The sequence below is a fragment of the Elephas maximus genome, chromosome 15, assembly GCF_024166365.1.
Source record: "Elephas maximus indicus isolate mEleMax1 chromosome 15, mEleMax1 primary haplotype, whole genome shotgun sequence".
In the NCBI taxonomy this organism is placed as follows: domain Eukaryota; kingdom Metazoa; phylum Chordata; class Mammalia; order Proboscidea; family Elephantidae; genus Elephas; species Elephas maximus.
The window spans coordinates 43819726-43882557 of record NC_064833.1 but is presented as its reverse complement, the minus strand read 5'-3'; the positions used below and the strand labels follow the sequence as shown (position 1 = coordinate 43882557).

Here is a 62832-nt window from a genome sequence, read left to right as displayed (position 1 = left end):
CCCTATTACCAGCTTTATTACCAGCTTTCCTGCCCCCTCCTGCCTTCTCGTCCCTGCCCCTAGACTGGTGCGCCCCATTAGTCTCACTTTGTTTTATGGGCCTGTCTAGTCTTTGTTTTTTTTTTTTAATCTTTGGCTGAAGGGTGTACCTCAGGAGTGACCTCATCACTGAGCTGAAAGTGTGTCCAGAGGCCATACTCTTGGGGTTTCTCCAGACTCTATCAACTAGTAAGTCTGGTCTCTTTTTGTGAGTTAGAATTTTGTTCTATATTTTTCTCCAGCTCTGTCCAGAACCCTCTATTGTGGTCCCTGTCAGAGCAAGTCGGTGGTGGTAGCCAGGCACCACGTAGTTGTGCTGGACTCTGTCTTGTGGAGACCGTGGTAGTTGTGGCCCATTAGTCCTTTGGATTAATCTTTTCCTTGTGTCTTTAGTTTTCTTCATTCTCCCTTGCTCCAAATGGGATGAGACCAGTGAGTATCTTAGATGGCCACTCACAAACTTTTAAGACCCCAGATGCTACTCACCAAAGTAGAATGTAGAACATTTTCTTTATACACTGTGTTATGCTGAAATTTCTTGTTAATGAAAGTAGCTGTAGCGAAAGCTCATTCATGCTATTATACAAATTTATGAGAAATAATGTGTTATATTGAATTATGTGGACGTGGCTCCAAACACTTTTTAAAAAAATTACTCAGTTACAAGAGGCTTTCCATAGCAGCTGTACTGTTGTCAGGTGGCTTTGGTTTGAGGAGGGCGTTCAGCCCCACCACCTCACTAAGCTGTCACAGGGGACAAAGCTGACTTTTCCAACCATCATCATGGGAGAACAAACTAATAGTTGATTTCATTAGTAATTACTTAGTGGATCCCTATGGATTAGGTTCAAGTTATCTGGATATTAGAGTTATTAAAAAATGTTTTTTGGTAAAATTAACATCATTTCTGCTTACAGGGCCTTATACATATTTGGAATTCTGCAAATATTTATTGATGATGAATGCTCTTTTTTCTTATACAATCATGGTAATTTCCTCTAGACCTAGATATAATTGGCTGTAAGGGAAAATATGATCTAAATTTAAAAAAAAATTGTTTTGCACTGCTGGTTCAACATGTGTACTTTTGATTGAGTAAATATGCTATCAGAACTAATAAAGTGTTTGAAAGCCTTTCTTCGTGTACTTTTCTTAATCTTAATTGTCATTTCAGAAATGTGCAAATTAATTTCGGACTCACCCTGTCAAAGATAACGAATATGACAACAGCAAAGAAATATGGGGGCTCTTTTTATTTTTATTTATTAAAAATAATTTTTATTGTGCTTTAAGTGGAAGTTTATTAATTCAGTCTGTCACATATAAGCTTATATACACCTTACTACATACTCCCATTTACTCTCCCCGAATCAGCCCGCTCCCTTCTTCCAGTCTCTCCTTTCGTGACCATTTTGCCAGTTTCTAACCCTCTCTACCCTCCCATCTCCCCTCCAGACAGGAGATGCCAATATAGTCTCAAGTGTCCACCTGATACAAGTAGCTCACTCTTCATCAGCATCTCTCTCCAGCCCATTGTCCAGTCCCTTCCATGTCTGATGAGTAGTCTTCGGGAATGGCTCCTGTTGGGGACTCTTTTTAGATCGCTTATTTAACACACTTCAAAGAGATTGCTCTTTCTGTAAGCGTGTTTCAAAGGCCAGCATGTAAAATGTCCTTTTCACATTTAACAAAATCTAGTGATTCATTTTCAGTGTGGATGGAAGACTCAAAATCCCAACCCAGCCACTGCCAAGTTAACTTAGGTACCAGCATCTTGTTTTCACCTCTTCCATTCTAGGGTTTGAACCTGAAGTCATGATTTATCTGCAGCTATGCCTCTTACGGAGTGCTGGGAGAGCAGTGGTTAAGAGCTCGCTGCTAACCAAAGGTCAGCAGTTTGAATCTACCAGCTGCTCCTTGGAAACACTATGGGGCAGTTCTACTCAGTCCTATAGGGTCACTGTCTTAGTCATCTAGTGCTGCTATAACAGAAATACCACAAGTGGATGGCTTTAACAAAGAGAAGTGTATTTCCTCACAGTAAAGTTGGCCAAAATTCCAAATTCAGGGCATCGGCTCCAGGGGAAGGCTTTCTCTGTCTGTTGGCCTTCTCATCAATCTTCCCCTGGACTAGGAGCTTCTCCATGCAGAGACGCTGGGCCCAAAGGACGTGCTCTGCTCCTGGCACTGCTTTCTTGGTGGTATGAGGTCCTTGTTCTCTGCTCACTTCCCTTTAACTCTTGAGAGATAAAAGGTGGTGCAGGCCACACCCCATGGAAATTTATTTTACATTGGCTCAGTGATGTGACCTGGGTAAGGGTGTTACAATTCCACCCTAATCCTCTTTAACATAAAATTACAATCACAAAATGGAGGACAACCACACAATACTGGGAATCATGGCCTAACCAAGTTGGCAATATTTTGGGGGGACACAATTCAATCCATGACAGTTGCTATGAGTTGAAATTGATTTGATGGCAAGGTTTTATTTTTTGATGCCTCTTAGGCCCAGCCTAGCCAGAGTATCTAATTTCCTGGCACAGCGGTTCAGTGCTCGACAGCTAACCGAAAGGTCAGCAGTTCAAATCCTCCAGCTGCTCCTTGGAAACCCTATGGGACAGTTCTACTCTGTCCTATAGGGTTACAATGAGTTGGAATCAACTCGAGGGCAACTTGGTTTTTTTGACTTTGATGATTGATTAGGTATGGGCCCCTCACTTGAGCTGGACCAATCAGAGGCTTCCCTGAGACTCCTGCTAGAACTATCAGGAAGTTGTATTTCTGCTGAGGTTAGTGCACTGGTAGCTCCTATGCCTGGGCCTGCAGGCAGCCGCCTCTCCACAAGAGACAGATGGAGTCACTAGTTATTTGGACCCACCATGCCTAAAGCCAGCTGTATTCTGGACCTCCCTGTTATGTGAACCTATTAATGCCTGTTTTTTTCTTTTAATACTAGTTTGAGTTTCTGTAATTCACAACTGAAAGAATCTTATTATTAAAAGCAGAAAGAAGTGTCTCATTAATGAGCTGGTCAATTGTATAAAATAAACAAGCATCTCAACAGATGCTTCTCTGACTAGGGGAGGAAGTCATCTGCTTTTCACTTTTAAACAGTGAACGGCAATGGGACGAAGCCACGCAGGGGATGGAATTTGAGTTCAGAGAAAAACAGACAACTGAGGGGCAATGTGGGGATTAGGGAATTATTTTGTGTGTGTTTTTAAAAACTAGACAAAAATAAGGCCAGAAAAAAAGTATGTGTGCAATCCAATACTTCTTAAACTTTAGGTCCCTTAAAAATTCCTATGATACCCAAGTTCATCAGAGGTCTACGTAGGAAAGAGTTTGTTGAGATTTATGGTGTATATATGTAGGAACGCTGATGAGAAGTAAAGCTTTGAGTGATGCTCTCTCTCTTGTTACTGTTGCTAGCTGCTGTTAAATTGGTTGACTCATTGCGACCCCATGCACAACAGAATGAAACACCTCCTGGTCCTGTACCATCTTCACAATACTAAGTTTGAGCCCACTGTTGCATCCCCTGCGTCAATCCACCTCCTTAAGGGTCTTCCTCTTTTTTGGTGACCCTCTATCTTACCAAGCATGATGTCCTTCTCCAGGCACTGGTTCTTCCTGATAACATGTCCAAAGTACATGAGATGAACCCTCACAATCCTTCCCTCTAAGGAGCTTTCTGGCAGTGCTTCTCCCAAGACAGATGTGTTCGTTCTTCTAGCAGTCCATGGTATACTGAATATTCTTCATTAATACCATAATTTAAAGACATCGATTCTTCCTTGGTCTTCCTTACTCACTGTCCAGCTTGTGCATGCATATGAGGCAACGGAAAATACCACGGCTTGGGTCAGGTGCACCTTAGGCCTCAAAGTGACATCTTTGCTTTAAGGAGGTCTTTTGCAGCAGATCCTTCTCTTTGTCATCATTAAATGGCTTTAATTTGTATTATCAATGAAATAAAATGTCACACTAGCTGTTAAAAAAACAAATGGATGGAATGACACCAAGAAAAATTTGCACATCTATTTTATTTCCATTAGAAAAATATTACCTATTTTATAAAATTTTGGTCCGCTTTCTTCTACTTTGCCTCTGGATTCAACTTGAATAATTTTACTCAAGTAGAAGCAGAAGCACCTATAGAACTAAAAATATTTCACAGCATTAAATTAGTGGGATTTTTTTTTTTTAATCAGATTAGGTGAGCTCTATTATTTCTCAGGAAGAGTAGCTTATCTTTTCTAGATATTGTTTCCCTTCACTTTTATTTATTTGAGTAACTACGTAATGAGTGAACCTTCTTCCACATTCAGTGATGTGAGCGTGCATAAATGTAACTTACAACATCAGCAACTGGATTCATCATCTAATCTTCAATTCATGTTCAAGCTCCCCATTATAGGGAATTTCCATAATAATCTTCAGATATTTAGGTCAAAATTACACTCTGAACATCAGTTGTAAAAATTAAGATGTTAATTTAAAAATGTTATGAAAATTCCAGATTAAGCAACATTGGACCCATTTATAGTAATGCTGGTGAGAGTGGTCCTTGGACAGCTATTGCCTCAATCTCAACACGGCTTCCCTGTAAGGAAAATAATGAAACAATGTTTGGATCAGTTTTTACAAATTAAGAGTGCTCCATAATAGCTACTAAAAACATACAGCTAACAGTAAAACAACATTATTATCATAAAACTTTTCAAAGAAGGAAAGGAGGAGGAAATTTTCACTAAAAATCTATGATAGGCCAGGTACTATGCTAGACATGTTTACCTATGCCACCTCATACGGTTCTCAAAGGAGCAAAGACAAGTGGCCCCCCACCACCCTCCAAGCCACAGAATGATACACTGAAGCTTAAAAACCAAAAAACCAAACCCACTGCCATTGAGTCAACTCTGACTCATAGCCACCCTATCGGACATAGTAGAACTACCCTACAGGGTTTCTAAGGCTGTAATCTTCATGGAAGCAGACTGCTACATCTTTCTCCTGGGGAGCAGCTGGTGGGTTTGAACCACTGACCTTCCAGTTGGCAGCTCTTAATCACTGAAGTTTAGAGAAATTAATTAACTCATCCCAGATCACAAATCTAAATGTCAGAGATTCAAATCAATGTCATGTGATCGTAAGCCCAGTGCTCGCTCTTCTATACCCAATATCCTAATAAGTTTGATGATATTGATCATTACAAGTAACAACCAATTAAAGGAATAAAAATGCCACTCTTAGAAGATAAATTTTCTTCAGTGGAAAATTACAAATGGAAGTCACAAAGAGCTGTTTCTTTGTAGGTGGGAATACTGTGTTGTTAAGAGTCACAGGAAAACAGCTTCCAGTTAGATTAGAATATCAAAAACAAAAGAATAGTGAGAAATATTCCACTGGTTTAGACATTATTTCTCTAACGGAGCCAAAATCAAACCTGTTGCTGTTGAATTGCTTCCAACTCACAGTGACCCAAAAGGACAGAGTAGAACTGCCCCATACAGTTTCCAAGGAGTGGCTGGTGGATTCAAACTGCTGACGTTTTGGTTAGCAGCCAATCTCTTAACCACTGCACAACCAGGGCTCCTTTCTAATGAATGATCTGGATTTCTTCTTATACAACAGTCAAACAAAATTTTCACTGTAGACCTCACAAATCTGGCTCCAATTTATAGTCCCTAAGTAACATTACTACTTTTTTTTTTTAAATAACATTACTACAATACAGCTGCTATTTTACATTTCCTCACAATTTAAGTACTCTGATTCTGTTACGTCCACGTGTGCATTGCCTTATAAAGTATCTTAATTTTTTCCCCATGCGTGTAATATCAACTGTTTCATTTTAGACTTTAAGCTCCTAGAAAGCAGGGAAAATTTCTTTTTAAAAATTCCCTTCCACAGTGCTTAGTTCATGTAGAAAATTAAAATTGCTTCTCAGTCCTTTTAAAGTATACTTACTTTCGGCAAAGCAGCAACTTGGTAAGCAGCTCTAGCAGGAAAATTACTCTTGAAAACTGAATTTCAAAAAAAATTTCATTTTAGTTTTCAGAAATAATGGTATTGTTACGCAACACTGCATAAGCAAGACTCTGGTAAGTGCTTCATAGACTATGGAGTTCTTAGTTATAAGCAACATAAAAAAAGCTCATATTTCAGAAAATACTTTGTCGTATGATTCTTATATTTAATACTTTTCTAAATGACTTTGATTTCTGGAAAACAAATGAAAACATTCACATACTCTGACACTTTGATCTTGTTCGATGTGTGAAAAAATTACTACGAGGGCTTAAAAAGCCTAAGAAGGGTGTAACAAAGTTAAACCATACGAAAATGAATTTGTAGAGTTACATTATTCTAAGAAATGCAATAGAAACATCTTAGATCTTTTTCACAGAGACATACTATATACTTCCACCAGACAATTAGCTCTTTTAGGGCAGAACTATTGCAATTTCTTCAGCCTCTTCTATCACCCTTAATTCATCATAGGCACTCATTGATATTAACAGATTTGTTTCTCTTTAAAATGAAAAACAAGAGTAAAACCAAGTTACTTACACTGTTGGTAGATTTCATTTACAGCAGTGAAGTCATTTATGTCAGCCAGCAACACAGTTGTTTTCACCACTGGAAGATATATATGTCATCAATAGGTTTAGCTATTGGGTCCAATCCGAAATATTACTTAGAAAAACAGTATCTGGTTCTGTGACTGTCTTGATTAATATGGGACTGAAATAAGAAGGAAAGGAGAACTAAAGGTGTCATTTGCCAGAGCACTAAAACAACAACTCTAAGAAGCAATAACGATACGGCATAACGTATTATTGGATTCCATGTGTTCTTCCAAAAGACCACAGAAATACCAGACAGAAAGGTAAAGCAACGTCAGGGAACTCACCATTACTGTAGTCACAGCCTGCAGCTTTCAGAACTTCACCAATATTTGTAAGAGCCTGTGAATCACACCAGACTAGTCTAAGGCACTGATGCGACATTCAAGTTTTAATTAAATTCAGTTAATCATCTTTTACTGATGCCTTCTTAAATAGCTTTGCTGCAGAAAAATTCTGCCTACTCTTTCTGGGCTGCCTCTATACAGATGAGTTGCTCCCTGGCTTTCCTTTGATGTAATAAATCTTTCTGAAATACAGTGAGAAGCCTGTCTCCTTCTGTGATTGAAAGGACTGGTCAAAGGTCCCTTCCTCGGTGCCAAACTATGTGCTGTTTTCAGCCAACGCCCATTAAGCTCTATCTTAATTCAAGGATAAGTATGAATTAGTAGGCATTGAAAAAATGTTTTCTTATTAAAGCAGTATTTATCAGGCTCTTTTTTCTTTTTCTAAAAAACAATATTTGTAAATTGTATATATATTTGACACTATGGCCTTTGCAAAAACATTTTTTTTTTTTAACCCTCTCCTTAATTTATGTGGCAAAAGCTACAAAAGCACACGCAATGAAAGATGTCTCCTGCCCTCACTCCCTCTTCTCCAGTTTCACCCCACAGAGGCAACCACTGTTCCTAGATTCTTCTATTTCCAGAGACACTCAATGCTTATACCAACATCAACGTACACATCTTTGAGCACACAGACACAGACACACGGTGGCACATGGTGCCTGCTATTCTGCATCTTGGTTTTACCATGGGACAATTTACCTTAGAGATCTTTTTATATCAATTCCTTCCAATGGATCTAGTATAATTTACTCAACCAACTCCTTATGGATGGGCATTTAGGTTGTTTTCTATTTTTGGGTATGTTTACCTGTGGCATTTATTGGATAGAATTATATTCCTCATTCCTATTTTAAAAACATATTGTGTGCAATCTTTGCTATTTTTCTCTTTCTGAAAAATGCTGACTTTGAGCTCTATGGTGCTATTTTTTGTTTTGTTTTTCCAGGTCGGTGGCTCTAAAAAGAAAATTTCCCAGTCTGTGTGGAAGTGACAAGAAGTTCTCTGATTTTGACAATTCAGGTTTACAGACACCTTAGTCATAAAGAGAAGGAATTTCTTTTTGGTTGTTAAATGACTCATCGAATTTTCAACTCTCAACTTATATAAAACTGTCTTAATCAAGTAGTATGTAGCTAAAACACATTTATCTGGTAATCTCTATAAAACAAATCTGTCAGTGAATTTTTAATAAAAAAATAATAAAAAGTTGTATGAAAGGAAAGTTCAAATGTGGGAAATGACTTACTTGTTTAGTTTCTCCTACCACCCCTCCTGGCACAAGCTGTCCACTTGAAGGGTCCATACCTATCTGTCCCGAAATGTAAACTGTCCTGTCGATTAACACAGCTTGACTGTAATGACAGAAACCAAGTGTCAAATAAAAAATATGAAATTCAGTGCCAAAAGATTTCTTAGATAGGACACAAAAAACACAAACTGTAAAAGAAAAAAGACAAAAACTGATAAATTGGACTTCATTAAAAGTAAAAACTTTTACCCAAAAGACATCTCTAAGGAAGTAAAAAGGGAAGTCGCAGATTGGGAGAAAATATTTATAAAACATATCTAACAAAGGACAATGATTTGAACAGATATTAAACAAAAAAAGATATAAGAAGAGCCAAGGAACACACGAAAGATGCTCAACATTATTAGTCACTGTTGTTGTTTAGCCATTAGGAAAATGCAAATTGAAACCACAGCAAAGTACCACTGCATACAGTAAGATACCCTGATAATCACAAGCAAGCATGTGCAGCCACTGGAACCATCATACATTATTGGTGGGAATATAAAATAGTACAGCCACTTTGGGGGACAGCTGGGCAGTTTCTTAGAAATATAAACTTAACTTACAACCCAACAATTTTTTTCCTACACTTCTATCCAAGAGAAATGAAAACGTATGTTCACACCAAGACTTTACATGAATGGTCAGAACAGCATCACTCATGATAGCAGAAAAAAAAGGAAACACCCTAAACAATTATCAACTGTTGAATGGGTTTAAAAAAAAAAGTGGTGTATCCACACAAATGGAATACTATTCAGAAATAAAAAGGAAATGAACCACTACACACATTATTTGATCCTATTTATTTGAAGTTCTAGAAAAGAAAAATTATAGCAGCAGAAAGCAGCTTAGTGGTTGCTTGGGGCTACCGATGGGGTGGATGAATACAGGCTGCAGAGGGGTATACGGGAATTTTACTGGGTGACGGAAGTGTTCTGAAACGTTACCATGGTAGTGGATACACAACTCTGTACACATACCAAAACTCATGAGACTCTAACACTTAAAAATGGGTGAATTTTATTATATGTAAATTACATCTTAACCAAGCTGTAAAACCAACAAACAAAATGCAGTACCAAGAAGCACTCTAAGAAAAGAAGTAAAATAAGTATTCTCAGATGAGATTGGTCACTTGTTTTTCAAGAGTCAAGTAAGGATCCACTTGTGAGGGTACAGTACTTCATTTCTGCCAAGTGCTTACTTTTGGACTTTTTCTGCAATAAAGATACTAAATTTCAGAATTAGTATAAAATTATACCAAAAAAAAAAGACGATGCTGCATTGATACCTGAAAAAAAGGCAAAAAAATCAACCTGAAAGGAGGAAATTTATTAGTTTTGGGATAAAGAATGCTTCTTCGTTTTACAGATGTTGATAAAAAGAAAAGTCTTAATGTTGTCCTTAATTCAGAAGATTTAATATTTGAATGCTCATTTAAAAATCCAGTTCCCTGTATTTTCAATTTTCCAACATGCTCTAAACTTTCCTATTTTTTATTTCATGAGGGTTGTCCTGATCTTCTCAACCACATCTTTTTTTTCCTTATAATTTAATTTTCTGACCAGGTGGAACATTCCTAGGGCTCAAAACCCCAGAAAAGATACAAAGAATCGCAGTGAAGTCTTCTATTTTGTTCCCCATTTGCTCAGTTCCCAGCCCCCAGACAACCACTGGTCTCATTCACAGATGCTTCCAGTTTCTTCACGCACATGGGAATCAAGATGAGTGTATATTCTTCCCTTTTACACAAAATATGGAATATTAAACACTCTTCTACATTTCACTTTTTTCACTTAACAGTATATCAGGGAGCTCTTTCCATGCTGCATGTAGTATGGGGCCTCATTTTTAGGGGATGCATTGTAGGGATGTACTTTAATGTATCTGTCCCTGTTGTTTCCAATAATTTGCTATTATAAACAAAACTACAATGGAACACATTATACACACACACATCTCATTTTCCCTAAGTAACTAAGCCTTTCTTTCCTGAGTCCCAGAAGGCCTCTGGTTGAACCTTTTTTATGAAAATGATAACTATGTACAGCATCTGGCCTTATGTTATAGCTAGTCCTGTTCTTATTCTAGGGAGCCCTGGTGGTCCAGTGGTTCTTATTCTAGGAGCCCTGGTGGCCCAGCAGCTAACCAAAACGTCGGCGATTTGAACCCACCAGCTGCTTCATGGGATAAAGATGTGGCAGTCTGCTCCCGTAAAGGTGACAGTCTTGGAAACCTATGCAGCAGTTCTACTCTGTCCTATAGGGTCACTATGAGTCAAAATCAACTTGCTGGCAATGGGTTTTGGGTTCTTACCCTATTTTAGACTAAGCTCCTTGAGGGCAGCACAGTATCTTACTATGTCTTTGCATCTGTGTAGGGCCTAGGTGATTCCTTGCACATAGGGGGCACACAGTAACTACCTGTTGATGTTTTATTTTGGATTGTCAATAACAAGACCTTTTAGTGTATGGGGCCCTGGTGGTGCAGGGGCTAAGTGTTTGACTGTTAACCAAAACGTGGCAGTTTGAATCCACCAGCCGCTCCTTGGAAACCCTATGGGGCAGTTCTATCCTGTCCTATCGGGTCACAATGAGTTGCAATGGACTGGATGGCAAGGGGTTTGGTTTGTTTTTTTTTTAGCTTATAGTGTGGGCTCTGGAGAGCTGAAGCAGATACATTTAAACTCTTCTCAACTACTTCACCCTCCCACCCTGGCCCACAAATAGGTAACTGCTGAACTTGGTTTCTAAGTTTTTCTCAGGCTGAATGGTAACATCAGCTAACACTGTTTCTTTGAAGTGTCCTGTGGAGAACCAGTAGTCTGTTTATGACCTTTGCAAAGCACCTTCAAGTCTTCCCATGTTTGCAACACAGTTCAAGTCCATAAGCATTATAATTTGAAACTTTATTAAAATAAAAAGGGACTCATTTATTCTCAGAATATTAAAAGTAAGTACTAGAACTCTGAGGCTACCTGAGCTATGCGAAGTCTTATCTTACAGATTAGTAAATAGATGTGCTGGACAAAGTACGCAGAATTTGATATGCCAGTGTTCACTGCAGCCTTATTCACAATGGCCAAAGGCAGACACAACCCAAGTGTCCATCAACACATGAATGGGTAAACAAAACAGGCGACTCGAAAACATCACGCTAAGTGAAATAAGCCAGACACAAAAGGGCAAATATTGTATGACTGCATTATGTGAAGTATGTGGAATACTCAAATGCATAGAGACAGAAGATTATTAATGGTTACCAGGGCTTAGGGGAATAGGAGTTACTGTTTAAGGAGTACTGAGCTTCTGTTTGGGATGATGAAAACTTTTGGAAACGGTGATGTTGCACAACATGAATATAATTAATATTATTGAATTATACACTCAAAAATGGTTAAACTGGCAATTTTTTTGCTATATAATTAAAAAAAAAAAAAGAGTAATTGGACAGTTGGCAAATTGGTATTTCCTGAGCATAAGAGTCCTACTATCCATAGACAAGTTGTGAGGCTCCAGAAAAGTGAAAAGTGCATTGTTCTACACAAGACAAAGGGTGGTAACACCACTTTCGAATCATCCTAGTAATTATCACATGTCATAATCTACATCACAGGGCCTATCACTTCAAAAATTTATAATCAGGTGCTACGTTAGCAATGCAATAGTGAAGTGATGTTGAAATCTCTCAAGGTTCTGACCTGCAGTCTTGCTGAAATGTGCTCAGTTCATTAGTTAATTAGTGACAGCACCTCATGCATCCCAATGCCCAGGACTCAAAGTTCAACACATTTGAATTTTTTCCTGGACAGGACCCAGGATTATTTAAAAAATGCACTCACTACAAACTCCATGCACATAGCAGCTAAACAGGTCTCTTGTTTCCAAATGGTTCTTAAAAATGTTCATTCAATTTTATCATGATATAACTAGTTGGTTGGGGAGTGGTTTACTCTTCAACATAAAATACTGAAAATTAGCAGCATTTCAACTGGATAATAGTGATTGAATACAGTTTTTACTAAGCACTTACTATGTGTCAGGTACCGTAGTTGATAAGGGAAATCCAAAGGATAGGCAAGGCTGTGTCAGAAAGTAAATACTTGGCATAAATCTTATCTTGTTAAATATATGCATTATAGCCATGCCAGACTCATTCATTTATGCACGTATACATTCATTCAACAAATATATATTGAGCAGCAACTTCATGCAAGGCACTCTGCTGGGCGGTGTGGATACCAGAGAAAAAGTCAAGACCCATGTCCTCTATCGCTTCCAAAGAATACAGTAAAAGAAAAACCTCTTTATTTCCTCTCATTCAACAGCACTTCTGACAAGTGGAAATAAATGCACACAAGCTAGACTTTCTGGCCAGTATACATATATTTAGCTATACACAAATACATATATTTAGTACACATAATGATCTTTGTTGTGGGAAATGAGCACAAGCAATGAATTCATAAGCATCATAATGCAATTCTAGACACGCTGTAAAAAGTGAGTTCTAAGACATACGTGAGGAGCCCTGGTGGTGCAATGGTTAAGCGCTGGGCTGCTGACCTAAAGGTTGGCAGTTGGAACCCACAGCGGGCTCAGGAGGAGAAAGGACCTGGCGATCTTATCCTGTAAAAATTACAGCCTAGGAAACCCTACGGGACAGTTCTACTCTGTCCTATGGGGTCACTACGAGTCAGAATCGACTGGTGGGCACACAACAAGATGACTTACGTAGATATACAGGGATTTCTATTTGCTAAACACTGTTGTGAAAATAACTCAGCTCTCTCCAGAAAAGACACCCACATTTGTTATGGATGGGACTCACTCCTTAAAATCAAAAGACACTTCTATCTTTATGGAAGCAGACTGCCACATCTTTCTCCTGTGGAGTAGCTGGTGGGTTCCAACTGCAGAATCTTTGCAGCCAAGTGTTTTAATCACTGTGCCACCAGGGCTCAGATCAAATGCTGTATGTTATGTGAAAGAAGTCATTCACAAAAGGCTACATATTGTATGATTCCATTGTTACGGAATGAATTGTGTCCCCTCAAAATGTGTCAACTTGGTTAGGCCATGATTCCCAGTATTGTGTGGTTGTCCTCCATTTTGTGATCTGATGTGACCTTCCTATGTGTTATAAATTCTAACCTCAATAACGTTAGTGAGACAAGACACTAAGTACCAGATTAGGCTGTATTTTCAGTCAAACTCTTCTCAGATATAAAAGAGGGATGGAGCAGGCAGGGGTGAGACCTCACACCACAAAGAAGGACCAGGAGGGGAGCATGTCCTTTGGGCCCTGGGTCCCTGCACTGAGAAGCTCCTAGACCAGGGGAAGGCTGACAAGGACCTTCCTCCAGAGCTGACAGAGAAAGAAAGTCTTCCCCTGGAGCTGGCACCCTGAATTCAGACTTCTAGCCTCCTAGACTGTGAGAGAATAAATTTGTTAAACCCATCTGCTTGTGGTATTTCTGTTATAACAGCACTAGATAACTAAGACATCCATTTATAAGAGATGTTCAGAGTAGGCAAATCCATAGAGACAAAGTGGGTAAGTGGTTGCCAGAGGCTGGGGAAGGAGGGAGGAGGAGTGACTGCTAATGAATATGGAGTTCCTTTTTTGGGGTAATGAGAATGTTCTGGAATTGGATAGTGCTGACGGTTGCACAATTTTGTGAACACAGTAAAAATCACTGAATTGTAGACTTGAAACAGGTGAATTTTATACCATGATAATTATATTTCGATAAAGCGGTTAAAAATAAATCAATAAAAAGAAACAAATTAGGGTTAGACTACTTCCAGAGGGGGAGTCTGGCACCAAGCAGGCTGAGCTCCGGCGCGAGACAGCCCGAGGCTAGGACGAAGTCCCTGGAAGCACAGGCTCCGAGTCCCGCCGCTGCTCCCAGCTGGCTGTGCCCGCTTCCCGAGCTGTTTCCTCGCGTGTTAGATGGCGTTTGCCCCGATGAATCCCAAGGCCCGCTCGGGTTCTGACCCGGAGTGACCCCAGCCCGTAGTCCCCCCGCAGCTCGCACTCCCCGGATCCGCCCGCGCCCCCACATGTCACGTTACCTGTAGGGACCAATGGCCGCTGGGGCTTTCGCCGTGCTGATCACCTTTCGAATCAAGGACGACATGGCTAGCCCTTTTGTCCAGCAGTCCCTGCAAAAAGGACACCCCACGCACTTCTCACCAAACTAACCAGCTCGGGTTAAAGGCTCGGTCCCAAGGCTTCGCTCGGCATTCTGGGAGTTGTAGTCCCGGCTTGCCTCCAGGCCACGTGTAGGAAGCGGCCGGACAGACGCATGCGCCCTCCAGCCCCCTTGCAGTGCTAGTTGCTACGGAGGGCTCTGTCGCTGAGCCTTGACGTTCTGACCCGGGGAGCCCAGGGTTCCTCTCTCAGAGCATCTGGCAGGTAGGTCCTGAGGGCTTGGTGCCTGCAGGTCCCCGGGATTGGGGGAAGCATGCTCTACCGCCCGGGCCCAGCTACCCATCCTCTCTCCCTCCAATCGCACTGGCCGCCTTTCCCTCCTTGTTGCCCGCACCCGGGCCTCTCTTCTCCGCCCCGCCCCTCCATCGGGCCTTACCCTAGGGACCCAGCGTTTACCATTTTTCCACACCGCCCCTAGGAATGAGCTTACACCTCCTCTTTTGTCGCCGTAAAGGAATAAAGTGGGCCTCCAGGGGACTACCCTGAGATCTGGGCGTTGGTCTCCTTCCCGCCCCTCCCGGGTCCCCTTTTCCTCTCCTGAGTGCTCCTCAAGCTTTACAAGGTCTCTGCACGTTTCCCTTAGACCTGACCAGAGCCCTAGGACTTGGGATCTCATTTCAAAAAGGAAGATAATGATCCTGATCCAACCGATGGTCCCAGAGCTGGTCACTGGGCAGACATTCAGTCGTGCTGGTTTCACAAAGGGTGGTACTTGGCATACATACGTCTTATCTTGTTAATACTGTATGCGTTATAGGTATGCCACACTCATTCATTTATGCTTGCGTGCATTCATTTGACAAATATATATTGAGCGCCTACTTGGTGCAAGGCAGTCTGTTAGGTGCTGGGGATACCATAGAGAAAAAGATCCTGGTCCTCTCCTGCTTCCTCAACATAAAAAAAAAAAAAAAAATTTTTTTTTTTTTTTTAAACATAGCGTAAGAAAAACCTCTTCATTTCCTGTCATTTTGTCCTACCTACTGCTAAAATTTTCGCTTTCTTGCTTCCTCAGACTGTTTTCATTGGCTCGGGACTTTGGTGTGGAATAAAAAAAATACCCTTCCAGTTTCGGCTCCTTGCCTATACAGCCTTCTGTCTCCCCATTTTAGTCAGGCCAGTGTCCTCCTGAATTGACACAGTAGATTCCTGGATACTTTTCCCTATCTATCCAAATTCCAACTAACTGAAATCCTATTTTCTCTTTGATTTTTCCTGCTGACTCATGCTTTTTCTTTCCTTTATCCAGTTTTGCATTGTGCTATATGTGTATGGAGCCCTGGTGGTGCAGTGGTTAAGAACTTGGCTGCTAAGCAAAAGGGCGGCATTTCAAATCCACCAGCTGCTCCTTAGAAACCGTATGGGGCAGTTCTACTCTGTCCTACAGGGTCGCTTTGAATGGCAACAGAATTTTATATTGGAAACTCTGGTGGCATAGTGGTTAAATGCTACCGCTGCTAACCAAGAGGTCGGCAGTTCAAATCCACCAGGCGCTCCTTGGAAACTCTATGGGGCAGTTCTACTCTGTCCTGTAGGGTCGCTATGAGTCGGAATCGACTTGATGGCAGTGGGTTTTTATACTGCAAAATTTAGTATACTGTTATACATCGTCTTATTCTTTTGCTGTTTTTGTGTATAGAGAATAGTGAATGAGTATGAAAACAAATGCAAACTATGACTGTTAAGGTAAGGTGTAAAATTTGAATGTTTACGGTAAGAGTTAAGATCCTTCTGGAAACAGTTTTAGGCTAAATCCTCAGACTTTGCATTCATTCTCTCCTGCCGTTAGAACTGTTTGAGGACTACTGCTAGTTCAATCCACTAATTTTTTAGTTTGGAACCTAAAGCTCAGAGATGTGACTTTCCAAGCTTATCCCAAGCCCCTGGTCCCAGCCTGTCCCCAACCCATTCTAGTCTGAGCAGAGTCAGGGCTCCCAGGGTGGTGTTCTGTCTTGGCGATACTCTGCTGGGTAAGCTCTGATTCAAGCAGGTAACAGTTGATGAACTAAATTGTTTCATAAAATTACTTCGAATTTTTCTTTTTTTAATTTTGTTATTGGTGTTGAGAATATACACAGCAAAAAGAAACCAATTTAACCATTTCTACATGTACAATTCGGTGACATGGATTATATTCTTCAAGTTGTGCAACCATTCTCACCCTCATTTTCTGAGTTGTTCCTCCTCCATTAAGAAACTCACTGTCCCCTAAGGTTCCTATCTAACCTTATTTTGAATGGTTCTTAATGAACACTGATAGGAATCTTGTGCTTCACTAGCCAAGTGACTTTGCAGAACTCCAACTGCTTTATAGACCTGTTGCCTTCGAGTGGTTTCCGACTCATAGCAACCCTATAGGGCACAGTAGAACTGCCCTATAGAGTTTCCAAGGCTGTAATCTTTATGAAGCAAACTGCCACATCTTTCTCCCTTGGAATGGCTGTTGAGTTCTAACAGCTGACCTTTTGCTTAGCAGCCAAGTGCTTAACCACAGTGCCACCAGGGCTTCAACTGCTTTATAAATCTTGCTTAATTTGAACAATGTTTTTAAATGTAGGTTTATTTGTCTTTCATTTAGATGAAAGTCAAATGGAGTAAAAAAGTGAAATGATAATGAATCTGTTATTTCATTTATTATTTAAGAATAATAGCTCATATATTGAGCACTTTGTGCAAAGCCCCATGCTAAGTGTGTTATGTACATTGCCTTGTTTAATTATCACAGCAACTTTGTGATTAATCCCATTTATAGAGGAGACTGAGGCTGAAAAAGGGAAAGCAATTTTCCTAAGGATTACACAACTAAAAAGTTAAGGAACGTGTTTGTAACTCTACAGCCAAAGCTCTTAAACACGACACCCACACAGGCTGGCTGCTTTTAATTTTTCATGAGGTTTTTATAAGTGAATAAAATGGGTGATAGTTAATTCAGTGGCTCTCAGTGGAAGTGGCATAGACCCTGATGTGGCATTTTGGAAGTTTGTGTGGATGTTCTTAGTTGGAGTAATGATTGGATAGCAATACCTCAGGGTATTGCAAATGGTTAATGTGCTCCCCTGCTAACTGAAAGTTTGGAGGTTTGAGTCCACCCAGATGTGCCTCGGAAGATAAGCCCTGTGATCTATTTCTGAAAAATCAGCCATTGAAAACCCTACGGAGCACAATTCTACTCTGACACACATGGGGTCACCATGAATCAGAGTCAACTTGATGGCAACTGGTTTGGTTGACGTTTGGGTAACACTGCTGGCAGTTGGGGAGAAGCCAGTGATGTTAGACATCTTATAGTGTGTAGAAACTTCCCCCAGTAGCCCACCACCTAACTCTGACATGAAAGTATTAGTTGCACAGGTTTAACACACACTGAGTTTTCCAGGAATGCAATAAATCAAGGGGGAAGTTGCACTTTTTTTTTATTTGGCACTTTACTAAGAATTGTACACAAGTTTGGAAAATTATGTCACCAGTGGCATTGTCAACTTCTGTTGTGAGGCACTAGCACAACACACCTGTATTTGCCTTTGAGCTGTTGCATTCATGGTAATTCTGTGTATAGATTCAAGTAAGACTTGTATTTAAATATTGAAATAATTCAAGAACAGCTTGGTAAATAGCTGCTACACCAAGCCTTCGTATCCTCTAGCGTCCCCTCCTTGCAGGACCCTTCAAATTTCCCTATAGCCAGCAATGAAAGAGTTAATAACTATGGCACCCAGACTTCCAGGACCCTTCGGCTAGCTTTGTTGACTTATGCCAATGCTTGTGCTGGTGCCTGTGTTGTTATGAGTTATCCCCGTGGGTTCAAAATATCTCTTTTTGTAATGTCATCTAGTATAGTTGTGAAATATTTACGTATGGAAATATGTATTATTTTATTAAAATTACTTTTTAGTTCTCCTTTATGTTACAGTTAGGGCATATATTGTAGACCATACATTGATAAAAGTTTTGTGCCTAATGGATTATAGTTATTAATGAAATTCATTTCAAAATGAAAACAAGTGTGTTTCAAATTATTCAGTAAGAACAGGGGTGTTAAGTTTGATAGAGTTGAGAGCAACTCTGCTTTACAGAAGCAGACTGCCACATCGGTCTCCCATGGAGTGGCTGCTGGGTTCGAACCGCCAGCCTTTCAGTTAGTAGCCAAGCACTTAACCACTGTGCCACCAGGGCTGTATGGGTCAGTTCTACTCTGTCCTATAGGGTTGCTATGAGTCGAAATCCACTCTTTTTACCCTTTATCTTTCTTTAAATTGAAACCACTGTCTTTTGCTGTTATAAATTGAAGATGTAGCTGGTCTCATATCAGTAATAAAAATGAAAACATCAATAATTTATCATCAGTTTTTATAAAGGCTGTCATTTTGGAATAGCATGTTCTATATTTCATTGATTGAGGTAGCTCTTATTTCACCTCAGAATCAAGACAAAATGTTTTTGCTATTTTTTTTTTTTTTTTTTTACCACTGGCATGGCGATCTTATCTTACATCTCATTTTTCATTCTTCTAGCAGGCTTTATGCAGTGTCACCAGTTTGTGTATGATTTAATTATTGGCAGTACAAACTGGAATGTAGTAATATGGTCTCTTCCATCTATAGAATTGTTAATTTCCTTCTGAATCAGTTTTTGGTGTAAAGACAGGGAGCTCCCTGGTTATGAATCGCTGCTGTAGATCAGTACTGTCATAACATTGTCGTTAACCCACGTGTAATAATTTTTATTTTTAAATGAAAGTTTCTTCTCCCTGTATTAAATTTATTACTTCCTTTCCAGATATGTCTAATGCAAAAGAGAGAAAACATGCTAAGAAAATGAGAAACCAGCCCACCAATGTGACTTTGTTCTCTGGCTTTGCGGCTAATAGAGGTGGAAAGCATCATAATGGAGGTGGAAAACCTGCCCAAACTCAAAAGCAAGGTAAGACACACATGATGCTCTCTCTCCATTCCCATGTAGATCAAATTGCTTTTGCCAACTTGATTTGAGGGTCATTATCTAAAAATTAAAAAAAAAAAAAAAACACCCATTGCCGCTGAGTGGATTTCAACTCATAGCAACCCTATAGGACAGAGTAGAACTGGCCCATAGAGCCCTGGTGGCACAGTGGTTAAGTGCTTGGCTACTAACTGGAACGTTGGCGGTTCAAACCCAGCAGCCACTCCATGGGAGACCAATGTGGCAGTCTGCTTCTGTAAAGATTTGCAGCCTTGGAAACCCTATGGGGCAGTTCTACGCTCTCTTATAGGGTTGCTATGGGTCAGAATTGACTCAATGGCAATGGGTTTGGTTTTTTCTGGTTTTATATGGAGAAAATTTCCCTTATATTTGTTATATTTAAGGTGCTTTAATACGTCGTTCTAATATGTCATACTAGTAGGCAGAATACCTAGTATGCTGCCTACTAGTTACGTGACCTTGGGCAAGATAATTCACCTCCTTACCTGAGATCCCTCCTTTTTGAAAGGGGAATGATAATAGCCACCTTACAAAGTTGTTGTAGGATGAAAAACATGATCTGTGTTGCCACCCAACAATGTTAATTATTCACGATAATCTTCTCAGATAAGAGTGACATTTCTGTTTGTTTTCTTTTTGAAAATATACTAGAGTCTCATTCTGGAACTTCACAACAGCAGGAAACCAAAGTGACCCACCATTCTCTGTCTGACTCTGATGTGAATGAGCAATCTTCCTCCAAAGTAATGTTTAGGAAAAAGGGAGGATGGAAAGCAGGCCCTGAGGGCACGTCCCAGGAGATTCCCAAGTATATAACTGGTAGGTGTTTATAAAAAAATGAATTTGATTATATCATGGGTTCTTTGTTTCTAGTGCAGTCAGATATGCCAACAAATTGCCCTCTGCAGTGTCTTGCCTCTGCCTTCCCCATCTCTCCTCTGCTGTTTCCTCTTTGGGTCATTTTTATCTGTGGCCTTGACTTTGGCTATAGCTTCCTTGGGCTGATTGCTCTTCCTTCAGTTTCTATTTTCTTACACATCCCTATTTTTGAACTCTTCCTCTCTGATGTTAAAATCTTTTTGACTTCTCCCTTTCCTTTCCCTTTTTAAAAACATAAAATGCTATTCAAAATCCTCAGCATGGCATTCTCCAAAGATGAAACCAAACTTAACATACTCTAAAGGCATTTAATGCCTTTAAATACCTAACTGTAGGCCTATTCTGGCCTCATTGCCCCCTGTCTCCCTCAGCCCCATCCCCATTACCACATAAACCCTATACTCTGCCACCTTAGATGTGCCTTCTGGTCTCTCTTTATGGCTTTCTGGGAGGAATTCACTTAAATTTCTCCAGCACCCTGTCTACTTTTAAAAAAAAAAAAACACTTTTCAACAAAGAAAACCAGTAGTAAGAATAGTCACGTATTTGGAAAAGGCAGAAAATAGTGAGAAAAAAAAATCACTTGGAATCAAAACCATTGATACAGTTTTGTCTTTTCTGTGTTTCCCTGTGTGAGCATGCACTTAAAAATGGCTGTGATTATATTGCACGTGCATGTATTGCATGTACTATATTGCACATAGCCTCCATTTCAAATAACTTTGTAAACTTTGATCTTAAACTTATTTTTCTGACTAGAGAAATAAAAGTGAATTCTTGTAGAAAACTTGAAAAATGGAAAGGTTGAAGAAGAATCATTCCATAGTCGCATGAAACAAGACAACCGCTATTGGTATACAACTAGTAGGGGGTTAGAGAGGTGGGTAAATTGAAAGCTCACGTATAGGGGATTAGAGAGGTGGGTAAATTGAAAGCTGACGTACTGCAAGTCTGTCTTCTTTGTGAAATTCAGCAGAAAAAGTGTTGACTCAAGACTTGCTGTTTTTAATGAAAGTGCTATTTCCTTTTGACAGCTTCTACTTTTGCTCAGGCCCGAGCTGCTGAAATCAGTGCTATGTTAAAAGCGGTGACCCAGAAGTCTTCTAATTCCATGGTTTTCCAGACACTGCCACGGCACATGAGGCGAAGAGCCATGAGCCACAACGTCAAACGCCTCCCTCGACGCTTACGTGAGATCGCCCAGAAAGAGGTATGGGTTTTACTTAGCGTAAATTTTTAGGTTAGTAGTTCCTAAAAGAAATTGACCTAATAGAATTTGTTAAAATGAAAACAAATGAAAAGCCAAAGGTTGCTCACTTTTTATATGTTTTTCGTTTAATCCTTCATTTTCTTCTCCTCCTGCACCCCAGCCTGCCAAATTAGCAGGCAGTTGGATATTACTGCTGCTTTTAAATATGGCATTTGGAACACCTCCCCCGCTTTCTAAAAATAATTTATTTTATTTTGTTGTTGTTGAGGACATACACAGCAGAACATACACCAATTCAACGATTTCAACATGCACAATTTGGTGTCATTGATTACATTCTTCAAGTTATGCAGCCATTCTCACCCTTCTTTTACAAATTGTCCCTCCCCTATTAACATAAACTCACTGCCCCCTATATTTCCTATCTAATCTTTTTGAGTTGTTATTGTTAATTTCATCCTGTATAGATGGTTCTTAAAAGAGCGCTATGCTCAAGGCAGACATTCTTTACTATTAAGCTAAACTATTGTTTGGTTTTAAGAAGACTTGAGGGGATATTTTTGGTTTAAGGTTTAAAGATTATGTCAGGGCAGTAGTTTGGGGGGTCATCCAGCCTCCATGTCTCCAGATAGTCTGGATTTTATGAGAATTTAAAATTCTGATTTGCATTTCCTCCCTTTTGATCAAGATCCTTCTATAGAATCTTTGATCCAAACATGAACCCCTCTCTTCTAATGGTGTTAAGTAGTTGATGTTCCCCTACCAGATTTAGAATTAAATTCTGACTCCCCTCCCCTTACCAGCCGAGCTATTTTAGCTCTGTGTTTTGGGAGTGTGGCCAGCTTGCTGCTGGAAGATAGACAATCAGCATCAGTGTCTAGTATCTGCCTTTTGAGTTTTTTCAAGTTGAAAGCTAAAACTTGTGATGTCATTTTTGCACAAGTCTAATTTTTTCGACTTCACCAAAACTCTCAGCTTGACCATCATAAGGCTGTACAGGCTACTCGTCTTTATTGATTCAAAATTTATTTATTGAGTGCCTTCTGTGTACCAGGTACTGTGCTAGGTGGTGGGGACAGTGTTCGAGAGGGTAAAGCCCTTACCTTCAAAGGCTCACAAACTAGTGGAAAAGATTTTTTTTTCACAAGTGTTTAGCCTGGGTATGGAAGACAGTAAGAGTAAAAACTAACCATGAATTGTACTTCCTAGATTTGATGTAAGGTATGTTTCCTTACATTAGCACTTGTCTGTCAGTAGCCTAACTGAAATGAAAGGCGTGCATTTTCCTAACTTTTGTAATTTTGGTCCTTAGCTTTGGTTTTAGTTATAGTCATAGAGGTTAAAAGCAAACAAACAAAACTAGCGTTTGATTTACTTTCTCTTCCTATCTAGTATTGCTGTTTTTGTTGGGTGCCATTGAGTCAATTTCAACTCATAGTGACCCCATGTGACGTAGTAGAACTGCCCCCTAGGGTTTTCTTGGCTGTAATCTTTACGGAAGCAGATTGCCAGGCCTTTCTTCCTAGGAGCTGCTGGGTAGGTTATTAATATTATCTATTAAACCTGTGTTATTGTGTTGGACATTTTAGAAATATTCTAATCTTCATAATCTATGAAGCTTACTCAGTTAGAAAATAATAGAACTGTGATTCCTTCCCAGGTTTGTCCAGCTCTTAATATCTTCACTTTTTCTATTGCCTCTTTTCTGTTTCTCTGTTTTCACTGAAATAGCTTAACTGAAAGGTAATCCGTTAAGAAATTAAGTATTTATAGGGTCACTATGAATTGGAATCGACTCAATGGCAATGGCTTTAATTTTTTTTTTTTTGGTACTGGGGGTCTGTAAGGCACTCAACTTAATCTAAAATTAGTTGTTTTCAGCTCCTAGCATTTAACTTTGTTTTGGGATACTTACAAACTGAAATCTGCCTTCTCTTCCTGAAAATACAGGCAGAGAAAGCAGTGCATCAGAAAAAAGAACATTCAAAAAATAAATGCCATAAAGCTCGAAGATGTCACAAAAACCAGGTGCTGGAATTTAACCGTAGACAAAAGAAGAACATGTGGTTAGAAACTCATATCTGGCACGCCAAACGGTTTCACATGGTCAAGAAGTGGGGCTACTGCCTCGGGGAGAGGCCGACAGTCAAGAGCCACCGAGCCTGCTATCGAGCCATGACTAACCGTTGCCTTCTTCAGGTAGCTTTTCCAATTTGGTTTTCTTCTTTCTGTTTAGATTCTTTCAAGTATACCATGTTTTTACACAGATAGCACGTGCCTTCTGCGTTTGCTTGCTGGCCGTGCCCTTCTCCCAGGAGGCACCTTCAGAAGCGCCACCACGCCATTCCTTGTTCGCATGTTGCTGTAAAAAAAATTAGCATACTGCACTTATGAAAATACCTCAGGGGGGTACTTCTCAGGGGACTAGGGTGTGGCTGGCAAACAAACACAGAAGGCATGTGTTATTTGTGTAAAAATACAGTAAGCTTTTAGAATAGTTCTTGGTATACCAAACCCCTATTTATGAGGTTATTCATTTTAAAATTATTGTTGAGCACAAAGCACTTTGCTAGATGTTAGAGATAAAGCAGCCTAAATTAGTAGGGAGACTGACATTAATCAAATCATTATTCGAATATCTGATTATAAAGGGAAAGTATGCAGTATACACATTCATAATAGGAACAAGGAAGACTTCCCCGTGGAAGTGATGTCTGAGCTGAGATTTAAGGAAGAAGAAATGGGGAAGGCAGAAAGAAGCCTGGTGAGTGAAGAATTGAAGGAAGCTGTGTGTGACAAGGATGAAGAGAGTGAGAGCAAGGACGCATTAGTGTATTAGGCTAGAGGAATAAATAGGAACCATATCATGCAGGGTCTTGAGGGCCATGTTTCAGATTATTCAACATTGATTCATTTAGTAGGGAGGCTTGGTGGTGCAGCGGTTAAAGCGATCAGCTGCCAACCAAAGGGCTGGCAGTTCAAACCCACCAGGCGCTCTGTGGAAGAAGGATGTGGCAGTCTACTCTGTAAAGACTTACAGCTTTGGAAACCTTTTGGGACAGTTCTACCCTGTCCTACAATGTCACTATGAGTCGGAATCTACAGTGGCGGGTTTGGTTTTGGTTTTACTATGTGCCCTGAGCAGTGTTCAAAATACTGCCCTGGGTGCAATGGGATGCTGGGAAAGATGTTTTAAACTCTTTGAGAGGACAGTTTGTTTTAGAGCCTCTTGTTGTTAGGTGCTGTCGAGTTGACTTCAATTCATAGCAGCCCGATGTGGCAGAGGAGAACTGCCCTGTAGAGTTTTCTTGGCTGTGATCTTTACAGAAGCAGATCTTTCTCCCGAGGAGCTGATGGGTGGGTTCAAACTGCCAACAGGGCTCCTTTTAGAACCTCTTAGTAGTATTTATTTGATACCGTTGACCCCCAAATAGCTAATTAAATTGATTCCTATCTCTTTCAGTACATATTTAGAAATTTGCTCTTTGCAGAAGGGCCTATCTTTCACACTCTTGGTCTTGGCTCCTCCATTTACTAACTGTATGACTTTGTTCAAGGAACAACCTTGAGATAACAGTACTGCCTAGTCCATAAGGTTGTTGGGAGGATTAAATGACAATCCATGAAAGGAGTTTAACCCAGTGCCTGGTACTCAGTAACCTTCCAGGGAGTATTAACTGTTATTACAATTATTTAAACATGTTGATTTCACTAACTCAATCTGATCTCTTTTCATATATTTAAATTGGTATAGTCTTACTCTCACTAATATCATTTTTCCTTGTATATTGTTACTTAGTGAAAGGTACATGCCATAGTAGAGGCTGAGGAATATGGGATGAATTAATTTTCACAGTATTGTGTCTTTAAAGTAACGCCGAGGCCCCAGATTAGCTAAGCAAAGTGAGCAACCTTAGCGTAATTTTGCAGAATTTACCGTTGTTTTGCTTATTCTACTTTGTTTTCTTAGATTCTGAGGAGGAATAATCCTTTACTTAGATGCAGTATTTACACCCTACTTAGAACTTGTCTGTAAATATGGGATAAAACACAGATTTTCTTCCTAAAAAGTAGGACACTGTAAAGTCCATTTTAAATGAAAATTATGAATAACATAAATCATTTCATTTTGATTCCAGCTGGTTTAAGAATATTTGTTAATGTAATAAGGAATTGGCAGGTTTCAGATTTTGACTTATGAAAAGATGGCTTTAGCAATTTCTCCTGTGTTTTTGGATCCGTAGAGGCTTCCGGAGCCTATGTAAACTTCTAACTATCTAATTTTGTCTCCCGCTTTGTGCAGGATTTATCCTACTACTGTTGTTTGGAGTTGAAGGGCAAAGAAGAAGAAATACTAAAGGCACTTTCTCAAATGTGTAGCATAGAAACAGGTAAACTTATTTTAAAGCTGAGTCCTGTTTTAGCCCTTGTATTTTTATTTCATTTCATGAGTGGGTGTCTGCTATAAGCATTTTGGCATTCAAATGCACATAAAAATATGTGAGACAGTTCTTGTCCCCAATTAACTTAAGGAATGGTGGGGTGGCTTTTAAATCATTTCTAACATTGTCAAGCGTAAAGTGAGAGAACCATTTTTCTAGTGGAGTGAACTTAGGCAGGAAGAAACCTGAAACTTTCATTAAGTCATTTATTCAATAAGTATTTGTTGAGACCTTACTGTGTGTCAGGCATTGATGTAGGCAATGATCAAAAACAAGACTTCATCCCTCTGGGAAACAGAATAAATAACAGTACGGCCATAAGGAAATAATAATGCGGTCTCAACACTTGAAATCATGGAATTTTGCTTTCGTTATTTTCAGGATTGACTTTTGCTGCAGTTCACTATTTATCTGGAAAGCGTCAAGGTAGTTTGATGCTTTACCGGGCAAATCAATACCCCAGAGAAATGCTTGGGCCTGTCACATTCATTTGGAAGTCCCAGAGGAGCCCTGGTGATGCCTCGGAGAGCAGGCAGTTGTGGATCTGGCTCCATCCCACTGTTAAACAGGTATCATCCTTCAGATTAGTTTCCCGTCATTGTGTTCCTACATTCCTAATTACCACAGGAGTCAGCACTCTAGAAATTTAAATAGTGTAAAAATTTGACTGATAATCTGATATTTGAATATGGGGGGAAGTTGTATAAATATAAGTGTACCTTGACCTCTCACTCGTTAGTAGACCTTAAGTACATAGATGAAAACCAGCCTATTATGCAAATGGTTTGCATTGTTGCATTTGGACCAATGCCTCCACTGCCTGAATTGGTCCACAGGTATCTAGGTGTTTTAGGTGCTTGTGAGAGCCTATTTGGTGATGAGAAGCTGGTTTGAGTAATTCTGATGAATTTTAAAATGCTGCTTCCTTTCTTTGGCATACTCACTGCTTTTAGACTATAAACTTTCTCTAATTTTCATTTTATGCTCTTTTTAATTTGGTCAGAGTGGTCATGTTGTTTTCATAATCTTGGACATTTAGGAGTACTGTTTTGTTCAAATTGCCATGAGCTACTCAAAAAAACCAAAAAAGCTTTAGATGATATGAATTTAATCTATAATTTCTGAATTTTTTATAAAGATGTGAATTTTTAAAAGGGAGAAAATAACATACATTAACCCTGGTGGTGTAGTGGTTAAGAGCTTGGCTGCTAACCAAAAGGTTGGCAGTTCGAATCCACCAACTGTTCCTTGAAAACCCTATGGGGCAGTCCTACTTTGTCCTGTAGGGTTGCTATGAGTTGGAATTGGCTCAACGGCAATGGGTTTAGTTTTTTGGTGAAACTAAGTTAAATCTGTAATGTTTTTAAATTTCAAAATGTAAAAGTAAATGTTTAAATGTATCCTCAGGAGATCTTAGAGGAAATAAAAGCAGTGTGCCGGTGTATGGAACCTATCAAATCAACTGTCTGCACTCCTGACCCTCTTCTGACACCGCCCCAAGAAAAAAGCCAAACTGAACTGCCTGATGAGAAAATTGGCAAGAAAAGAAAACACAAAGATGGTGGAGAAAATGCTATACCAGTTAAAAAATTTATTGGGGACGCAACTAGAGATCCACAGCAGCCATGTTCTTGGGTATCGCCAGCCACAGGCATTGTAATTAGGTATGGTTTGAATTTGCTCTGAACCTACTGAACATTTTTACTGAAGACTTCTCCATTTTTGCCAACAGCACAGACATTGTATATAATGGAAATTTCTCTTTCTCTCTTTAGTGATTTGACGATGGAGATGAACAGATACCGGCTGATTGGTCCACTCTCCCATTCCGTCCTAACTGAGGCACTAAAAGCTGCTTCTGTCCACACCGTAAGAGTAAATGTGACTGTAGTGTTTCATTCTCATCATGTCATTCTAGCAAATCTGTGAAGCCTAATACATAATTATGAGCCCTGGTGGCGCAGTGGTTAAAGAATTCGACTGCTAACCTAAAGGTCAATGTTTCAAAACCACCAGTGACTCTGTGGGATAAAGACGTGGCAGTCTGCTTCCATAAAGATTACAGCCTTGGAAACTCTATGGGGCACTTCTCTCTGTCCTGTAAGCTCACCATGAGTCAGAATCAACTCAACGGCAATGGGTTTGGTTTTTTTGGTTTGCCTCTAATTAGAAGAGTTAGTCTGGTGTTAATTACCATATTAAATATAATGGCAACCTCCCTGGTTCCCCTCTAACACATTTACACACACACACAAGGGGTGTGGGGCCAATATCACAACCATAACAAAATTATTAAAAGTCTGATTGATTATTTGTCTGGTTAACAGGAGCTGTTCTTTTTCAGGATGGCGAGGATACAGAGACGACACCTCACTGCTGGTGGATTGAAACCTGTAGGAATCCTGATAACGTTTCCCTTCATCACAGACAAGAAGACTTTTTTGAATTGTTGAGAGGTATGCAAAGGGAACGCTGGCTTATACTGGGGGGGAGGGAAGTGGTCAACAGAGCATCTGACACTGGGGCCACCTACGTGTGTAATACCAGTACTAGTTGCCGTGGAGTTAGTTCTGACTCATGGCAACCCCATGTGTATCACAGTAGAACTGTGCTCCGTAGGGTTTTTAATTGCTGATTAATTGGAAGTAGATTGCCAGGCCTTTCTTCCAAGGTGCCTCTGGGTGGACCCAAACCTTCAACCTTTTCGTTTAGCAGCCTCTTAACCATTTCTACCACCCAGGGACTCCACCTACATGTGATGTTGCTTTGTAACGTGCAGCTGTTTGTTACAATACAGCAAGAGAAGCAACGAAGAGAGGTAGCTAAACTCAGTGAATAGAATAAACATTATATTCATGTTTGTTTCTGAAACAAACCAACAAATGCAATGTTAATATTCCAAGTAGCTGGCGTTTGATATGAATGCATGTATTTGGTACTGAACTAAAATCTATACTAACCTATTCATGGTTGCATTGTGCTTATGGCTACTATAGTTATTGACAGAAGCATACATGTTTGTGTTGTAAAATACCCTGTTTTTGTTAGTTTAATGTTTTTTGCAGAAACTCTTGGCTCTTTATGAATGTTGATTTATTCTCTTTATGAATGTCAATTTATTCTCTGAAAGTACCAGTGGGAAAAGAAGCAGATACTTATTTTCAAATATGAAGAAAAAATGTCAATGGAAAATGTGAAAGATCTGAAAATACGAGCGAATGTGTATTTAATGCAAATTGCTTGCCGAAAGCTTTTCTTCTTCTTGCTGTTGTTAAAGGAATAACATCACCAGGAGAAATTCCAGCAGGTACTATTCTGGGACTGACAGTTGGGGATCCTCGAATAAATTTGCCTCATAAGAGATCCAAAGCTTTGCCTGATCCAGAAAAATGCCAAGGTAAAGTTCTTGAAAGAACCCCTGATTTTGCTTATTATTTCGAGCAGTCCAGTAGAAGAGTTCTGTCTCTGACTCCTCTTTAATAACTTCATCTGTAATAAATGAGGGCAGTCTTTGTCTGCATTAAAAGATGATTATGATGGAAGGAGGTTGTATGTGGAAGTATCTTCTGGAAAACATGTAGCCTGAGTCTTATGTTCTTTTTTTTAATGAGTTCTGTATATTTAGTATCTAGTAAAACCTGTCTCTCTGCAAACCAAGTTCTCCAAAACAGGCTATTCAGGATTTTAATTCTGAGGAAGGGATCTGCACCCGAAGCTGGTCTTGTGCTCAGTGGAAGCCTCTGTCTGACCATACAGATGATCCAGGTTCGAATCCTGGCAAGGCCATCCCAGGTGCTGAGGTCTGAGATGTCTTGGTTTAGATTGAATTGAATGGCCTGAGAGATTTGTTGGGTTGGGGTGGCAAAGCAAGGTGGGTAGGAGTTGGCTAAAATTTTAGTTTTATCTGGAATTCATGGTGATTGCAGTAATGTCTCATTGTATTTACTGTCATTTAAATGCATTTAATTGGAAGGATAATTAAAATTAGGCTTGTGAATCTTTGTAGAAAAAAATACAGGTGTGTGTAGTAACAACGTCAGAATTTTTTACCCCTCCATATGTAGCTAGATAGCTTATTAAGTGAGTAATAAATTACTCTCAGAACTTCACATGAAATGTGGATTAGATGAGAGAGTAGTGTGAAGATATTATTGTAAGTTAGTTAATTATGAGGCCTAAGACTTTACTCAATGAGTGATTCCCCCCCCCCCCTTTTTTTTAATGGCCTTAGGGTTTGGTGCAATCCTAAAAGTTGCAGCATCTGCTTCTCTTAGACTACATCCAACAAACAAACAAATGCTGGCTACCGTGACCACTTTAAAGCTGTAGGTAAATTCTACTTAGCATTCCTTACTGCCTCAAACCTTTTTTTGGAGTGGGCAGCTATGTATTAAATCTTATCTGAGGCTTTTTATCTTAATCTGAATCACTGCAAGGAAAATTACAGTCTATCTTGAAAAGCACAATTTAATTCTACGATAAAAGCTTGTCATCATGTTAGTCACTGCTGTGATCTTTCATTAACACCTGGTTTAAGTGATCTCTTTGAAGAAGTATTTGATAGGTGACCTACGTAAAGAAGTAAACTTTTTAAGGAGTTAGTATTGTGTAACAGTAGTACTAACAACCATAACGTCTCTAGGACGATGACTCAAAACTAAGGTTAGAAATATACTTTGATGAGCTAGGTCAATTAACTAAAAAAAAAAAAAAAGAGGGGCTTGCCTGATGTGGATGACATACTTTTTGTCTTCTTTTGTGTACTGGGAATTAGAGCACTCTTGAAGGGAGGGCACTTGAAGAACCTAAAGTGATGGTGCATATTGTCAGATGCTTGGAAAAAGTTTAGTTGATCATTTAGCTTTTGAGCCTGAGTTAAATATTGTTGTTAGGTATCATCGAGTCGGTTCTGACTCATAGCGACCCTGTGTATGACAGCCATCCTCACAGTCCTTGCTATGTTTGAGCCAATTGTTGCAGCCACTGTGTCAGTCCATCTCGTTGAGGGTCTTCCTCTTTTTTGCTGACCCTCTACTTTACCAAGTATGATGTCCTTCTTCAGGGACTAGTCCCTCCCAATAACATGTCCAAAGTGTGTGAGATGAAGTCTTGCCATCCTCGCTTCCAAGGAGCACTCTGGCTGTACTTCTTCCAAGAGACTTGTTCATTCTACTGGCAGTCCGTGTTATAGTCAATATTCTTTGCCAGCACCGTAATTCAAAGGCATCAATTGTTCGGTCTTCCTTATTCATTGTCCAGTTTCGCATGCATATGAGGTGATCGAAAATACCATGGCTTGGGTCAGACACACCTTAGTCCTCAAAGTGACATCTTTGCTTTTCAATGCTTTAAAGAGGTCTTTTGCACGAGATTTGCCCAGTGCAGTACATTGTTTGATTTCCTGACTGCTGCTTCCATGAGCATTGATTGTGGATCCAAGTAAAATAAAATCCTTGACAATGTTAATATTTTCTCTTTTTATCGTGATATTGCTTATTGGTCCAATTGTGAGGATTTTTCTTTTTGGTTTATGTTGAGTTGTAATCCATACTGAAGGCTGTAGTCTTTGATCTTCATCAGTAATTGCTTTAAATCCTCTTCGCTTTCAGCAAGCAAGATTGTGTCATCTGCATATCGCAGGTTGTTAATGAGTCTCCCTCCAGTCTTGATGCTGAGTTCTTCATATAGTCCAGCGTCTCGGATTATTTGCTCAGCATACAGACTGAATCAATATGGTGAAATGATGCAACCCTGACACATACTTTTTCTGATTTTAAACCACACAATATCCACTTGTTCTGTTTGAGTGACTGCCTTGATTTATGTGCAAGTTCCTCATGAGCACAATTAAGTGTTCTGGAATTCCCGTTCTTCCCAATGTTATCCATGGTTTGTTATGATCCACACAGTCGAATGCCTTTGCATTCAATAAAACACAAGTAAATATCTTTCTGGTATTCTCTGCTTTCAGCCAAGATCCATCTACGTCAGCAGTGATATTCCTCATCCCATATCCTCTTCTGAATCTGGCTTGAATTTCTAGCAGTTCCCTGTGGATGTACAGCTACAACCGTTTTTGAATGATCTTCAGCAAAATTTTACTGGAGTATGATATGAATGATGTTGTTGGTTAACGTCTGTATTCTCTTGGATTACCTTTCTTTGGAATGGGCACAAATATGGATCTCTTCCAGGCAGCCGGCCAGGTAGCTGTCTTCCAAATTTCTTGGCATAGATGAGTGAGTACCCCCAGTGCTGGATCTGTTTGTTGGAACATCTCGACTGGTATTCTGTCAATTCCTGGAGCCTTGTTTTTCACCAGTGCCTTCATTGCAGCTTGAACTTCTTCCATCATTTCTTGACCATATACTACCTCCTGAAGTGGTTGAACATCGACCAAATCTTTTTGGTGCAGTGACTCTGTATGTTCCTTTCATCTTAACACTTCGAAGAGGTCTTTTGCAGCATTTTTCCATGCAAGTAACTGGTTTTCTAGTTGAGATTTAAAAATATTATTCCTGCTATACTGTTTTTTATTATTTGCTGTACTTAGTATTTGCTGATTTGCTTTGATAGATTTTTTTAACTGGTCCTTGTCTGTCAGAGAGAAATTTGCTTTAAGAAATATTGAGCTTACATTATGCTTATAAAGCTTGTTTTAGTCTTTACACATTGTTTGGTAATGTGACCTTGAAAACATGGAAAGAGCCCTGTTCCTCTTAGAATGGTAGGTGAGTGATCATCCTTTTATTTTTTATAGCTCGTGCCAGCACTTTTAGAGCTCTGGTTTGCGGCTGACTTTCAGAAGTGCCAGTTACCGGTGATATGGCCACGGCTTCTTGGTTTCCGCTCTTGGGAGAAAATATCTAATAGCTTCATGTGGGCCCCCTTTAACTGCTTTGAATACTTAATTAAAAATAGAGTGAACTTAAGGCTGTAACTTTAGTTTTGTTTGATTCCCAAAGGATACAGCCGTTTCTTAGTTTCCTTTGCTTCTCTTAGTAAACCTTTCAAAGAAAATTTTAATTTGGAATTTGGCGATTTTCACATACACATAAGAAAGGAGAAGACAAGCTATTTCATTCAATCTTTAAGTCATAATTCTGGAGTTATGTAGTCAATTACAAGGCTTTGTCTGGTTATGAAAGAGAAAATGCTTTATATGGCAGGACTTGTAATTACATCCAGAACTGATAGTCCTACAACACACGCTGATGTGCAGGCTGACTCAGCTGCTAATATTCTCTTCTGTCACCTGTGGGTACTACTGACCTAAAAGGTCCTTCTCCTTTGCCTGCAGACATGCTCTGCTTTCTTCTTTTTTAAAGAATATTTAAAGATGAGTTAGTCCTTTCCTGTGTCTTTACACCCTGGGAATTAACTGTATCTCTTGTCTGCAGCCCAACATGAATGAAATCCAAGTTCTAATACTCAAATCTGTAGCAGTGCTCTACAAGGCAAGAGCTCTGGATAGACAGAGGCTATTTGAAATGGAGCTTTTTTGCTCCTAGATGAGCAGTGTGAACATTCACAGCACACAGCTCTGTGACTTGAGATTCCACAATTGTTTTTGTGACACTGGTTGCAATCTCTGCAATGCGTCATCACTCTCCCCTTTTCCCTTTATGCCCCGTATTCCCTATGCCCTTTAGTCCAGGTTTTCCTGCCCCTTCCTGCCTTTTCATTTTTGCTTTTGGGCAGGTGTTGCCCATTAGGTCTCCTATACTTGATTGGCCTAAGGAGCTCATTCCTCACGTGTGTTATTGTTTGTTTTATAGGCCTGTCTAATCTTTGTCTGAAAGGTGGACTTTGGGAGTGGCTTCAGTTCTGAGTTTCCAGGGTTTCCGGGGGCCATGGTCTTGGGGGTCCCTCCAGTCTCTGTCAGACCAGTAAAGTCTGGTCTTTTTTTGTGAATTTGAGTTTTGTTCTACATTTTTCTTCTGTACTGTCTGGAACCCTCTATTGTGATCCATGTCAGACAAGCCGGTGGTAGTAGCTGGGCACCATCTAGTTCTTCTGAGTTCAGGCTGGTGGAGGCTATGGTTCATTGGTCCATTAGTTCTTTGGACTGATATTTTCCTTGTGTCTTTGGTTTTCTTCATTCTCCTTTGCTCCAAACGCGATGGGACCAATAGATGTATTTTAGATGACTGCTCACAAGCTTTTAAGACCCCAGACACTATTCACCAAAGTAAGATGTAGAACATTTTCCTTATGAACTATGTTATGCCAGTTGACCTAGATGCCCCCTGAGACCATGGCCGCCAGACCTCAGGACCAATAACTCAGTCCCTCAACGTGTTTGGATGTGTCTAAAAAGCTTCTGTGGCTTTGCTTTGGTCAAGTTGTACTGACTTTCCCTATATTGTGTTTTGTCTTTCCCTTCATCAAAGTTAACACTTGTCTCCTATCTAGTGATTTCCCCTTCCCGTCCCTCCCCCCTTGTAACCATCGATTTTTTTTTTCTGTGTGTAAACCTTCTCTTACACACAGGAAAAAAAAAAATTATTTGTCTCACAAATTATCTGTCCTTTTGTAATTGACTTAGTTCACTCAGCATAATGCCCTCCAGATTCATCCATGTTATGAGATGTTTTGTGGATTCATTGTTGTTCGTTATCGTTGCTTAGCTTTCCATTGTGTGTATGTACCATAATTTATCTGTTCATCTGTTAATGGGCCCTTAGGTTGTTTCCATCTTTTTGCTATTGTCAATAGCGCTGCAGTGAACATGGGTGTGCATATGTTTATTCGTGTGACACCCTTGCAGTTACTGCTTTGAAGAAGTTTGCATCTCCGAACTTTCCATCAATTTAATTTTCTTTAACTTTGTTCTTGCCTGAAGTCTGTCACACTTTGGCCCACACTTGGTCACACTTCCAACTTATTTTTTTTTCCAGCCACTAAATCCACACAGGTATGTGACTTTGAGTGACCTTTCTGTGTTGGTTGGCATTTTAGAACCATTGCTGAAGCTCATGAATTGGCTGAGGTTTTTTTGTTGTTGTTGTTTTGTTTTTTTTATTCTTCAGTCCAACAAAATGAAATTTGGCATGTAGGATATCCCTCCTGTTAATATACATACTTATAACTGGAGAAAATTCCTTGCCCTTCTCCATTAGAGTACTTCCTGTTGTAGCGTAGCTTATTTAAAGAGAAGAAGCAATGCTTCACAGAAAATAAGCTCATTTTAATGGACTGGAATAATATGATTCACAGAGAAGACTAAATATTTAGTTCAATTAAAAATGGTTATCAGAGATTGGAAGTAGGAGGCTGAAGAAAAGGATATCTCTTGGCTCCCTGCTGTTGTGCCAGGAATGGTAGACAAAACACTGAAGCCAATAGCTAAAACATGGCCTGGCCTGTCTCAGCAGGTTATAGAGGCATTGCTCACCTCTGTAGTGGTTCTAGAATTTGATTATCTTGAATTTGGAATTAGGCAGTTAGAGGCAATTTAATGTGATGTTTGCATGCTTATATATACTAACAGTAAGTGTCAGCCATAAAAATTTTCAGAGCCTTTGCCAGTTCACAAATTATGAAACCAGCTGTAAGAATAACTTAATTTCTTTTCAAATGTCTTCTAGAGAAGTTAAGTATGTCCCTATAAAATACTTTCTTTTATGACAAAAAGGTCTACTGGCAACTTGTAGAGTTTGACTTCATTGATCTAAAGGATATGGTTTAAAGGTTATTTCTTTTCCCTCTTAGATAATGAGAAAGCTAGACAGCTGCTTCTGGAGGGTGTGCCTGTGGAGTGTACACATAGCTTTATTTGGAACCAAGCTATCTGTAAGAGTGTCACAGAGAATAAAATCTCGGATCAGGTAACTCATGGCATAGGGTTTATTGGTAAGGTCATGAATGACAGGTTACAATTCTAGAAGCTGTAAGGTGTTATTTCATACTTTATAGAATCCCATAGACTTCATTTTATTTTCAGACAGATTATTGCTCACTTCCTTATGATACAGACTAAGATACTTCTTTCTCCTGTTTTTAGGGTAGACTATCTCTAGAAAAAGTTAAAGCCTTTTTCTTGAAATGATAGCCTTATAGTTTAAATACATGTTTTTCTTTTTTTTCCCTTAAATGGTCTTCGTTTTCTTTCATTTCACATTTCTGAACACCTACCAAGGGCCAGGCATTGTAATAAATGATGGAGGAGATGAATAGGCTATAGTCAAAGGTATAGGGTACTAAGGAAGCCTAAGGAAGAGGTTCTGAGCTCAGACTAGGGAAATTAGGGGAGGCTTCCTAGCTGGAGGAGCTGGTCCGAATTGCCCAGACTTCTCTGGGGCAGGAGCAAGGCTGCGGTGGAGAAAGGATTGCAGGAAGTGAGAACAGCATGCCCAAAGGCTCAGGCCAAAACAGGATGATATGCTCATGAATCTCCAGATAAATCAGTAGCTTAGAGGTGAGGGTGGGGCAGGAAATGAAATTGGAGAGGTAAATAGGAGCCTTGAGTCATTTTAAGGATTCGGATTTTATCCTGAAGATAAGGTTTTAAGCAGAACACTGACATGATCAGATTTCACTCTGTTAGTAGTATGGAGAGTAGATTAGACTGGGGGTGATGATGGGGAGGAGTGGAGCTGGAGAGAAGACTAGTGGTTGGATGACTTCAAGAGCTCTTGAGATCATCCAGGTATGACATGACAAGAGCCTGAATCCTGGCAGTAGGGGAGGAGACCCAGGATGAAGGGGATGGAGCTTAATATATATTTCTGGAAGATAAAATTGACAAGACTTGGTAACTGGTTGGAAGACGAGAAGTAAGAAAGGAGGAAACCTGTAGGCTAGCTCCTAATATTCCAGCTTGGGTTTAGAATATCAGCTAAAAGAGAACCAGGACCATGTCTGACTTGTTCACGGTGCTGTATTCCCAGATTCTGGCAAAGCACCTGGTACATACGAGGTGCTCAGTAAAAATCTGAGTGAATAAATGAACTGTGTAAATTATGGCATCTTTCAGCTAGATGGGGAATACAGGTGGAGAGCAAAAGTGGTGAGAAAGATGATGAGGTCAGTCTTGAAAAAGTTGAGTTTGAGAGGCTTATGGGACTTTCCCACCACCTGTCTGTCAGTTTCTTGTACTGTGGTGGCTTGCATGTTGCTATGATGCTTGGAAGCTATGCCAGCGATATTCCTAATACCAGCAGGGTCGCCCGTGGTGGACAGGTTTCAACAGAGCTTCCAGATTAAGAGAGACTAGGAAGAAAGGCCTGGTGATCTACTTTAAAAAATTAGCTAATGAAAACCTTATGGATCACCACAGAATATTGTCTAATATAGTGCTGGAAGATGAGCTCTCCTCTAGTTTGGGAGGCTCTTAAAATACACAGTGGTTGCAATAGTAGACACAAACATACCAATGATCATGAAGATGGTACAGGACCAGGCAACGTTTTGTCCTGTTGGGGTCACCATGAGTTGGAGCCAGCTTGACAGCAACTAACATCAACCATATAGGACTTCCCAGGAGTAGAAGTCTGGGAGCCAGGTTTCTAACCAGGGAGGAAAGGTCTGGGATGAAGAGATAAACATTTTGGAATCACCAATGTACAGATGTTAGTGGAAACTGGTGCAATGGTAAAAAAAAAAAAAAGAATTAGGACTTGGTGGTAGCCTGAAGAGCATTCCTGAGGTAGCAATTAGACTTTTCAACATGGAGGCAGTCTCTTGTACAGTTTTCTAAATCAAGTGGTGGCCCCCTGGCCTACCTGTTAATCTCTTTTTACAGCTGGCAAGAGAAATCTAAAAGGTTGTGTTACTATCTACTCACTATGTTCCATTTAACAAATAGTTTATAGAATTTTCTGTCTTGAATCCTTAAAAGGTAGTGAAAAATCCTCAGAAGCCACTGTATTTTTCCAGTTGCCCCTTCTTGAGACATTGGCACTGTGTTCTGTCTTTTTATTTCATGACAACAAATCTTAATCAAAGTAAATGCAGGGACAGAATATCAAAGCATAAGATTCATCTTGATATAAGTGGTTAGCAGAATGAATACATGTCATTTCATAACTTTGAGTCATCTAGTATGTTCCAGCCCAAATTTAGCACCTTATTTAAAATAATTTGGCCCTTGTAGAGGGTAAATGGAAACCCAGAGAGGAAAAGCTTTATCATAGGATGGGTACCTTTTACTTAAAATGGCTCACATTTATTTGTTAACTTTTTAAAAGCTGCTTATTGGGAGACCCATTAGAATGTCCCAGAAGACTCGGATTGTTTGTCTTGAATTATTTTCTCCCACTTTAGGATTTAAACCGGATGAGAAGTGAATTGCTGGTGCCTGGGTCACAGCTTGTTTTAGGTCCCCAGGAATCCAAGATACCTATACTTTTGATTCAACAACCAGGGAAAGTAACTGGTGAAGACCGACGGGGATGGGGAAGTGGCTGGGATGTCCTTCTTCCAAAGGGCTGGGGCATGGCTTTCTGGATTCCATTTGTAAGTTACTTTTTGATTCTGACTAATAGTTGCAACATTTAAAATGTATTCAAGTGCTGAAAAATGTTCAGACCTATGTACAACTTCAAAATTGAGTGGTACTTTTCTGCCTTAGAGTATAATTCTGGATACAATGTACTTCATGCATCCAGTTCTTAGATCCAGTTTTTCATTCATAAGAGTTATGCTGATGTATTGTGAATTTTTGAGGTTTTTACAGTGGCCTGATATTTGAATAGTAGAGGCAACAAAATGTTGAGGTTTTTCACTTGAAGAAATTTATCACAGTTTAAAAGCAAAAGTCTTAACTTTTATAGATGTATAGAATTTTTTTAAAGTGCTAACCATATAAAAAGCCAAAAACCAGACTCATTGCTGTCGAGTCGATTCCGACTCATAGCGACCCTGTAGGACAGAGTAGGGCTGCCCCATAGAGTTCCCAAGGAGTGGCCCGTGGATTTGAACTGCCAACCTTTTGGTTAGCAGCGGAGCTCTTAACTGCTGCGCTTCCGCTAACCATATACTCCTAGTTTATCTACTGTAGCAAAAAGTTGTATTAAAATTGAGTGATCTTTTTTGCTGGTTAGTTGAAATGTTGCTTTGATGCTATAGATTATAAAAGGCATGTAAGAATTTATTAGATTCATGCAGGTGATTTTTAGCAGTTATGCCTAGTGCAAGGGAAATTCATTTAATCGTTTAGGTGTGAAAATATCTTAAAGTAATTCTACTTAAATTTTTTTTATTATGAAATGTTTCAAGCACACAAAAAACTATAGATACTGATCAAATGAATGCCTGTGTACCCTTCACCCTCCTGCCCAGTTTAAAAAATAACATTACAGATTGACTTCAAGTACCCTCTTTCCCTCCTTCAAACCTTAGTTCCCTCCCTCCTTCCTTCTAAACTCATGACTAGTCCAATTCTGGTGTGTCACTACCTGCATGTTTTTATAGCTTTGTTTAGTATGTTTGTATCTAAAAATAAAATAACTACATTGGCTATGTTTGTAAACTTTATGTATTTCATCATATGTATCTTTTTGTAATTTACTGTGCATACTCAGCATTGAGATTTTTCCATGTCGAGTGATGAAGCTCTATTTCATTCATTGTTACTCTTGTGTGGTGACCCATTGTAGGATTACCCTGCAATGTATTGTCCATTCTCGTTCTGATGGACATTTAGGTTGTTTCCCATTTTTCCTGTACAAATTAATTAAGCAGTTTGACTTTAAGTAGGTATATTGACATTATCTTTTTGATATTTCTTTTAGATTTATCGAGGTGCCAGAGTTGGAGGGTTAAAAGAGGGTTTAGTACATTCGCAGTATAAAAGGTCACCTAACATCCCAGGTGATTTCCCAGACTGCCCTGCTGGGATTCGGTTTGCTGAAGAGCAAGCTAAGAATCTTCTTGAAAAGTACAAAAGGTAAGATGCTGATTGGCTTCTTAGGGGGAAGAGAGGAAGTGCCTATTTATGTTGGCTGCCACGTTTGTTGAAGAAACAGATTTGAAGTGAGGATATCAAGGAACGGTTAGGCCAGGGTGTTAGAAGGATGGTTTATGTAGGTGCTGAAGCAATTGATGACAGTGGGTTTGTTTTGGATTTGGTTCTCATATATTGCAAACATTTTCCCTGTTTTCTTTGCCTTGCAATTTTGGATTTTTATGTACTTTTTAACGATTGTTTTTCCTGTAATGTCTTAGACTTTAGTGTTCTGCCTAGAAAGCCTTTTCTAATTTCAAGATTATAAAAATATTCACATATATGTTTTTAAGAAGCATTCTAATGTAGTAAGGAGCCCTGGTGGCACAGTGGCTAAAGCAGTCGACTGTTAACCGGAAGGTTGGTGGTTGAAATCACTAGTGACTCCGCAGGAGAAAGATGTGGCAGTCTGCTTCCGTACAGACTTACAGCCTTGGAAACCCTCTGGGGTCGCGATGAGTCGGAATCAACCTGATGGCAGTGGGTGGGTAGTGCAGTGGTTTGTGAGGTCATACACCCTGTCTTAGCTCCACTGCTTAGCTCTGTGATTAACCTTGTGGAACCTCAGTTTAGAAAGAGCCTACTTCATGGTGTGATTGTGCAAGTTGTATTAATGAGGCCAGTGCTAGGTGCCGGAACAAACAAACCCCAGAATTTATCCTATGGATTTACTTGTGCACGTGAAAAATATTCGGGGTATTCATTGCAGTATTGTTTGTAGAAGCAAAAGCTTAAAACTCGCCAGAATGTCCTTCGGTAGAGAGCTGTCTGAATAAATGAGGATATAGTCAGGGTGGAATAAGACATACAGCCTTTTAAAAAAAGAACGAGGAAGCCCTTGATGTCCGAATATAATCTATAAGATACTTTGTTAACTGAAAAAAGTGAGGTTATAAAATACTGTATATAATATGCTACCATGTATATAAAAATGGGAAATAAGTATTTACATATTTGCTTATATGTACATCAAAAGTCTTGGAAGGATTTATAAGGAGCTGATGATATTCTCTGTGGAGGGTAACTGGGTCACTTGAGGTGAGGGGAAAGAGAGAAACTTCACCGTAACCCCTTCTGTACCTTTTGGCTTTTGAACCTTGTAAATGTACGGAGACATCATTGCACAGCCTGAGGGGGCACTGTTTACTTGTAGTCTTTCAGGAATGGTGTGTCCTGAAGTTGGGTGTGGCCATATGGGGCAACTTAATTGTCCCATTCTAAATTATTCAAAATTGGTTCTCATCTTTTTTATTAGACGCCCTCCTGCAAAACGGCCCAACTATGTTAAGCTTGGCACTTTGGCCCCTTTCTGCTGTCCCTGGGTGCAGTTGACTCAGGACTGGGAATCAAGAGTACAGGCCCAAGAAGAATCGTCTGTAGCTTCATCTCCAAGTGGAGAGGAGGGTGACACAAGGAGACGTAAGGTGCCTTGTGCTGCCACACCTGAAAAAACTCTTAAGCTGTCTGTAAACGAACCCATAGAGCCAGAAGAAGCAATGGACACAGAGTGTCAAGGTCAGGCAGGGACCAAGCGGGTCGGAGACCAGGATGCTGTCGAGAACAATGGTGCTGCCACTGGTCGTCTCTGCGTTGTTAGGTAAGTGTATGTGGCTTCTGGATAAATTTTAGATTGTTTCTTTTAACACTGAGCAGGATGTAAAAATTACTGATTCCCTTTATGCAAAGCCCAGGTGAATTTATGGACTTCTAGAAAGAAAAGCCTTGTTTCATAGAGAGAGAGCTTAATAAAGTTTGATTTGGGGCATTATACTAACCAATGAAAAGATTTAAAATACTGTAATCAATAGGCCTAAACCAGGGCAGCTTTTTCCTCCCAAGCAGGCTGTGGCCCGTTTCATTTAGTCTTTGCTCACAAACTAGTGCTGTCACAAGGATGGTTTTAGGTAATGAGGAACGTCTGCATATCTGAGCAAGCAAAGGTCTGCATATCTGAGCAAGCGTTCTTTGCTTTAAATCACTGAACTAGATTTCTTCTAGTTGCTTTTGAATTATCTGAATTTGTGATAGGTTAGTGACCCATTCAGTGTAATACTGCGATGTCACAGAGGCTACCTTGTAACAGTGTGTCCACGCTGAACACTGCTGCAGCCCGTTAAGTTTAAAATGTGCCTGGCCCCCTTGGCTCATACTTATTTATAGTCTTCATAATTCTGTATTCTTCTTTCTCTGTGGAACTTTATGTATAACTGTCACTTGGCATTTCTCTGCTCATCAGAATATCAGCCCCTCTTCACTGTGTTACAGCCCTGGATTCTAATCCCAACGTCTTATTTTTCTCTGCCTTCAACTCCTTAAGCCTTTAGTTCTTCGGTTTCAGAATAGTAGATGTGAAAAAACGAAAAGAGCATTACTAAGATGTATCCATGTGTGTTATTTTTAATTTTTAGAAAATTACAGTTTTGAAACTTTCCCACATATTGTTTTAAAAAAAACATAACGCTGGCAATGCCTAATCATCTTTTCTTTTTTTTTCTTTCTTTGAAAAATATCCTCAAACACATGTCTTCAACTTCATGTAGGGAGAGAAAATTACTGAAGCAGCTGTCAGCCTGGTGTGGGCCCAGCTCTGGGGGCAGCCGGGCAGCCCGACGAGCCCCTGGCAGGGGTCAGCAAGACCTGACTCGAGAGACCTATTTGTCTGTCTTGGGCCACTTCCCCAGGGGCCTGGTATGGGTCAGCCTGTCCCTGCTCCGCAAGGGCAGCCCAGAGCCACACACCATGATCTGTGTCCCAGCCAAGGAGGACCTCCTTCGTCTTAGCCAGGATCGGCTCTACTTTGGGCCCCAGGAACCCAAACACAGTGACCCATTTAAGAGCAAGGTCCTGAAACAGAAAGAGAAGAAAAAGATGGAGAAGAGACAGCGACGAGGGAGTGCTGCTCCTGAGGGCCTGGCAGGAGAGGATCCTACTGCAGGGCACGAAGCTTTAACACTGGGCTTGTGGGCAGGCCCTCTGCCAGCCGTGACTTCGCACTGTTCCAGGGTTCTCCTGGGGTTTGTCACTCAGGGGGATTTTTCCATGGCAGTTGGCTGTGGAGAAGCTCTGGGGTTTGTTAGTGTGACAGGCTTGCTGGATATGCTGTCCAGGCAGCCAGCAGATGACAGGGGCTTGGTGTTACTGAGGCCTCCTGCCTCCCTGCAGTATCGGTTTGCAAGAATTGCTATTGAGGTGTGAATGCGTCCTACATCCTAGCCCTACATCCTTTGCCAAGTTCCACGATAAGAGAATTTTGTTTTCACTGTCTCTTCTATTTCAGAATATTATGTGAAATTTCTTGGAAATGAGAATAAAAAATGATGTATTATACAAATGGATGAAATCTTCACATCATTCTGATAATCTCATTGATTTCCATCTTTGCCTGTCTTTGCTGTAATCCTTTTAAATTATTTGGCACATAGAGCCAAAAGCTTTCGCTTCATGATTTTTTTGGTCTGTGTAATTCTTGCTGAAAATAATTGGAAGCTCTATGTTTTATTCCCCCCTCCCCTTTTTTTATTAGGCTCAAAGGGCTGTCAGGTCTACTTTGAAAACCTTGTAGTCATGATAAGCAACAATGGTTTATTTGTTACAGGAGAGGAAAAGACTATAAACATCTGGCCTCTACATGAAATATGGGTCCCCACGTGGGCCGTGTTCAGTTGTGAAGTGCAATCAGCATGTCTAGTACCCTGTGTCATAAAGAAGGAAATCATGGGAAATTTATTGCTGCCTGCTTTCAGGCAGCTTAGTTTATGATGAAAGTGTTGGGCTGAAATTAGAATGGGGGCCTATGACTTTGTGACCCCTTGTCCTCTTTGTTATTGACCAACACATGATTCCAGGAGTTAATTTTTCTGTGTGTTTTGTTTCTGCAAGGTATTCCTCAAAGCCAAAGAAGAGCATTTCCTAAAGTATGTTCTATGGAATGTGTTCCCTAAAAAAAAGGATTCGAGGTCAAATTGATTTGGGAAACTCTGGCTTAAAAAACAAAGCTGAATATTTCTTTATTAAAGGACTTCTAGAACCTTACTGAAGAAGGATATCATGCTTGGTAAATTAGAAGGTCAGTGAAAAAGAGTTAAGACCCTCAACGAGGTAGATTGACACAGTGGCTGCAACAATGGGCTCAAGCATAACAATTGTGAGGGTGGCCCAGGACTGGGCAGTGTTTGTTTCTGTTGTACATAGGGTCGTTATGAGTTGGGACTGACTCAACGGCGCCTAACAACAACAGAAACTTACTTGTGATAGTGTGCATTGTAAATCTCCAGAATGTAGATAATAGTGTGTAGTATTTTCTGAATCTTTTTGATTCCAAAACTTTTTTGCAAGGAGCACTTTATAAGACCAGTGTTCTTAGGGACACACCTTGTAAATGTGGCTATACAGTGTAATGTCTGCCTCTGCAAGGTGATAACCCAAATGGCAAGCTGCTTTTAAACACTCATGAGTCACATTGTTCACCTGAGATTTTGAGCTGGGTATGAAAGAAAGGTCTCATCTCTGCCCACTAGGAAGAGTAGGGCCATCATTGCTTTTTTTTTCAGGTGCAGAGCATCTAGGTGAACTGGTAACCTAGTTGCCATGTATGTCTCACTCCTACCTCTCATCCCTTATTTTCTTGTCAGGGCTAAAACAGACTTGAAACCGGAAGAATATAACTTGAGATTAAAAAAATTAAATGTAAGTTTGGCATTATTTCATGTGAATGCATTGGTTTTTTGCAGTAGCATTTGGCAGTGAACATTTTCAGGGAAGATGAGTTGGGGAAAGCTACAGCAAGTATAAACACTAGTCAGAGTACCTTGAGCCAACGAAATTTTGGATGTTTTTCCTCTCACTATGCCTCTGAATTACTTGTGTCCAAGCCAAGTAAGACTGAAAAAGGTATAACTAAGTGATGTCTATAAACAATTCAAACGTCACCTGGTGTTCAGTTGTGAATACTTATTGGACCATTTCTCAGTTGTTGTCTGGGCTCGAGTCACTTCACCTGTGACCTAGCTCACACCATGACAGGTGTCTGAGGTGACCACATGGCGTGGTCACCTCCCCTTATTGTGTATGGCACGTGGCCCGTGTTACAGGGGACAGGGCACATTCCTAAATACTCGACTTTGTTTCTACTAGGTCAGAGAACTAGGTGCTGAGAGGACAGACTACTGTTTCCCAAAACATGTTCCTCAGAGCACTAATCCCTGGGAACGTTTCCTGGAAAAAAAAAAAAACATTTCATGGCTAAATAAGTTTGAAAAAAGATTTGTGTGCTGTATCTTCCTATTTTAGAATCACAATGAATATTAGCAAGTCAAGGCTCTGCACATATCTCCAGGAAAGAAATATACTGTCTTTCACAGACCTCCTCGTGTTCTTGGAGCAGGGTGGGCATACCGAGGGCGCAGTGTGGTACAGTGGTGGGAGTCTCACCTTCCGTGCAGGAGACCTGGGTGCAGGCCAATGTACTTCATGTACAGACACCACTGGTCAGTGGAGGCTCGCATGTTGCTAGGATGCTGGACAGGTTTCAGCAGAGCTTCCAAACTAAGACAGACTAGGAAGAAAGGCCTGGCGATCTACGTCTGAAAATCAGCCAGTGAAAACCCTGTGGATCACAATGCTTTGATCCACAACTGATCACGGGATGGCACAGGACCAGGCAGCATCTCATTCTGTTGTGCGTGGGGTCACCATAAGTCAGGGACTGACTCGATGGGCACTGAAAGCAATTCTACCCCCCAGATGTAACTGCCATTACCTTTCTGGTACATGTCCTTTTAGGTTTTAAGATGTGTGTGGGTAGTTTCTTTTAAGAAAAGTAACACCAGTAATTGCTTCTATTAAAAACCTGTGTCATGTGCAGTTTAAGTTCCTTTGGACCTTGATTACTGTAAATACGCTTTTATTGGAAACAGGAAGAGGGTAAGGTAACTGGTCCATCATGTACTAAATGGAGCATTGCTGTCTTGGCTGCTACATGCCTAGGTGGGTTTGTTCTTCCCAGCCAGTGGGCCCTTCCCACCCATGTGAGGTGGGCAGTTGACTGTATGACCTCATTGTGGTCTCAACTGCTCTGCTGGTGTGGCCTCTGATCTGAGGTGCACAGAAGCTAGGTCCAGAAGTGGGCTGCTTAGCAGATGGACAGAAAGTAACAGAAAGACTGTAGCAATTGTGGGTCACTCAAAGCAACAACCCCAGCTACACAGCAGTTCTAGCAACTCCAGGCCTCCTCAGAGCACAAAGACCCATAGATGGTGTCTTCTTTACTAACTGGTTTTCCCTCCTGGCTGCACATTAGAATCACGTGGGCTACCTTATACACACAATGGTTGTGCAAACCACCCCAGAAATCAATCTCTGGGGTGGGACCCAAGCATTGGTATTTCTTCAGAGCTCCACAGGGCATTCTGATGTATGTTTGGGCTGAGAACCTCTGCTGTAGGAGGTCTGGCTCTGTGGACCCTCTGTACGTAGGGCGAGCTCCAACGGGTAATGAGGCGGTGGGAACCATATCATTCCAACACCATTAGCAGGCTAGTATGAAATATTTATCTACAATGTCACTTCACGAGGGTCTGTTGACTGCTTTATGAAACATCAGTGGGAACTCAATAAGAGTATTGTGATGATGGCTGGGTGGCCCAGAGTAGGGTTCCGCTTGGAGAAGAGGCTTAGTCTGGCTCATTACCTGAGTAATCTTCACTACTTATCAGCATAAAATGAGGTCATCTCCCCTCTTGGTGAGGATCCTTCCAGACCAGCAGTTCTCAATCTTGGCGGCACAGCTTTCAAAATACTGGTACCCAAGGCCCACCAAGCCCAAGGCCAAGCCAAACCCATTGTTGTCGAGTCAATTCTGACTCATAACGACCCTATAGGACAGAATAGAACTGCCCCATAGGGTTTCTAAGGAGCAGCTGGTGGACTCAAACTGCCAACCTTTTGGTTAGCAGCCATAGCTCTTAACCACTTTGCCACCAGGGCTCCAGGGTCCACCAGGGATACTGATTTAATGTGTCCGGGATATGGGCTGGGCATTGGGATTCTTGAGAGCTCCCTAAGTGGCTCGCAGCCACGTTTGAGAACCACTGTTCCAGACTTTTAAAATTAGGCTCCAATGCAATTAGTCAAGGATAGGGACACTTAACCGTAATGGGGGCTGTGCAGGACAGAGCAGATGCAGGGTATCTTGAGAGAGACACACAGCTGTTCTTGAAGTCCCTGGTTAGGGGCCTGTTGGATCTGGGAAAATGACCAAGTTCACATAATTATGCTTCTCTTTTTAGAAAAGGTACCGTTCTGGAAGAACCTACCCCAACAATATGTATGCTTTTACTTAACGAAATGTTTACAAACACTGAACTCTCCTTGTTGCTGATTCAGAATCGACTTGATGGCAAAGGGTAGCTACAGAGAAATTCATTGTCAGCAACCTCCCTCCAATCCCACGATGCCCCTCTCAGCCTCACTGTGCTCTCAACACACTGCACTTCCAGTTCCTTGAACGGCCACTCCCTTGGAGCCTCTGCTGCTTAGCATGTGGTGTGCTCTGTCTTTATGGAATGTTCTCGCCCCTCCACCCCTATGCTTTCTGTAGAACCATCCCCTCTCATCCCATCCTCGCAAGTTGGTGTTGATGTTTCTTGGAGAAGCTTTCCCTGCCTGCCCTATTTAAAATATCCTCCTCCTGCCTACCTTACTCTCTGTAACACAGTGGGTTTCCTTCTTTAGGACATCACAATGGGCAATAGTTAATTCTTTTGTTGTTTACTTGGTTATTCTCTGCTTCGTTAGACTGTGATCCTCATGAAGGTGAGACCGTGTCTTTCTTGATTACCTCTAGGTTCTAGGTTATCACAGTGTGCTCATTCTAGAACAAATTAACCCATAATTTTGTTTAATATATTTTTGTTGGGTTGATGAATGAATGTAATTCATTGAAGGTACAACGTTGAATGTAATGAAACAGCAATAAATACTATTTCTGCCCAGACATACTTCGCAACGGACAAACAGACCACTAGGTGGTGCTAAGACCTAATGAAAAAACAACCTGTCTGACAAGCATGAGACTAAAATACAATCCATTTGTATTCGTCCTTGGAATGGGGGAGTTCATGAGGTCACAGATCAACCAATATTCTCTGTTTCGGGATAGATCAATATTACCAAAATCTGGTTTGAAGAAACTTGGTTATTTTTAAAGAGGTCCCTTAGAGAAAAAACAAAAAACGAAAGCTCTTACCTAAGAAATGAATCCCATCCACATTAGTCCCGATAAGTTTGTCCTCCCCATCACCAGCGGAGTGCCTCTGATGATGAGCTGAATGCCTCTGATGACAGGGAGAGCATTGCTTCACCAGGAGATGCCACTCACCACCTTGGCAGCGCTGATGGGCTAAATGACCTTCCCAGGAACTACCCCATCAGCTCCAGCCTGTGCCTACTTCGCCTTTTTCTTTCCCCAGCTAACAGTGGGCAGCATCCTTTTCGTTTTATGAAGTCAGTTATTAAATTAACATTTTTGCTTTCTCTTCCCCAGGCTAAATAAACCTCATTTTTTTTTTTTTTTTAACTTTCCTTCTCTTGTTTCCAATATCTCACAGAGGACCTTACGTCATTTTTTGGACAAGACATAATTTGTTCTCAGAACAACCCTACACAGCTGCATGAGCCCCGGGCAGGGGCTGCTGGCTTTAGGGAGAGCCTCGAATGTTCTGGGTGCATTGTGGGTCTTCTCTAAAGTCTTCAGCCTCTCCTTCCCTTGCTCGGCAGGTCTTAGCCGCCACTGCTTGGGGCATGAGTTAGCTTGATTTCTCCCAAAAGCAGAGCCTAGGAGAAACAACCTACATGCAGGTTGCTTATTTTGGGAAGTGACCTAAGGGAACAGGAGTGTGGGGACTGGGAAGAGTGCCTGGGGGAGGAGCAAAAGCCGATCCAAGCAGGCATTGTTGAGCTGGTTACCATTGGGGGCAACTGGGGCTCAGTCCCACTGGGACACTCTGAGGAACTGTGTGGGTACACCTCTGAATTGTCCTGGGAGGCCCAGGACGATGACATCTATTTACCAGTTCTCGTTCCTGCTGGTCAAGTGTTGCCCCAAGGAGTGTTAACGGTGTACCTTCAGGTTCATATGCTAGAATGTCCGAGCCTGCTCCCGAGTGTATCCCGTGTTAGGCCAGCAAAGCAGCCCCAGGGGCAGAAATCAAGAGCTGTAGCCAAGGTGAGGTGCTTTTGGGTTACAGCTGTTCTCAGCAGATTGCTGTAGCAAGGACTGAGCAAAAAGTGGGCGGAAAGAATGCGAGATGGAAGAAAAGATGTCCAGCATGGGGCCCTCAGGAGACAGGGTGGCCAGTTCCTATTGCAACTTTGGAGGAGCCAAGCTCTGTGAGTGTGTTTGTATGTGTGTAGGTGCGCTTGCATGTCAGAGGAGAGGTGCTAGGGTGCCTGGTTAGCACTCTTGTGCACGCAACAGAAGTTAGCATGTAGACTCTAATCTTGCCAAAATCTGGGTTAGTTAGGGTACAGCTGCCTAGCAAACTATGAGACCGGGGCAGAGAGCTTTCTTCCTTTTGTGGGCATTACCTGGTCCGGTTCTGTATATTTCCCTTTGTGCTTCAGCAACAACCATTAGGAAACAAACTCCAAGACTATTGTCAGGTAAGCGAACAACAGAGTGGGGATGTTCTGTTGGCTCTGGGGCTGGCTTTATCCTTATTCTTGCCAAACTAGCTTGTGGATTCTCTTCTGCTCATCTCCCAGCCACCTCGTTTTTTTTTTTTTTTTTTTTCCCAGTAGTCCCCCTCTTGGCTTCTCCAGGCCTGCAGCTCAGTTTCTGTCTTGGTTTCCTCATTTGTGAAATGGGAGAGCTTGGAGAGTAGTCTTGCTACTTAAAGTACTCAAAGTCCTTGGCCCAGCAGCATCAGTATCACCTGGGGGCTTGTTGGAAATGCAGGGTTTCAGGCTGATCCCAGACCTCCTGAAATAGAACCCGATTTTAACAAGATCACTGGGGCTGCCTAGACACACGCAAGTTTGAGGAGCAATACCAAACCCGGTTCTCATCAGCGGCACCTGTAGAACTTGCTAAAAACACGAAATCTTGAGCATCATCCTCAGTGAAACTCGACTAGGTTTGTGGTGTGGCCCTGACATTGTCATTTTTATTAAGGTCCTTAGGTGACTCCAACATAGTCCATTCATGGGATCCTGTTTGAGAATCGCCAAGAGAGACAATCTTTTTGTTTTTTTTCCACTGACAAGGTTCCGATACTTTGCTATTGACTTTTCACAAATTTGAATGTCACTCTTTTGGGGTATTATGAATTAATGGGGTCTTTGGACATGTTATCAGGAGGGACCAGTCCCTGGAGAAGGGTATCATGCTTGGTAAAATAGAGGGTAAAAGAAAAAGAGGAAGATCCTCAACAAGAGGGATTGACACAGTGGCTGCAACAAAGGGCTGAAACATAGCAAGCATTCTGAGAATGGCACAGGACCAAGCAGTGTTTCCTTCTGCTGTACATGGGGTCACTAGGAGTTGAAACTGACTCAACAGCTCCTAACAACAACAGCTTAACAGTAAGGAGCCCTTTTGGTCCAGTGGTTAAGCACTCAGCTACTAGCCAAAAGGTTAGTAGTTCGAACTCAACAGCCATTCTGTGGGAGAAAGATGTGGCAGTCTACTTCTGTAAAGATGACAGCCTTAGAAACCCTATGGGGCTGTTCTACTTTGTCCTATAGGGTCATTTTGAGTCAGAACTGACTCAATGGCAATGGGGTTTAGCTTACCCATATGGAGTCCAGAGGTGACACAAATTGTGAAGTGCTCAGCTACTAACTGAAACATTGGCGGTTCGAACGTACCGGCAGATGCCTCAGAAGAAAGGCCTGGCAATCTGCTTCTGAAAGGTCACAGCCATGAAAACCCTACGGAGCACAGTTCTACTCTGAAACACATGGGGTCACCATGAGTTGGAATGGACTCAACAGCGACCGGTTTGGTTTAACAGAGAGGCCTAGTTTTTGGTTGCTGAATATTCTCAGACATCAGTCTTTCTTTGGACGTCTAACACATGTCCCCTTAGATAACTTTTAGGTACTTCACAATGGCCCATGGCTCCCAGGGCCTCACACTTCAGTGACCTGGGCTGACGTAAATTCCAGCAGAGCATGGCATGGTCTTTCTTTTAGCCACTCAGCTGTTAGTTAGGTGCTGGAAGGGCTGTTTCTGAGATGCCAGGTCCTGTCTTGCTGGTGTAGCTGTTGAGAGAGGGGGCCCAAGGCAGCCATAAAGAGAAACCAGAATGTCTGTTTGCATTTGGTTTATCCGGCATCTTGGATGGCCCCAAGTCATTACTGTCCACCCATATCACACCACACAAGCCTGAGTGGCCTTCAGGAGTGCAATTTCAATCCTTTGCCCTGGGAGCATTGGCTGGGGTGTTTGTGGAGGCACCCACTCTCATAAGGGGAGAGAGGCCCAGCCAGCTTGCCCTGGCCCTGGGAGTCCAGAGTGCTGTTAGGGGATAGAGGGAGGCCGAAGACCTCAAAGGCACCCCCATCAGGCCAAGAGGGTTGACGGGGCGAGAGGCTGCATGACAGAAGTGTTTTCTTAGAAGAGCCTCCTGGAACTTGGGCTCTCACGCAAAGCCTTAGGTATGTCAGCCCATATTGTCTTTCACTGTTCTCTGCCTGTTGTGGCTGTAGTGCTCTCACTGGGGCAGAGCTTGCCCCCCAGAAAAGCTTATCACTCATCCAGGTGCATCCCAGCCTGCTGAGGTACTGCCATGGGGAAGGAAGTGGCAGCCAAAGGGAAGCTGGCCTTCAGCAGGGGGTGAACGAGGGCTGGGAACTTGCGTTTTGTTTTTCTGGGGCCAGTGATCACTGAAATACAGTCGCCTGGCTCTGCCCCTCCACACCTTACCAGAGGGTGAGGGTAAGGGTGGATGTAGGCTAGGCCTTTGCCACGTTCACAAACTGAACTGTGGACAGTTCCCCAAGTCTGAGGAGTGGAGAGTGGGGGAGAGGAGTGCCTGCCCCTATGGTGGGTGACCATGGAGTCAAACCGTAAGCAAGGGACAGCTAAGGTGCGTGGAACCCCAGTCGGTGATCAAGGAGTCAAGCTGGAAGCAGGGGACAGCTAAGGTGTGTGGAACCCCAGTAAAAGACTTCCCTCATCATAGTCACCAGTGGGTTTTCAGCTGTGTCTCCCTGAAGTGTAGGGAAAAAAAAATTAGTTCTACCAGTTTTAAATGTGGAATGATTTTTAAAGTTTCCAGTTACTCATACAGTCGTTAAAAAACAAAAAACAAACCAAAACCAAACCCGCTTCTGTCGAGTCGATTCTGACTCATAGCAGTAGAGTAGTAGAGTCAGTCGATTCTGACTCATAGAGTAGAGCTGCCCCATAGGGTTCCCAAGGAGCGGCTGGTGGGTTTGAACTGCAGGGTTTCAGACCTTTTGGTTAGAAACTGTACCTCTTAACCACTGTGCCACCAGGGCTCCACATAGTCATTAGTAATAATAAGTAGCTGACACTGACTGAATGCTCTCTACATACCAGGCCTTTATGGGAATATTCCACTTAATATTTACCCCCACACTGCTTATTTTTTCCATTTTACAGGTGAGGAAATGGAGGTTTAGAGAGGTTCAATAATTTGCTAGTAAGGAGCATTTCGGGTTTGGGCCTAAGTTGGCTGATTTCTGAGCCTGAGCTCATAACTGTATGCCATGTTGGGCTTCTTTTCATTCATTCATTTGTTCATTTGCTTATTCATTCGGGCCATCAGAGATGTGTCTTCCCGTGCTGCAGGCCGGAGCGGTCAGAGACAAAAATCAGATGTGGACTTGTCCTTAAGGAGTTCAAGGTCTACAACAATTTGTTGCTTTGGTGCCACATGAAGCGAGTTGAGGGTTTTGGCTCTTAGTCTGGTGCGGTAATCAAGTCTTTCTCATCCTGATGTTTTCTTCAGAAAGACAGCCCTGGAGTTCCAATAAATTTATTTCTTTTGCTTTTTTCTCTTTAATTTCGCCCCGATAGGCCGCTGTTATTTATGACTCAAGCACCACCCTAAGCCATTCATCTTGCCATTGCTAGGCGTGTATGAAAGGCCCGTTGATTACATCTCTCAATTGGCCTGCTCATATTTAAAACATCAGCCAAAAGCAAAACAATTAGAAAAATAAACCAACCACCCTCCCTCTCAGAAAGGAATGGGCATGCCTCGTAGCAATGTCTCTCTGGACTCAGAAGGGTCATCGTCAAGCAGCTGCCTCTCCTCCTGCCCTGCCTACCGTCCATCTCTGAAGACTCTGCTCATTTCATCCTTTTAGTCTTGCCCATAAATCACTGGCCCTGGCTCCCCAGCTTGCATCGCTCTGTGCCTGACGCCCTCCTGGCCCCTCATGCGGGGCCTTTTTGGGCAGTTATTCAGTCCCAACTGGGGATTAATGTTAATCCTTTTCATGTGATTGAGTCAAGGAGTTATTCTTTCCATCTGTCACCCTCCCAGGGCAGAGATCTATGTCCTTTCTTTCTCTCACTGGAAATATCTGGGGGCAAATGGTGATACCCCTCAGGCTGTGGCACCCAAAGGATGCCGGTCGGGCAGTTTCTCCCCAGGGCATACGAGAGCCATCGACTGTGGAGTGCTGTGAGCTGAAAGACCCCTGAGCGGGCTTCTTGTCCCACCTCCTCATTTTGCTGAGGAGGAAACTGATCCCCAGAAAAGGGAAGTCACTCATTTAAAGTCACCCAGTCACCCAGCTGTAGAGCAGGACAGAATCCTGGCCCCCTGACCAACTTTTTGAATAAAACGCTTTTCAGAAAGAGGATCTAAAATTTACAAAGGAAGACAGTGAGTCGCTATGCTGGATTCAAGTTCTTCATCTCTGCTTTCTTCCTCTCTTTTGGTCTGTCCATCTTTTCCTTAGCAATCTCACCTCAATAGTTCTTTTTTCAAGAACTGCCTGCTATGCACGCAAGAATAAGTCTTGGCTTCCAGTCCCGCCCTTCCCTAGATGAAAGACCTTGACAAGTCACTTAACCTCCCTGATCCTCAGTGTTCTCGTGAATAACACGGAAATAATATGAATATCCACCTTACTATCTTGAAGCAAAGCTCAAATGCAGTAATAGAGGTACAAGTGCTTTGTATTTCTGTCTTTCAAGTAGTTGCTACATGTCAGTCACTGAGCACAAGCTCACTTTATGTGGATTATGTTTTTTAATCCTCACAGCAATTCTATAAGAGTTATATCATCCCCATTTTATAGAGACGGAAACTGAGGCTCAGTGAGGAGAGGTGACAGCCTAGGGTTGCAGAGCTAGGAAGTGGCGGAGTTGGGATCAAACCTAGATCTTTAGGGTTCTTAACCAACATGCTCTTAAATGAGGGTTTACCATACCTGGTCTTTGTCCCCTTCTGGGTTCTCACAGCAACTTCCCATTAACAGACGCTTGGCAAACAGGGGCTTAAGGTTGTTGTTAGTTGCCATTGAGTTGATTTTTACTCACTGTGACCCCACCATCTGCAGGGTAGAACTGCTCCATAAGGCTGTGACTTTTTGGAAGCAGATTGCCAGGCTTGTCTTCCAAGGCACCAAGCAAACTTTCTGGCTAGTAGTTCAGCCCTTAACCCTTTGGGCCACCCAGGGATTCCTAGGGGTTTAAGGTGTCCAGGTCAAAATAATCGTGGTCAAAGCAGTGCTTGCCCATTCTCAGAGATGTTAGAGAGGGAAGGGATCAGGGCTGAGGGTGACTAGCTCCTGATTCTTGCTTTCCTCAAAACTGCCGGAGATGAGGGATGATAAGGGACGACGAAGAAGGGCTCCTCTTCGCAGTTAGAGAAGGTGCAGTTTCTGGGAATGGCCACTGGGTGGCGAAGTGGACCGACACAGGGGCTCCCAGAAGTCCCGGGGAGAAACATCCGTTTAGTCCTAGGGCTGATGCTGATGGAGATATTTCAGGAGACCCAGGAAAGGGAGCCTTGGAGGCCATTCAGTTTTGTTTGTTCCGTGCTGCAGCCCAGGGAACAGAATGACACTCATGTCCCTTTGGATTCAATAGGTGTTTGTCGAGCTCTTGCTACGGGCCAGGCCCCAAGCTGGGGAACCCAGGGACATCCCCGTCCTGTTTGGCCCTTGCCCTCTAGGAGCTCACAGTCTGGCTGGGGAAGCAGATGCGACGGACACAAATGCGTTCGTCCCAAAGATTACGAATAGGGCAGGATATTTTTCCATGGCCTTAAAAAAATAACAACAAAACTTGAATTTTTTCCCAGCGAGAACAAAAGAGAGTTTTCTGCTTTCCTGGACCCTCACCAAACCCCTTCTGCTCGCTCACAGTGGCACATCCCTAATAGAAAGTGAAGTCAGAATCCTCAGCCTCAGATGAACGTTCTGAAGACCACTAAAGGGCTCCCCATTGTCAAGCATGTCTCCTCAATTCATAGTCAGTCCTTCCATCTCCCTGATTCGTTTAACTTGAAAAAAAAAAAAAAACTTGAAAGCTCCTATTTATTCTTCAAAACACTGCCCATTCTGCCCTTTTCATGGCACTTTCCTTGAATCCTCCAGAATTAATCATTCCCTTCTCTTTATTGTGTAAATAGATAGCTGCCTTGGAGTCCACTCATGGTGACACAGAATGAAATGTTCCCCAGTCCTGGGTTACTCTCTCACAAATGCCAGCATGTTTTAGTCCATCGCTCTGGCGATTGTGCCAATGCCACTCACCGAGGGTCCCCCTCACCCTCTCCAGCCCTCCACTTCACCTAACACAATGTCCCCTTCCAGTGATTGATCCCTGCTGATGACAGGTCCAAAGCAAGTGAGTTACGCAACGTTCTGTTGTGATCCATAAGGTTTCCATTGGCTAATTTTTGTGAGTAGATTGCCAGACCCTTCTTCCTAGTCTGTCTTACTCTAGAAGCTCTGCTGAAACTCGTCCCCAAGGGGTGACCCTGCTGATATTTGAAATACTGGTGGCATAGCTTCCAGCATCACAGCAACACGCAAGCCACCACAGTACAACAAACTGACAGACATGTGGTGGCCATATTATGTCCCATAATAATGCATTTGTCATGTTATTAGTAATATGTTTCCATGTCTCCCCTGCTAGACTAAAATGTCCCTAAGGGTGGGACTGTGGGCTTCTATTCCTAGCACCCAGCACACTGCCACACAAGTAGAAAGTGCTCATTAAGCATTTGTTCAATTAAAATGAGTTACTTGAGAGAATGCACACACGGTTTTTAACAGTCCTAATGACAACTCTGTGCAGTTGGTATTACCTGCATTTTTTTATAAATGAGGCGACACTAACTGGTGCAACAGATAAACTCAGAAGCCTCAATGGCTTAACACACTCAGAGGCTATCTCTCACTCACATCACTGTCACACTGTGATGTGGGTTGAATAGCCTTCTGTCATCTGGAAGGCACTGCAGCTAGAATACAGCTCTCCAAGGCTGCCACTACACAGACTTGTGTGTACTAAACTGCCCCAGCCCAGAGGCCACTTGCGTTCACAATTCAATGGCCAAATGTAGTACAGTTGCCTCAAAATCAATGTAAGGGGGGTTGGGAAATGTAAAGTACACATACATATTTAAAAACCAAAAACCAGTTGCCAAGTTGACTCACACTTATGGTGACCCCATGGTGTGTCAGAGTAGAACTGTGTGTCATAGTTTTCAGTGGCTGGTTTTTCAGAAATAGATCTCCAGGCCTTTCTTCTGAGGCACCTCTGGGTGGACTTGAATCTCCATCCTTTTGATTAGCAACCAAGTACATTAGCCATTTGCACCATCCAGGAACCCTACATGCGTATTTGGGAAGCACTAAACCATACTTACATATACACACAAAAGCACACATATCCGTATATATATATGGATATATGTATTCTCAAGAATGAAGGAGCCCTGGTGATGCAATGGTTAAGTGCTCAGCTGCTAGCTGAACCATTAGTGGTTCAAACCCACCCAATGGCTTCACAGGAGAAAGACCTGGAAATCTGCTTCCATAAAGATTACAGCCTAGAAAACCCTACGGGCAGTTCTACTCTGTAACATGGGGTGGCTATAAGTCAAAATCGACTCGACGGCACCTAACAACAGCTCAAGAATGTACACACCTATGAACCAGGCTCCAATACAAGTCATAAATATTTACAGCCTACAGAGACCCAGAGCCTATAGGACATCGTACGTCCAAAACCAAAAACCAAAACAAGAAAGCACTTGTGTGAAGTCATCTGCATTTTGGGAAACTAAACAGCTACATCTCCTAAAGAAGATTTTCTTTTCACTGTTGTTTAGCACAGTTCTATGCTTTGGACTGGAAAAAAAAAATCATGTTTTGGGAGACAGTTTGAAGAGCAGGCGGGCAAAGGCAATGCTGACACGGGGGCGATGATGACGTTCTCTGTTTTTGAGGATAATAGGCTTCTGGAGACAAGCAGTTCTTGGGTGGTTTACAGAGACAGCAGCAAGACATAATCTTTGCAAAATTTAGCTTGAGCACCAGAGACAATTGTTTTATTTCTCATGACTCTTTTGCACATATATAGAAACAGGAGAGGCAGGGAGAGAGGGCCGACGACACTTACCACCTTACCGCGGCTTTGTGGTGCTGCAGTGCAGGCGTTGATGGCTGACACGGAGGTTAAAAGCGACTTCAGGGAGGTTCCCCGATGACATTTTGACATTATGGAGACTGGAGGTGACATATCTTTGCAGGAATTAAAATATTTGGGCTAATTATAACAATAAACGTGCCTTAAAAGAAAAAAAAAAAAAGCCAGGGTTCCAAGTCCTCAGTGATCTCTTTCTCCCTTGAAGGGGAGGCCTGTGATGAGTGTCCAAGACATAAAGATGTTCCCTCACAGGGGGGCGCTCTTGGCCCTGCTCAGGGGATAGTTACATTCACTGGGAGCTCTGCATTTCTCTCCAGCACTTCAATCCAACTTGATAAACATTCATAGAGCAACTGCTGTGGGCTTTACCTCTCTCTGGGGATTCAGACTGCTGTGATCTCTTGGTTTCTGCCTGCAGGGAACTTACAGTCTGGCCAGACAGAGAAGACATGAGATTTAATAGCAATAAAACAGGGAGGGAGGTGAAAAATCCTGTCAGAGGAGTGTGTGTGCACATGTATATGTGTACACGTATACACACGGGCACACATGTGTATATAGGGCCCTGGAAGCAGGGAGCCTGGATCTATAGCCCAGCTCACCCCTGGGCCAAGTGTCTTGGCTCAGCTTGCTTATCTGTAATGTGGAGCCACAAGTAACAGGCTAACATTTGTCGAGTGCTTGTAGTGAGTTTGAGGGAGTTCAGGAAATAGGACCACAAGATTGCAGCGTTGCACAACAAGCTATTTATGGAGGTTGAGGCACTGACAGCCAAAGGCAGGGTGAAATGCTCCACAGTGAGAGGTCTTCTAGAGTCACCAGAAGGCAAAGAGGGCATAAAGCCCCAGTGGAAGAGGAGAAGGGAGGGGAAGCTTGTGTGTCCTCTGCAATGTCCTTCTCCAGCCAGGTCGGGCGTCTCTGGGTCGGAGAGCTCTGAAGGCAGCAGCACCTTAGGGTCTTATAGCTACAGGGCTTTATCTTATCTAGGGCTAGCAGATGATGGGTGCAGTTTTGTGGGGTATATAAAGTAGGCACACTCTAAGTAAAAATGACAAAAAAACTAAACCTGTTGCCATCAAGTCGATTCCAACTCATAGCGACCCTATAGGATAGAGTAGAACTGCCCCATGTAGAGTTTCCAAGGAGTGCCTGGGGGCTTCAAATTGCTGACCCTTTGGTTAGCAGTTGTAGCTCTTAACAACTACACCACCAAGGTTTCGTAAAAACCTGTTTATTTGTGCCGTTTCTAAAACAACTGGATGTATACAAATTTCAGTTTGGTGTCAGTGGGCTTTTTTGGGCTAACAGGCCTCAACTTGCTAAGGAGACGTATACAACTTGGGACCAATACATAGAGACTGTCTGTAGCTCCCTTATATAATAGTGCTTACTCTATGTCAAGAAGCCCTGGTGGCTAAATGCTTACGGGGCAGTTCTACTCTGTCACGTGGGATCGTTCAGAGTTGGAATCAACTCGACAACACCTAACAACAACAGTATATATCAGACAGTTGGTTTCGGAGCCCTGCCGTTAACCATAAATCTGCTCTGCCTTGCTGAGCTTACTGCTTGCCCTGCTCGGATGTGATCAGGATAAAATCAGGTAATCGTGTATAGCAATTAGCATAGTGTCAGTCGCATAGACTTCTCAGTATAAAAATGTTTCTTTTCTTCGAAGACATTTTTATTGTTATAATTGGCCCAAATACTTTAATATCCATAAAGATGGGTCACCTCCAGTCTCTGTGATGTTCAAATCCCATCAGATAACTTTACTAATTTAATCCTTAAATAATACCGCAGGTCAGCATTATTAGCCCATTTTCGAGATGAGAAACTGAGGCAAAGCAAGTTTAAATAACATGATGTGGGTGACATCCCTCTGGAAGCTCTAATACTAACCAAGGCTTTTAACCAAAGCTCCCCGGGGTGATGAGAAGCTTGGTTGCCTGGCCTCAAGTCTCCAAGCCTGGATATTTTACTCTATTGCTTTTGTCTTCATTGTTATTGTTAGCTGCTGTGGGGTCGGCCCCCAACTCATGGCCACTCCGTGAACAACAGCACAAAATACTGCCTGGTACCACGTCATCCCTGTGATTGACTGAGGATCAGACCGTTGTGATCCAGAGGGCTCTCATCGGCTCATTTTTAGAAGTAGATCACCACCCCTTTCTTCCTAGTCTCTGTTACTCTGGAAGCTCCTGTCCAGCATCATAGTAACACAAAAGCCTCCACTGACAGATGGGTGGTGGGTGCCCATGAGATGCATTGGATGGGAATCAAACCCAGGGCTCCCACATGGAAGGGGAGAAATCCTTTTCCTTAGTTCAACTCGGAATTTTTAGCTGTGAAATGGGCATACTTTGGGAAGATTAATGTCTGATAAGGAACCTTGTTGGTGCAACAGTTGAGAGCTTGGCTGCTAATCAAAATGTCAGTGGTTCGAACCCACCCAGTGGCTCCAAGGACGAAAGACCTAGCCATCTGCTCCTGTAAAGATTATAGCCAAGAAAACCCTATGAGGCAATTCTAGTCTGTCACATGAAGTTGCTGTTAGTAGGAATTGACTTGATGGCAACGAACAACAACGTTTGATAGCAACACCAAGTACAAACAAGTGAAGGCTGTATATTTGGGTTTGGGTCCAGAGAACAAGATTATATGAGAATGCTATGGAACTAGTGGAAAGGCTTTGCAGTCTGGCTGCTGTCAGCTCCTTATTACAGCATGAATAGCTGTGGCACAGTAACTGTTACAGTTTTCAGGGTGAGAAGAAGTAATTTCACATTCAGCCAGAGAATCTGGAACTGAGCCTTTGGAAGGGTTTCCCATGAGTGAGCTGCTCACCTAGAAGTCTGATGAGGACACTGCCCAGGTTTCTCTCCCTGGATAGCCTGTCAGTAAGTGGCTGTGGTGGCTTTGCTTCTTCCCAGCTGTGTGCAGCTCAGTCCTAGCAGTCTCAGAAAGCTGTGCCAGCCCTAACAGTCTGTGAGAGGTGCTGCTTGGATGCTGGAGGTAAGAAGACTGGGCTGTGCTGGACTCCTGCTGACAGTGAATGAGGCCGAGCCTCCTTCTGCCTGTTTCTCTGACTCTCCAGTGCTGGGAAGCCTCCCTTCATTGCTGTGCAGACCGACACCTCCTCTGGGAAGCCCTCCCAGTCTCATCCCGGAGCAGTTCTTCCTCTGTGCTCCTGTGGGACCTTGAACGTACCTCCATGACAGCATAAATTATGTTGAACTGTAAACGTTGGATGGGAGGGCTGCCTCCTCCATTAACCAGGAGGGCTGAGCCACTGTCTCCCTAGAACATTGTTGGTGTAATCGATGAATGAAGGAGCAAATGAGCAAGTGGGCCCTGGACAGGAAGGGGAGAAGACCCTGATAATCTTAGACACATTAGGAATGTCCTCTTTGTGTGCTTGTGATCTGCACTTTATACGTCTTGTGTGTGTGCTGACATAGTCTCCTTGTCCATTTCCCGAACAGTTCTCAGGCTGGGCTGTTATCTTTGCTGCTCTGACATGGTCTCCTTGCCATTGTTTCCGCCTTTATTCCTTGGACCTCATCTGACAGAAATCTTCAAGCCCTCCACCCCTTGCTGAGCTGGTGAATGACTCATGAAGCCCCGTACTGGAGAACAAACAGGCCATCCTCACTTCACCATCTCCACCCTCCGTGACCTCCCCAGCATTCCCTCTCCAGAGATGATGAGGCTTTATTGCAGCGATGGGTCGGGGTTTGTTCCTAGGATGGCGACGTTATTAAAAACAGATTTAGTAATGCTTCCGAGCAGTCCGTCCGCTTGTCCAGTAATGGCTCATCACAGTCATAAAGCTAAACAGGACCATTAGGGGTCAACTAATGTCTGCTTTTAGGCACGGCCACACCTACGTCATTCCAGAGTGATGGGATTATCTTTTATTTGTTGTTATTTTTTTAAAGACCTCCAGAGAGATCTCAGCCTCCTTCAGAAATTTGCCCTGGTGTTAGAACATATTCCCTAGGCCATGCCGTAGATCTGGTGTGTGTATGTGTGTGTTTGTGTGACGTGCACATCGCAAGGTTCTTTGATGATTTCTGCCCTCCATCACTTGCCCTCCATCCCCTTTCTTCAGGCACTGGGTCTGAGACAATTACAGTGGAGAACAAAGTAGGCAGGAGCACTGGGGAGTGAGAGTAGGTTATACTCTTTGGTGCCGGGGTTCAAATTCACCCCCATCACTGACTTACTCTGTGACCTGAGGCCAAGCAGATTAGCCTCCCTGAGCCTCAGTCCTCTTAACTGTGAAAACTCAAAACCTGTTGTCATTAAGTCAATTCTGACTCATAGTGACCCTATAGGACAGAGTAGAACTGCCCCCACAGGGTTTCCAAGGAGCAGCTGGTGGATTCGAACTGCTGACCTTTTGGTTAGCAGGCAAGCTCTTAACCACTACACCACCAGGGCTCCTCAACTGTGAAAAGGGGATAATAATCACTACTTTGCAGTGTTATGAGGTTGGAGATAATACATGTGATACCAGAAAGGAGAGAGATAATACAGATATTATAACGTATTATAATGTAGCATCATATATGTTGTTAGATGTTGTTGAGTTGATTCTGACTCAGCAACCCCATGTGGCAGAGCGGAATTTCCCTGTAGGGTTTCCCAGGCTGTAATCTTTACAGAAGTAGATCTCCAGGTCTTTCTCCTGCGGAGTGGCTGGGTGTCTTTGAACCACCAGCTGTTCGGTTAGCAGCCGAGCACTTAGTCGTTGCACCACCAGGCCTCCTTGTATGTTCTGTACATATTATAATATAGATAGATGACACAAAGGTTAGCGATAATATCAAGTGCCTTGCCATAGGAGGTGCTCCATAAACTATTTTCCTGCTATTTTGGGAGACAGAGAGAGAGAGAGAGAAAAAAAAAAATATATATATATATATATATATATTGGGGGAGGCAATAGGAACATTTTGACTTGAGAATCTCCAGAGAACAGAATGTGTGGTCTGTGTGGGCACAAGGCAGTCAGAGGCAAACCCGTCAGGGAGCCTCCGCCACTCACTGCACGAGGCTCCAGGGGAAATTCCAGGGCCCCAGGAGCTGAGAGGGGGACTGGTCCCAGGCCATCTGTGTCCTGGATACTTCCAGCTGAGTGGCCAATGCAGCCTGTCCCCAGAGGGTAGAGGGCACAGGCACCGTGTGTTCAGCAGGGTGAGATGTGC

General features: G+C 41.9%; 2 protein-coding genes across 2 annotated transcripts; one reads left to right on the top strand and one right to left on the bottom strand.

Annotated features, from left to right (window-relative positions):
- Positions 1-4069: 4069 nt before the first annotated feature.
- On the bottom strand, positions 4070-14560 carry RIDA (reactive intermediate imine deaminase A homolog). Its single transcript, XM_049854154.1, has 6 exons — positions 14396-14560; positions 8271-8376; positions 6962-7016; positions 6619-6687; positions 6016-6071; positions 4070-4648 (listed from the first exon to the last, which is right to left on the bottom strand). Exons 1-6 carry the CDS (start codon positions 14458-14460, stop codon positions 4586-4588), a joined length of 414 nt encoding a protein of 137 aa, XP_049710111.1. The 5' UTR covers positions 14461-14560; the 3' UTR covers positions 4070-4585.
- Positions 14561-14570: 10 nt separating this feature from the next.
- Positions 14571-43288, top strand: POP1 (POP1 homolog, ribonuclease P/MRP subunit). The gene is made up of 16 exons (XM_049854153.1): positions 14571-14738; positions 19311-19454; positions 20145-20312; positions 21407-21582; positions 23533-23781; positions 25886-25973; positions 26406-26593; positions 27432-27688; positions 27800-27893; positions 28369-28480; positions 29302-29421; positions 35739-35854; positions 38292-38483; positions 39761-39915; positions 41228-41569; positions 42513-43288. Exons 2-16 carry the CDS (start codon positions 19313-19315, stop codon positions 43165-43167), a joined length of 3054 nt encoding a protein of 1017 aa, XP_049710110.1. The 5' UTR covers positions 14571-14738; positions 19311-19312; the 3' UTR covers positions 43168-43288.
- The last annotated feature ends 19544 nt before the right edge of the window (positions 43289-62832 follow it).

Coding starts and splice junctions, on each gene's coding strand:
- RIDA (XM_049854154.1), bottom strand. CDS start 14,460: ATGTCGTCCTTGATTCGAAAGGTGATCAGCACGGCGAAAGCCCCAGCG. Junction 8,377..14,395: donor GCGGCCATTGGTCCCTACAG/GTAACGTGACAT, acceptor CTGTCATTACAG/TCAAGCTGTGTTAATCGACA. Junction 4,649..6,015: donor AAGTTGCTGCTTTGCCGAAA/GTAAGTATACTT, acceptor TTTTCCTTACAG/GGAAGCCGTGTTGAGATTGA.
- POP1 (XM_049854153.1), top strand. CDS start 19,313: ATGTCTAATGCAAAAGAGAGAAAACATGCTAAGAAAATGAGAAACCAG. Junction 35,855..38,291: donor AGAATAAAATCTCGGATCAG/GTAACTCATGGC, acceptor CTCCCACTTTAG/GATTTAAACCGGATGAGAAG. Junction 38,484..39,760: donor TGGCTTTCTGGATTCCATTT/GTAAGTTACTTT, acceptor TATTTCTTTTAG/ATTTATCGAGGTGCCAGAGT.